At 34.9% G+C, this 71,146-nt stretch overlaps 9 protein-coding genes across 9 annotated transcripts in view; 7 read left to right on the forward strand and 2 right to left on the reverse strand.

Annotated features, from left to right (window-relative positions):
• The window catches only part of LOC124932509 (delta(12)-fatty-acid desaturase FAD2-like), a 3,279-nt gene extending 935 nt beyond the window's left edge, over positions 1–2,344 (forward strand). Inside the window, exon 2 of the mRNA XM_047473154.1 lies at positions 860–2,344. Coding sequence (XP_047329110.1) covers positions 878–2,038 — 1,161 coding nt within the window. The 5' untranslated portion in view covers positions 860–877 and the 3' untranslated portion in view covers positions 2,039–2,344. The remainder of the gene's footprint in view (positions 1–859) is intronic.
• A 4,569-nt stretch (positions 2,345–6,913) lies between these two features.
• LOC124929673 (VQ motif-containing protein 25) lies at positions 6,914–7,516 on the forward strand. Its single transcript, XM_047470074.1, has one exon. It carries the CDS (start codon positions 6,914–6,916, stop codon positions 7,514–7,516), a length of 603 nt encoding a protein of 200 aa, XP_047326030.1.
• A 7,252-nt stretch (positions 7,517–14,768) lies between these two features.
• On the reverse strand, positions 14,769–16,455 carry LOC124931025 (probable plastid-lipid-associated protein 13, chloroplastic). The gene is made up of 7 exons (XM_047471412.1): positions 16,167–16,455; positions 15,946–16,067; positions 15,779–15,862; positions 15,601–15,697; positions 15,299–15,515; positions 15,161–15,213; positions 14,769–15,053 (listed from the first exon to the last, which is right to left on the reverse strand). Exons 1-7 carry the CDS (start codon positions 16,377–16,379, stop codon positions 14,958–14,960), a joined length of 882 nt encoding a protein of 293 aa, XP_047327368.1. The 5' UTR covers positions 16,380–16,455; the 3' UTR covers positions 14,769–14,957.
• A 5,919-nt stretch (positions 16,456–22,374) lies between these two features.
• On the forward strand, positions 22,375–23,244 carry LOC124932756. The gene is made up of 2 exons (XM_047473433.1): positions 22,375–22,833; positions 22,911–23,244. Exons 1-2 carry the CDS (start codon positions 22,498–22,500, stop codon positions 22,998–23,000), a joined length of 426 nt encoding a protein of 141 aa, XP_047329389.1. The 5' UTR covers positions 22,375–22,497; the 3' UTR covers positions 23,001–23,244.
• A 733-nt stretch (positions 23,245–23,977) lies between these two features.
• LOC124931333 lies at positions 23,978–26,720 on the forward strand. Its single transcript, XM_047471773.1, has 7 exons — positions 23,978–24,227; positions 24,494–24,523; positions 25,145–25,237; positions 25,391–25,526; positions 25,776–26,085; positions 26,174–26,228; positions 26,321–26,720. The coding sequence occupies exons 1-7, from the start codon at positions 24,108–24,110 to the stop codon at positions 26,393–26,395; spliced, it is 819 nt and encodes a 272-aa protein (XP_047327729.1). The 5' UTR covers positions 23,978–24,107; the 3' UTR covers positions 26,396–26,720.
• A 907-nt stretch (positions 26,721–27,627) lies between these two features.
• On the forward strand, positions 27,628–29,359 carry LOC124931068 (nudix hydrolase 23, chloroplastic). The gene is made up of 7 exons (XM_047471456.1): positions 27,628–28,024; positions 28,164–28,295; positions 28,379–28,455; positions 28,521–28,656; positions 28,738–28,878; positions 28,973–29,031; positions 29,126–29,359. Exons 1-7 carry the CDS (start codon positions 27,737–27,739, stop codon positions 29,184–29,186), a joined length of 894 nt encoding a protein of 297 aa, XP_047327412.1. The 5' UTR covers positions 27,628–27,736; the 3' UTR covers positions 29,187–29,359.
• A 595-nt stretch (positions 29,360–29,954) lies between these two features.
• On the forward strand, positions 29,955–32,943 carry LOC124931938 (metal tolerance protein C2). The gene is made up of 10 exons (XM_047472526.1): positions 29,955–30,716; positions 30,845–30,953; positions 31,054–31,093; positions 31,176–31,252; positions 31,417–31,505; positions 31,646–31,715; positions 31,834–31,872; positions 31,981–32,131; positions 32,207–32,296; positions 32,673–32,943. Exons 1-10 carry the CDS (start codon positions 30,278–30,280, stop codon positions 32,793–32,795), a joined length of 1,227 nt encoding a protein of 408 aa, XP_047328482.1. The 5' UTR covers positions 29,955–30,277; the 3' UTR covers positions 32,796–32,943.
• A 3,231-nt stretch (positions 32,944–36,174) lies between these two features.
• On the forward strand, positions 36,175–37,236 carry LOC124929674. The gene has a single exon (XM_047470075.1). The coding sequence runs from the start codon at positions 36,175–36,177 to the stop codon at positions 37,234–37,236; it is 1,062 nt and encodes a 353-aa protein (XP_047326031.1).
• A 753-nt stretch (positions 37,237–37,989) lies between these two features.
• Positions 37,990–40,751, reverse strand: LOC124929406 (protein trichome birefringence-like). Its single transcript, XM_047469761.1, has 5 exons — positions 39,478–40,751; positions 39,197–39,389; positions 38,922–39,115; positions 38,679–38,837; positions 37,990–38,608 (listed from the first exon to the last, which is right to left on the reverse strand). The coding sequence occupies exons 1-5, from the start codon at positions 40,551–40,553 to the stop codon at positions 38,251–38,253; spliced, it is 1,980 nt and encodes a 659-aa protein (XP_047325717.1). The 5' UTR covers positions 40,554–40,751; the 3' UTR covers positions 37,990–38,250.
• Between the last annotated feature and the right edge of the window lie 30,395 nt (positions 40,752–71,146).

Raw genomic sequence — 71,146 nt, forward strand, 5'->3', positions numbered from 1 at the left:
TACTGTTTTTAAGAAATTGAATCGTTCTATTTGTGTAGGATGGCATTATAGTTACGCAACTTATTTATGACAGCAACAAAAGTCTACTTGTTTAATTAATTTTAATATTGTATTTTAAATTAAGATTATAATTCATTGATATTAAAATAATGTTATGAAATAAAATGGAATCTCCACATATCTATACTTTCTGCTTATTATTATTTTGTCCATTTATATTACTTGTACACAAACGCAAGTTAAGGTTAGTTGAAATTTTAGACTATGTAATAAAAAATATTATTTATTTAGCTTCTGTATTTAAATTTGAATATACTAATAATATGGTGTGTGTGAGACTGTTGGGGCTTTGAAAAATCATATTCACCCCATATATTTGCTTCATCAGTCAGAAGAAATTAATATGAAGAATAAAATGTGAATTTAAATTAGTATTTTTAAGTAGAACCCACGTATTGATGTTGAAAATTAGTTTACATTATTAAATATATGTTAAAATATAGTGTGTAAAGATAATAAAGACAGAAGAAAGGGAACAAATGATGCAGGCGCCAGGCTATGAGGATGGTTTCAAGGAACCTGTAATTGTCATTATCAATTGTTCATTTTGTTTATTTTCCAGACAGTTTTTTTGACCTTGTAATTTGTTTTATTATAAATATTTATATAAATCTGTTTACGGACCGCTCTAAATCTACTATACTGATGCTCCTTTTATTTATTCAACAACCCATTAGACACTTCTTTCTTTAGAATTTTCATCTTAATATTAAGTGTTATTTGAATAATTCATTTATTTATTTAAATTAATAAACCAAAAGAACCCAAAGCCATCTCTCATCTGTGTCTGTGTGTGTAGGTCGTTTGTTAAGCAGCAATGGGTGCAGGTGGGCGTATGTCTGATCCTCCTTCGAACCAAAAACCACAAGGGAACGCCCTCGGACGAGTCCCATGTTCGAAACCGCCCTTTACGCTAGGCGAGATTAAGAAATCAATCCCACCCCACTGCTTTCAAAGATCGGTCATCACCTCGTTCTCCTACGTTGTATACGATCTCCTCATTGCCTCCTTCCTCTACTACGCCGCCACATCCTACATCCATCTCATCCCGGGACCCCCTGCCCTGTCAGGCTTCGCCTGGCTTATTTACACCTACGTCCAGGGCTGCGTCCTGACCGGCGTTTGGGTCCTCGCTCACGAATGCGGTCATCACGCCTTCAGCGATTATCAATGGCTCGACGATACAGTCGGGTTCGTCCTCCATTCGGCCCTCCTCGTTCCGTTCTTCTCGTGGAAACACAGCCACCGCAGGCACCATTCCAACACCGGCTCTATCGAACGCGACGAGGTTTTCGTCCCCAAACGTAAGGAAGGCCTGGGATCCCTAGCTAAATACACCAACAATCCGATTGGTCGGACCATAACGGTCGTGATCACGCTGACAATGGGTTGGCCTTTGTACTTAATGTTCAACGTCTCGGGCAGGCATTACGATCGCTTCGCCTGCCACTTCGATCCCTACAGCCCGATCTACACTAAACGGGAGCGGTTTCAGATATTTCTATCGGACATGGGCGTTCTTTCAGTCGGATTCCTTCTCTACCGTCTTGCCTTGGCCAGGGGAATCGCCTGGGTGATGTGCGTTTACGGCGGGCCTCTTCTCGTGGTGAATGGATATCTGGTGCTGATAACATGGTTACAACACACTCACCCTTCGTTGCCTCATTACGAGTCAGACGAGTGGGATTGGTTGAGGGGGGCTTTATCGACTGTGGATCGAGATTACGGGATTCTCAACAAGGTACTCCATAATATAACGGATACTCACGTTGCTCATCATTTGTTCTCGACCATGCCGCATTATCATGCCATGGAAGCAACTAAGGCGATAAAACCTATGTTGGGAGAATACTATCGGTTTGATGGGACTTCGGTTATGAGTTCGATATGGAGAGAAGCTAAGGAATGTCTTTATGTGGAAGCTGATGAAGATGAGGGCGCAAGCAAAGGCGTCTTGTGGTACAGGAACAAGATTTAGGGTCAAGATCGATTATTGTTGTTGCCAGAAATTGAATAAATGACTTTTGGTCTATTGATTCGGGGATTCAGTGCATGGTGAAGGTATGGTGAAGTTATTTTATACAGAATTGGATTATATTTATCTAAAATATGGATTAACAAGTATTATATGTAACTATTTTGCTCATGGATGAGTAAAATTATAATATATCATATCTCAGAAAAATGCATTCTAAGAAATATATAGGTTATTGAAATCATGTGCATCAGCAGCAACATGTAGGCCTTCATCATAAATATGTCATTAGTTATTCTATGTTATTTTGATTCATAACCACACTACCAAATTAAGAAACTAAACAGTAACCAAACTGAATGTATTGCTGTTTTTTGTCTGCCAAATCAATCCAAAACAGTTCGCTGTAAGATTAAAATTAAGTAAAAATAAACCATCCGAATCCTTTATAGGTAACCTGATCCGTCTTAATCAAATCCATCCAGTATGGGATTTTAATATAGCATAAACCGATATTTTAAGTCTTTAAATATGAACTGAATTAACCCAAAAATATATGGGGTTTTCAAGAGTTGAATGAAAAGGTTTTGAAAATAAAAGATTACACTAAAATGTAAGAAGTAGGCCTAAATCCTGGTTTAATACAGAACCTTCTATGTGTTGCATCAGGAAAAGTCATTTATTAAACTAGCATTAGGTTACGCTTTGTTTAGTTTGATATCCTGTTTTGTCGGATTTGATTTTTTATCTCAAATTTCTGTAATCTAAATAATACTTTATGTCGTTAGTGGATCGTTTACTACTTATACTTTAAATTGTGTTGGTGATCATTTATCAAGTCGGTGTTGTCTCATTCTTAGTAGGATGACAATTTTTGATTTGACACGAAAACAAGACTCAAGTGTTAAAAAAATCATATTTTGATCATGTAAAATTCATATTTGGATCATGTATTTTGGGTTCGAGAAAAAATCATGTCAACTTTTTTAACTTGATAATAAATAAGTAAAAATTTGGTTGACATTAAATGACCAAAATTAGATCCGTCCACTCATTTACAATTTTCTCTTGTAAGGTTTTATATTTACTATTTTCTTTTTACTCACTCATTTTCACTTACAAATTTAACTCATTTTCACTTACAAATTTAACTAAACTCCTTGTTCTTTTCTAGTACAACTTCCAAAAATTCTAAGCTTTCCATTCCCTTTTTGGAATTGACCCACCGTCCCATGACAATCTCTCCTACTTCTTCTACGGCTTCTTTGTTTACTATACATTTGTCGGTCGTTGGCGTCACTATGCAGAGTTGCCCACTCTGCAGAGTTGCCTTTATTTTTTCTGTTCAATTTGTAAGTAAATTTGTGATTTAACTCTATTGTTTATTTTGTGTTGATATCATTTTTATGAAATAGAGATGATATATTAATTACATCAAGTTAAATCGGATTAAATTTGAGTTGAGTCACATCAATCGGATCGACTTCGGTCCATTACAAGTAAAGATACGAGGTTCGGGTTAGAAATTTTGACATAACTTACTAAACAATTTAAGTTTAAGTAACTATCACTTAAGCCGCCAACCCAAACCCAACATTAATTACCACTCATAGTAGTAAAAAAAATGAAATTATAGAATATGTAATTTTTTATTTTCATATGAGATCAATTGTTTGTCTTTTCATTATTTCTTGTATGTGTATATCGCTATTTGACATTACATTTTTCGGCTTTATTTATTAACTCTCTGATAAATATAATTTAATTGCAATTTAGAGTTTTTCGATCATGTTAGTTCTTTTTGCTCTATTTCAATTCATCGTTTAATAATTTGATATCTAAATAATTAATTGCTATTTTTGATTATATATCATTTATTACTTCATTTTCAATATATTTATCATCAGTAAAAAATAATAATAATAATAATAATAATAATAATAAGTAACCTATCCAAAAACAAAACAAAACAAAAGGTATGCGTTTAATTAACATGTTGTTAGTGCTCCATCTAATCTAATGAAAAACTGAAACATGGACTAATCAATTGTGTTTTGGATATTATTAATTTAACTATTCGATGATATCAATTCATCACCAAAACAAACGATCGGAATTAGGACCACCCACAAACAAGTTAGAACGTTAAGGGAGGGCGTGCGTGGATGAAAAGATCCTCTTCCTTCTCCGGCGAGGTGGTGGTGGTGGGGCCATTTGCCGGCGGGGGCACGAGTGTGGTGTGGGATAAAGGGTGACGCAATCTCTGAGATTCTTGCAGATCAGATCGGATCACGATATTTCTCCATCCATCCATCACGTGCACATCTTGCCGTTACATATCACATTCATTCATCTCCAAATTATTTTTTAATATCATTCCTTTCAATTATTTACCCTTTTACCTCTTCATTATTATTATTATTTTTTTTAATTGCAAAATTATTTCACTTTTTTTTTGTAAAGTTTACAAGCTGATAAGATTTAGAAGAAAAAAAAAAGTTTATTTTTTTTTAATATATTTTTAATTGGGAAATTAAATTTTTTTAACATTACAATGGATTAAAAAATTCGAGTGAGTAGCAGTGGGCTTAAAATAATAACAGAAATATTAAAAATAAAACTAATGAATAAAAGTAAGTTTTATCTTATTACATATCAATAATATCTTGTTACATATCAATAATGAAAAGAAAGTAGTGAATTAAATTTTAAAAAATAAAAAATTATGAATATACATTACAGCTCACCTTAAAATAAAAAAATAATATAAATAGATAGATAGATAGATATTTTCATATTAAAATCCTATATAAAAGATGAGTTATTTATTTTTCTTTTAAAAGAGTTAAATTTGTTATTTTGTAAATCCATACAAAGATCAATATTAATTTTATGATATTATTCAAAAAAATTTTTTAAAGAAAATACTTAAAAGAACACTGAAACATAACAGCAACAAAAAGAAAACCATATAAAAGCAATTTAGAATAAAATGGCCAGAAGGAGAAAGTGAAACTTTGCTCTCTTGATGACTCGAATAACTCGATGCATAATTTATATATATACTTTGTTCTCATTGTTAATGTTTAAATATAAAAATTCCATTATTTTTAATTTAATAAACAAAAATATTATAAACATGTATAACTCACCTCATCATTTCAGATAAAAATTTAATGTATTTATTTGCATATATAAGAAATAGAAATGTATATATTCTTAGAGAACTCATAACAGTTTTTGTTGGGATATGATATGATTTGATTGTTTCAATTCTCATTTTATTTTATTAGTTTTAAATTTTATGTTTTTATCATTTATTTTAAAATATAATTCTTCAATATGCTCATCAATGTTTTAGAAGTAAAATTTATAATATTATTTAAAAATATCTTAATTTGAAGTTGAATTTGATCTTACAAATATTATTAAATTTGTTAATATATATATAATTAAAATATTATTTTATCTAAATTAATATTTAATTCAATTTTTTTTAAATAAATAAATAAATTCAAACCCAAATTGAGTTTAATTGGAAGGTTCCAAATAGAGGATTTTAACGAGTTAAAAGACTATGAACTTGTAATTAACTATCGTCTTATTTATTTTCTCAAGATGGGCGGTGCTATTTTATGCGAGAATTTATATATGTTCATATTTTATTTTAATTTTGAAAGAAACAAATTGTTTTTAGTTGTATTTGAAATAATTTGTTTACAGGTTAAATATAAAAATTACATAGTTTGAAAATAACACATACAAACATTTATAATGAAAACAAATGTTGATAATATACATATAAATAAAAGTTAACTAATATATTATATGAATCTAATTTTTTGATCAGTTTTTTCTTTAAGATTATCATATAATAGATATACTTTCATAGATTGAGATCGATGTATGTTATTTTAAACGAAGAAAAGTCATTTGTCAAATTAGGGTAGTTGATTTTATAAATTAAGAGTGAATTTACCATTGTCTTTTTGAAAATATTACAACATGGTCAATTTAACAACTTTTTATTTATTTTTCTCTCAATATCTTGAGTTTATATATTTATGTCCCTAGTAAAACAAATATAGGATATCTACTTCTTTATCCTTTTACATAATAAAAAATTGGACCCTCATTTTTTTAATGAAAGAAAGGAATTTAGGGAGGTATAATAATATATGGATAGTGAGTCTAAATCTAAACATAGAATCTCATGATATAATAACACATATATGTATTGGAGGATAATTAATTTATGTTAGAATTAATTAATTGGATCTGATGTGGGGGCATGAATGATCGATATTAATTAATATAGTATACAAAAATTACATAATATATATATAGAGTTTGAGAAATAAATAAGATGAGGCATCCATGTATATTAATAATAGTATTGCTGGCTATTGCCTGTTAATTTGCTTGCTCCCACTAATTATAATTTTAGATGAATTGTGATTTAATTAATATTTAACTTGTTAATTCTTTTCTATTTGTTGGTTTCCGACATCCACAATATATGCTGTCATTTTTCTTTGTGCACACCCACACCATGACATTTGTCACCCTCAAACAAACAATTGATATTTTTTCTTAACTTTTGATATTTTTTATATGACAGGGTTTTAGCAACTTTTGTATTTTTTTTTTTAATTCAAGACAATAGTTTAACATTTTATTAATATATACAATTCTAGCTAAAGTTCAAGGGCTGTTTTGAAGGTAAAAACAAAATTTCTAAATAGACTAATAAATTATTTAATTTAATTTATTTTCTGTTTCATCCCTTTAAATAGTCTATCTATCATGTTTCTTCCCCAAAACAAACATATACCAACCCTCTGTTTTTTTCTCTCTCTCTCTCTCTATTTCTTGATCATGGAGAGAATGATTGAGAAGCAAACGAACCCGATGTCATCTCTTTGCAAAACCTCACCGGCGGCGGCGGCGGGGTTGGGTATTCACCGGACGTCGACCCAACTGGTTATAACCAAAGTAAAACCCAAGATTCGCATAATTCATATATTTGCGCCGGAGATAATCAAAACGGACGTTGCTAACTTCCGGGAACTGGTTCAAAGGCTGACTGGAAAGCCTAATTCAGAAAGCAAAGGAGTGAAAAGAAAAGGTAGAGGAACAGATAATCCATTTCCCACAAAAAGAGCGGCGGTGGCTGCAACAGGTGAATTGACGAAGAAGAAAATGGAATTATCTTCTTCATGGGAGTACTATAGAGATAGAGTGAGTAAATTGGAAATGGCGGATGATCAAGAGATGATGATGATGATGAGTCAGAAAATGAATGGATCGAATAATAGTGGTGGTGGTGGTGGTGGTGGGTATTTGGGTCAGTTTGCTGATTTAGATGGGTTGATGCAAGAACTCAATTGTAATCAGTTTTTTCCCCTGTTTCCGACGGAGACGGCGTCTAATTCTTCTGATCAGGTGGACTCCGCCGTACTCGCCGGCCGGAGCCATTAATTCACTCAACCTTCTTCTGCTGCTTCTTCTTCTTTTTCTGCATATATATATATTATTATTATTGTCTAGATAATTAGGTAATTTGACTGGATGGATGGATGATCGATCTAAATGCATGCATGTGGATGATCATGATGATGATGGCCGGCCGGACATGGATAAACCGATCATTGATTCTAAATCAGCCACAAACAACAACATAATTCGATCGATCGTGTTAATGGACGTCAGTGATGACTAGTTTAGCTTCTAATTATCATTATTATTATTATTATATTTATTCTCTTCATTTTGCCGTCTTCTTGTCTTGTGATATCATTTATTATTGGTTTATATATATTCAAATATTATTATTATTATTCCTAATTCTTTTATTTTTATATAATTGATCTTTTTTCATTATTATCTGCTTTGTAATTAAATATATATATGGATTTTGATAACATGAATTACTTAGAAATCAAGATTAGTTTATTTTGGCTTTAAAACGGTTGAATTGAAGAAAATTAACATAGAGAGGTAATCTTTAAAGAGTTAGTGAAATTGGATTTAAAGAAAGAAGAATGATGATGGTACTTAATTTTATTTATTTTTATTACGTTTCAAATAAGAATCTAATATGTAAAATTTGATCTCTTATAAACAAATATTTAATTAATCTATTTAATCATATACATGCATCTCATCTTTTGCTCCCTACTAGCTAGGATATTTATGAATTTGTTGGGTTATTGCCTTACAACCCAATGAGAGTTCATTTCAAATATTTTCTGAGTGGATCATAGAAAATTTAAATAACTTTTATCCACTGTGGTTGGACTAATAGACTTTTTCTATGAGAAACTTTATAGGAGAACTTAGGGTTTATTAATAAAAAGTATTAATATTAAGGATAATATATATATATATATATATATATATTTAATATTTTAATTAATAAATTAAGTATAAAAGAGTAATGAGATAATGTTGAATTATATATAATTTTTTTTTAAATCACAACCGAACAAGATATAGTTTGTTTGTCTTCTTGTCATCCACTTATAATAAACTAATTAATTAATTAATAATAGATATATAGATATTGATTTCACCCTAAACCCATTAACAAAACAAATAAATGAATTCCAAGATCTGTGGGCAAAGACGTGACAGTTATTCCCAAAGTCAATGATATATATATATATTCCAAATTTTATGATTTTTGCAACATATCATTTTCTTCATTTTCTTGGGCAGCTCATATATATATATATATATAATCTAACACACCACCATGAATAAGATAATATATATTAGGATTGATGACATGATCGTTGATCTGAGTTTGTTCTGTTTTTTTTTTTTTTTTTTTTTTCTATCTCAACTTTCATTTCTCTATTGGCCGACTAATTATTAAGAAGTTTTCATTTTTCACACCCTTCTTTCCGGGCAACTGCTTCTCTAGACGTAATTAGGAAGCTTTATGTGGTAGTCTAAATTTAGTCAATATTCTTGATATAATTAATTTATCTCAAAGGGCTATTTGTCAATATTGTTATCTATAATTAATTCACTTGTTTCCATGAATGTGATATTTTTCATGGTAAAAATCTTAAGCTCTGAATTATAGGGCAGTAAGATAATAAACAGTACTAAACCAAACAGAAAAACTCCAAAAGTTGAGCATTATAACAGAACCAAGTCAGAGATGTGTGGTTGGGGAGCCACTATGCTCTCTGTCATACCAAAGTTAAGCAATTTGTTTTCTTTAAATAATGTAGGATTTTGAAGAAAGATAGTAAGAAGATAAGATAGAGAGAAGATTAGAATTGATATTGTGTATGTTATTGATAAACAATAGACATATATATATACATGAAATGGGAAAATGAAAAGTCTAAGACTATGAAAAGCTAAGAATATGAAAAGCTAGAAATACGAAAAGTTTTTAAATAATAAATGAGGAATTAATTATTTGGTTTAATATCCTCCCGCAAACGAAACGGAGTGGCACACACCGTGAGTTTGTCACGTAATAGAGCAAAACGGTTTGTCGCAAGTCCTTTGGTGAGTATATCTGCAATTTGATTATCAGTAGGTATGTACCGGATGGTGAGAGATTTTTGAGCAACACGTTCACGGACAAAGTGAAAATCAATCTCTATATGTTTTGTACGAGCATGGAAGACAGGATTGGCGGTGAGAAAGGCAGCACCAATATTATCACACCAGAGAGTGGGAGGTTGAATGAGAGAGACACGAAGTTCTTGTAGTAGAGATTGAAGCCAAATGAGTTCAGCAGTGGCATGGGCTAGAGCTCGGTATTCAGATTCTGTGCTAGATCGAGCAACAACCTGTTGTTTCTTGGAATTCCACGAGATAATATTATCACCCAAAAATATGCAATAACCTGTTGTAGAACGCCGGTCGTCAGGACAACCAGCCCAATCAGAGTCAGAAAAGGCAGAAAGTTCAATTGATGATGATGGACGAATAAGAAGTCCATGATGAGACGTGTTACGAAGATAACGAAGAATTCTTTTTACAGCAGTCCAATGAGTGGTAGTAGGTGACTGCATAAATTGACAAGCACGATTAACAGCAAATGAAATATCTGGTCGAGTATTAGTTAAATATTGTAAAGCTCCAACAGTACTGCGATAGAGAAATGGATCAGGGAGAATGTCACCATCATGTCGAGATAAGGATGACCCAGAAGATATTGGGGTATGAAGAGGTTTTGAGTCACTCATATTGGCTCGAAGGAGAATGTCTTTAATATATTTGGATTGAGATAGAAAAATACCAGAGGTAGAACGATGAACTTCAAAACCAAGAAAGTAGTGTAGTGGTCCCAAATCTTTGATGGGAAAAAGATTGTTGAGTTGAGAGATAATGGAGGAGATGTGAGAAGAGGAGTTGCTAGTAAAGATGATATCATCCACGTAAACAAGAAAAAATGATGTAGTATTGGGAGAGTGATGAATGAATAAAGATGTATCGTTTTTGGATTCATGAAAACCAAGGGAAAGAAGAGCAGTTTTCAGAGTAGTATGCCATTCACGAGGGGCTTGTTTGAGACCATAGAGGGCTTTGTGAAGTTTGCACACATGGTTAGGATAATCAGGATGAATAAAACCAGGCGGTTGAGACATAAACACTTCTTCCTTGAGAGTTCCGTGTAAAAAGGCATTGCTGACATCAAGTTGATGAATTGGCCATTGTTGAGTGACAGCAAGAGATAAGATAGTCCGGATAGTAGTATGTTTTACAACCGGGCTAAAAGTCTCTAGATAATCAATGCCTTCTTGTTGATGAAAACCTTTTGCAACTAACCGAGCTTTGTGTCGTTCAATGGAACCATCAGCTTTTTGTTTGACTTTAAAAATCCATTTGCACCCCACAATATTCTGAGAGGATTGAGGAACAAGAGTCCACGTCTTGTTTTGAATGAGGGCATTAAACTCATTTGCCATAGCAGAACGCCATTGGGGATCTTTGTTGGCAGCGGAAAAACATGTTGGTGGAGAGATGGAGATTGTGGCAAGATTTGCATTATGAAGAGCACGAGTTTTAGCACGTGTGATCATATGATGAGAAGAGCATTCCGGAGCATGAATGGCGGTGGAGAGCCCACGTGTATGAATGGGTGAGTTAGGTGAGTTGTCTAGTGAAGGTAGATTATTGGTGGTTGGTGATGGTGGGGGTTCATATGATGAGGAATTAGATGAGGTTGAGGGTTCATATGAAGAGGAATGAGATGATGATGGTGTTTCATTAATTGGTGAATTAGATAGGGTGATTTGGGGAGAAGTAGAAGTAGGTAATGGAGATGATGGGATGGTTGTTTGAGATGTGGGGATAGGTATATTTATGAATGATATTGGTGATGGTGGTTCAGATGGAGGATTGGTTTGGTTTGATAGAGTTGAAAAAGGGAATGTTTGCTCATCAAAAGTAACATGCCGTGAAATGTAGATACGGCCAGTAGGAATATGTAGACATCGATATCCTTTATGATCGGGACTGTAGCCAATAAACGTGCACCGAATGGATTTAAAGTCCATTTTGTGTTGATTGTATGGTCTCATTAGAGGATAACATGCACATCCGAAAACCTTCATAAATGCATAATCAGGTGTTCGTTTATACAAACATTCATATGGAGACTTATTCCTCAAGACGGGTATAGGAAGTCGGTTGATGAGAAAAGCAGCAGTGAGACAAGCATCATCCCAATATTCATATGGCATGGATGATTGAGCTATTAATACTTGATATATCTCAGTTAGATGACGGATTTTCCGTTCAACAACACCATTCTGTTCGCTTGTGTATGGACAAGAAAGACGATGTTGAATTCCATTGAGTTCAGTTAAGGATCCAAAATTACGGTATTCACCACCCCCGTCAGTTTGAAGTATTTTGATCTTCTTGTTGAACTGATTTTCTACCAAAGCTTTGAATTTCGTAAATGTAATTAAAACATCGGATTTCTTTTGGATGGGATAAACCCATGTGAAGCGGCTAAAGTCATCAACAAAATGAACAAAGTAGCGGCAACCTGAGTTTGAAAAAACCGGAGATGGACCCCATACATCAGAATAAATTAAATCAAGTGGAGCATTAGTTCGTGACGATGAGACATTGAAAGGCAATTTATGTGCTTTCCCTAACTGACAAGCTTCACAAAATGGAACATTTTTATTTCCAATTATTGGTAACATGAAACGTGAAATAAGAAATGATGTGGTTGAAGCTGATGGATGCCCCAAACGATGATGCCATGTTGTTGCTGATGATCGGGTGCCAATAAGAGCTTGTTTATTTGTAGGTGCCGGAGAAAGATAATATAGCCCGTCTTTAAGTTTGCCCCGAAGTACCTCTATCTTCGTATTGCGGTCCTTTACCGAACAATATGATGGATGAAATTCAAAGAAGACGTTATTATCGGCAGTAAAACGAGCAATGCTCAAAAGATTTTTCGATATGTGAGGTACATGCAAAATATTTCGTAAATGTAGTGGTTTTGGCACAGAATTAATCTTGGAGTTGCCAATATTAGAAATTGACAAAGACTCACCATTACCAACAATTATTTTTTCATTACCTTGATAAGGAGAATGAGTATGAAGGTTTTCCAGATCAGAAGTAATATGATCTGATGCACCCGAATCGGCGTACCAAGCGGGGTCGGAGATAACCGTTGTTGATGCCATCATTGCTGTATGAGGATTACTAGGCATAAAATTCTGATCAAATCGACGACGACAATTGGTGACTGAATGCCCAAAAATGTTACATAATTGACATTGTATATGAGCACGACAATTGTTGGAAGTGTGACCAGTTTTATCACATGTATTGCATTTTGGTCTATTATTTCCTGCGTTACGATTTTCAAAATTTTGACGATTCCCAGAAAAATTATTGTGTCCATTATAGGACTGTTTGCTAGGCCCATTATAACCATTGTTGGACCTATTATTTTTCAGCCCAATCATGCTTGACCTATCAACGCCAGACCCAAGAATGCTTTGTTCGTTAGATCCACCATGTCCATTAGAAGAGGAATATTGATGGTTTCTGAAAGAAGATGAAAAGCCTCGTGATTGCCCTTTCGAGTTCCATCCGCGACTGTTTTCTTTAATAACAACATTCGCTGATCTATTTGAGACGTTAGAATGAGAGAGTTCGAGACGTTGTTCTTGATTTAGAAGAAGCCCCGTGAGATCTTCAATGCTCACTAGTTCAACTCGTGTTGTTACAGCAACAACAAGGGAATCATATTCAGGGCCGAGGCCACTAAGAACGTAGGTAAGGAGATCCAAATCAGAGACTTTTTCGCCGATAGAGGCAAGTGAATCGGCAATAGATTTTACAGATTGCAGATAATCAGTCATACTTTTTGTTCCTTTCTTTTGAGTTTGAATAAGAAGTCGTAACTGAACTAACCGTGCCCTAGATTGAGTTGCAAACATTTTCTCCAAGGCCGTCCATAGTCGAAATGACGTTTCACAAGCATCACCAACAACTTGAGCCAATATAGGTTCGGTGAGGGTGGAGAGAAGCCAACTTATGATACGTTGATCTTGTTCTTCCCATGATTCGAAAGCAGGATTGACGATCATGACTGCTTCTGAAGTTCCTTCTGCCGGAGCAAGAGTTGGGCTCGGGGCAAGAAGAGTTCCGTTGACATAAGAAAAAAGACGATTCCCCTTTAAAACGGGAATAACTTGAGATCGCCAGAGTACGAAATTTTGTTGATTCAGTTTCACAGAAATAGGCTGGAGGAAAGAAGAAGCTAATAGAGGAATATTTTTACTCTCAGCCATTACTTAGGATCGAAAAAGAAATTAATCAGAAGCTCTGATACCAAGAAGAAAGATAGTAAGAAGATAAGATAGAGAGAAGATTAGAATTGATATTGTGTATGTTATTGATAAACAATAGACATATATATATACATGAAATGGGAAAATGAAAAGTCTAAGACTATGAAAAGCTAAGAATATGAAAAGCTAGAAATACGAAAAGTTTTTAAATAATAAATGAGGAATTAATTATTTGGTTTAATATAGGGCAGTAAGATAATAAACAGTACTAAACCAAACAGAAAAACTCCAAAAGTTGAGCATTATAACAGAACCAAGTCAGAGATGTGTGGTTGGGGAGCCACTATGCTCTCTGTCATACCAAAGTTAAGCAATTTGTTTTCTTTAAATAATGTAGGATTTTGAAGAGTAGACTAATTTGGATTGTTAATTAAACTATTACAAGGATATATAGGCAATTTTAGAATAATCTAATTAAGAAATATAATTAATTAATTATTTCCCAATTAAGCATAAATGGCTATCATTGGTATTGGTGGAGACAAGCAACCCCAAACAACTTAGAGAGTTATTTAAACTAAATCTTAAATTCTACTTCAAGACATAAGCCAAAATATCCTGAAAATGAGTAATTTGATAAAGCCTCCTCAATTATTTGAATTGGTATGTGGAACAGACTAATGTTAAACAATAAATGAGTTTTTTTTTTTTTTTTTAAAAAAAAAAAGAGGGTTTATGAATTATGATATCTCCACTTACCTAATGAAAATCTTGATTGACTCAAACTAAATGGCTATAGAGACCATTACCACAAAAGAGGGCCAATCAAAGTCAAAATTCCTCACTCAATAACTTGAACTAAATGCCTAAAAAGGAAATGGTGTGATTTGGAATATGACTATGTTGACCTGTTCATAAATAATTACTGCAGAAACTGAATCAAACAGCTAATTCTTATAAATAAAAAATTGATTGAACTCAAGTTTATTAGAAAGAAATCAACTCTGTCATATTATAATTACCATAGAGACAAATGGACAATTGACATGTATAAAGAAGAAGAAGATAATATAACAAGAGATGTTTGGTGCAAACTCTTCCCAAATGTCCAATGCCGACGACAGTTAACTTTCATAGTCTGTGGCCGAAGCTTCCAGTGGAGGAGGCGATCCTTCCAACCTTGTTAGAACTTCGGGTACTCCAGAAGTATCTCTTATTATCTGCAACAACACAACATTTAAGCCAAACATAGCGTAAACAGTAGTACTGCTCAATGAAAGCTGCGAAATAGAATTATAACTAGAAGTTTCAAAATTATAAAACTCACCAGAATCTCTTCATCAAGATAAGATATCAAAAACAGCCTCTGGTAAGTCCCACCTAAGAGACATTGTAAGTATAATCAACTTAGAAGTTGTTCAAGAGAGTTATCAAGAATCCTGATAGGTAAGATAGATGAGCATACTCAAGGGAAGTTTAAGGCCACTGGCTATGACATCTCTGATAGGAAGAGGAAGTTGTTGCACTGAACTCACTGCCTGGTTCAATGCACCTCTTAGCTGTTCAGGTAAAGCAGCTTCGTCAATCTTGGGTGTTTCAAAAAGCCCTTCAATATATTCTTCTTTCATCCTCAATGGTCCTTCAATTGATAACTTGCTTGAAATACCAAATTTGCTATCTATCTGTTTTTCCATGAAAGTTTAAATAATAAAAAGATTTAAGATGTCTTCTTCATTGATGCTTTATCAATCAATATGGGTATCTTACTGAGTTGAGCACTCTCATGGTGGTTGTGATTTTCGCATATCCATCTTTCAAGAACACATCCATTTTCTTTATATTAGCTAATGTAGAAGGAAATCTCCTGCAAGTTTAAGAACAATTTTTCATTTGAATTGGTTCAAGCATGGGGAACAACAACTCTATCAAATAAATATCTACTCACTCAAAGACAAGCTTAGCAGCAAAGAATCCAGGGGTACCAGAACCAAACCACTCGAAATTCCACCGGCCTTCCAAGAAAGGTGATCTGGATAACTTAACGAAATTCCAAGTGCAAATAAACATCTTAAAAGTTGCAATTCTTACAAAACATAGCATACAAACACCTACGTTGTTGGACGTAAAGTTGGATTGACCCTCTCAAGAGCTATTATCCTCTCGTTAACATCGATCCTCTGCATATCTGTTGTCTTTCCGGTTGCTAATGCATCAAATCCCCCAGAATCTTTAAACTGAAAGTAATTGTTTGTAAATTGTGAAGCTGGGAGAATGCAGCTAATAGAGGTAGTCACTGTTTAATGATTTGGGTATTGTTAAAGCGAAAGACTTACCGCAATAAGAAGCGATTCTTTAGCAGAAAGACGCTCCATTTCCCTGGCATAAGAAACGGAAGCACCTTGAACATTCGGCTGGGCGGTTGCTCTAAGAGTGAATTGTCTCTGATTGGTGAAGAAGAAGAGTTTAGGACTACAATTGGGCATGCGAGAATCATTGGAGCGAAGTCTATGAAAAACGGGAGCGGGTCCTAGGAGTGAGGAAGCCATAGAACAGAAGGGAGGAGAGAGAGATGAGTAGATGATGAATTGATGATTGATGACTGAAAGTAGTGGGAGAGAGAAATAGCCCTAATTGATATCCAAAGCTAAAAGATTTCACTTTTAATAGGGTCATCTAAATGTAAAATTGAGATTAAATAAATCACCTATTTCGGAATGTACTCTAATTTGTAAGACAATTAGTTAAACTAGCATGATTTTCGTGCGATGCAAACGGACAAATTTATAAAAAAAATCAAAATTTTTAATATTAAAATAATTTAATCACCCTATATACTATATTAACGTTTTCATATTGTGTATATATTCTTTCACATTTCCATTTTTATTAATATTTTGTGAAGTTATCTAATCACAAATTTATTATAATTTTTCTTTATAGATTTTTTTTTAAAATACAACTAAAATAAAATAATACAAATATGGTCATTTATTCAAAAATTTAGTTTTTTTGTTTTATTAATTTAATTTAAAAAAAAATTAACGTGAATTATCACACTATCTTAAATTGGCGAAAATAATATTTGAGAAAAATATGTTTGTATTTTTTTTCTCTTTTGTACATAATTATTTCAGCTTCATTATATCCTCTCAAAAAATTTAAAAACAGTTTATTATACATTAAAAGTCAAAATATTAAATAAATATATGTGAAATGTCTATTAAAAATAATATTGAACCATCTTTTATATGTTAACACCATAAAACTCTTGTTTCAAATATATATAATTTTATTTTGGTTAAACAATATCATTAATTATTATTTTTATTAAAAAAAATAATTCAATTTTATAATATTTTGTATAAAAATATATATATTTATAATTATATTATAAATTAAATTAATAAATATTTATCAATTATTTAAAAAATATCAAAATATAGAGTTAAATATATTTTGTATTATATATATATATATATAATATATATTTATTATATTTTGTATTATATATATATATATATAAATAATTAAAATATTAATATTATTCAATTATTTATAGTTTTCCTTAAAGAAACTAGCATTTAGCCCGTGCATTTGCACGAGTAATAATATAAAAAACCGTGAAAAAAATTACGGATAACATTTTTAATTTTATTTTTAACCGTTTTAAATTTATGGGTGGGTCAGTTAAAAAGTTGAACTTATATTAATATTAAAACGTCCCGCATTTATCAAATTTGGTGTTTGAATTTAATATATAAAGTCTTTGTACCCTAGTTGGTTAAAGAGTTGTACTTGTTTTGTTAGGTTGCAAGTTCGAAACATACCTCTAGCATTTTTAATTTTATTTTTAACCGTTTTAAATTTAAAAACGGGTAAACCCACAATTCGACCCAAGTATCCAAATTAACCATAGGTTTTTGTTATAAAAAAAAATTAATAATAAAAAAAACTAAATCTTTAGAGAAAGAGAATTATTGGTTACTCTTAATTTCAAATCATCGTCTTCTTTTGCTTCCCACTTTTCTTCAAATCAAGATCGAATTTTTTCTTCTAGGTCTCTCTTACGTCGCCGTCGCCACCTCTTACGTCGTCGTCGCCCTCCTTCGTCGCGTCGTCGTTGCCCACCTCCACTTCTCGTGCTACTTATACCTAAGGAGAAATGATCAATTTAAGAAATACCTAGACCTAAGAAGAAATGAGAGACGAATTTGATAAAAAAATCACATAAAATATGTAAAAATAAAAAAAATAAAAATTATTTTCTTTTCTAAATCTACGAAGACAGAGAATACTCGTCTTCCTCTTGATTTCGAATCTTCGTCTTCATTCGCTTTTCATTTTTTTAAATCAAGATCGAATATTTTCCTCTATGTCTCTCTTGCGTCATCGTCGCCCTCCTCCGTTGCATCATCGTTGCTCTTCTCTATCACGTCGGCGTCGCCCTCCTCCTCTTCTCATGCTACATATACCTAAAGTGAAAGGAGTGTCAATTTCAGAAAGACCTAAACCTAAGGAGAAAGGAGAGACAAATGTAACGCGAAAATTTGATAAACCGTGAGAATTTGATTAGAAAATCATATAAAATGTGTAAAAAGAAAAAATTAATTAATTTTATTTTTTAAAAAAAAAAATTCAGAATCCACGGAGGTAGAGAAATTCTCGATTTTCTTTTAATTTCGAATCCTCGTATTCATTCGCTTCCTGTTTTTCTTCAAATCAAGATCGAATATTTTTCTCTAGTCTTTTTTCCGTTGTCGACACCCACCTCCTAAGGAGAAAAGAGAGATAATTGTACTGCGAAAATTTAATGAGAAATTCATATAAAATGTGTAAAATTTTGGTAAATATCACCCTAAATTTTTTGTTTTAAACATTATTATTATATATATATTATCTTCGTTTACGTAGGGACTCAAACATGCCATCGTACCGTTACTTTTGGTCTTCCCCATCAATCAAAAATTCACATACGCATTTACGTAGGGACTCACACATGCCATCTTACCCTTATTTTTGGCCTTCCCCATTAATCACAAATTCAAATACGCATTTACGTAGGGACTCACACATGCCATCCACATCGACCACAAATTCACCCCTTTTAATTTCGAATCCTCGTATTCATTCGCTTCCCGTTTTTTCTTCAAATCAAGATCGAATATTTTTCTCTAGTCTTTCTTCCGTTGTTGACACCCACCTCCTAAGGAGAAAAGAGAGATAATTGTACTGCAAGAATTTGATGAGAAATTCATATAAAATGTGTAAAATTTTGGTAATATCACCTAAAATTTTTTGTTTTAAACATTATTATATAGGAAAAAAGCTCACTTAGACGTATGTACTTGTACAACTAGCTCATTTAGACGTATGTACTAATAAAAGATCATTTAAACATATGTACTATCAAAAATTGGCTCATTTAGCCTCTTTTAGTAACCATGGTTAACTTTTATTTTTAAATTTATATATTTATTAATTAAATATTAATATATTTTCTCTCTCATTCCTTTTCATTTATTACTAATGAATGAACTCTCTATTTTTTTTTATCTTTTTTATTATTTTTATATAAACATTTAGTTAAACTAGGTAATTTATTTTATTTTTAATTTATTTTATTATTTTAATATTAATTTCTCTTTTATATGTTATCTTCCTTTTTTTTTATTAGTTTTTATTTCTCATTTTGTTTAAATTCTCATTTTTTAAAAATATTTAATAATTTATTTATAAATTTTATGTTTTACTGGAATATTTTTTTAATGATTTTTTCTTATTTAATTTAATATAAACAAAAATGAAATTAATAATTTTTTATTTAATTTTTATTCACGACTTATAGTAGTAGGTGCATTGTTTTGTCTAATATTTGATTATTATTTTTTTGGGTTTATTCAATTTTTAATTCTTAATTAATTTATTTTTGTGTTGAAGAATTTTTATTGTTGAAAGGATTTTCATTGTTAAAATGATTTTCATTGTTATATTCAATCATTGGGACCAAACAATTTTAAAATAATTAATAATTTATGTGAATATAAGAAAAAAATATAAGAAAGAAGAAAAAAATATAAAGTTAAAATAATTAATGATGAATACTTATATATATATATATATATAAAATAAAATTAAAATAATCAATAATAAATGCTCATATATAAATAATAAAAAAGATAAAAAAAAAATAGAGAGTTCATTTATTAGTAATAAATGAAAAGGAATGAGAGAGAAAATATATTAATATTTAATTAATAAATATATAAATTTAAAAATAAAAGTTAATCATGGTTACTAAAAGAGGCTAAATGAGCCAATTTTTGATAGTTCATATGTTTAAATGATCTTTTATTAGTACATACGTCTAAGTGAGCTAGTTGTACTAGTACATACGTCTAAGTGAGCTTTTTTCCTATTATATATATTATCTTTGTTTATGTAGGGACTCAAACATGCCATCTTACCCTTACTTTTAGTCTTCCCCATCAATCACAAATTCACATACGCATTTACGTAGGGACTCACACATGCCATCTTACCCTTACTTTTGGCCCATCTTACCCTTACTTTTGGCCTTCCCCATTGATCACAAATTCACATACGCATTTACGTAGGGACTCACACATGCCATCCACATCGACCACAAATTCACCCACTCATACCCACTACGTAGGGACTCACACATGCCATCCACATCGACCATAAATTCACCCACTCATACCCACATGCACAATCATTTATAAATTCGTGTAAATTGAGACTCGAACTCTGGTCTCTAATATGAAATGTGAACACTTTAACCATTAGACCACTTGTGTTTTTTGAATTTAATTTAAAATTTTATGTATGTATAAATATTTAATCCTTGTTAATTAATAATAGATAAAATATATAAATAATAAAAGAAAATTAATTAATTAATTATATAAATAATAAATATGTGAACATTCTAACCATTACTACTTGTATTTTTTAAATTGAATTTAAAATTTTATGTATGTATAAATATTTAATCCTTGTTAATTAATAATAGATAAAATATATAGTGAATAAAAGAAAATTAATTAATTAAGTATATAAATAATAAATATGTATAGAAGGATAATAGGAAGGTATAAATGAGGGGAAAAAATAAAAAATAAATAAATTATTAGTGTTACAAAAAGGAAATTAATTAGGAAGGTATATTATGAATATGAGAGAGAAATGAATATAAAAGTAAAATTTGTAATTTTATTTTAAGTTTAATAAATTATTTAAATTTTATTATATATTATAAATATATATATATATATAATTAAATATAAATTTATATAAAATTAATGAAGAAAAATAATATGTATAATTAGGAAAGAAAAATTAGTAAAATAAATAAAAATTAATTAGAAAAGATAAATTAATAATTATGGTATGAGAGATAAATTAGTAATTATGAATAGGTAATTATGACAAGAGAGAGAAACAGTTATAAAATATAATAAGTCTATGTAATATTTGATGAGAGCGTGAATATCACCCTACATTTTATTTCTTAAGCATTATTAGATATATATAGATATGAGATTTAAGGTAGGTGTAAAGTCGAATAATAATAAAAAATAGGACAAAGTATATTCGTAAAGTCATTTAACCATTTAACCAAGCACATATTTTGACGCGCGAAGCAAACACACATAACTATTTAACAAAACACCGAACTTGACGCATGACGGGCTTTAACCAAGAACCTACTTAACTATTTAAAAAAACACATAATTTGACGCGCGATGCAAACACACCTAACTATTTAACAAAACACCGAACTTGACGCATGACGGGCTTTAACCCAGAACCTTTAAGGTAAAAAAAATAATGAATAATAACCAATAACAAGGATGTTAATATATATAATCTTTAACATAATCCATACCCTAATCACCAAAATACCAATAACAAATTTGAATAATCCAGTTGCATTGTCAATAAAAACAAAATGTTATTTCAATCCCCTTAATAGTTTAAATGTAGATTAACAAAATAAATAACAAAAAACATAAAATCAAATTCTAGACTAAATTTACTTATAAAATATTAATTTTATATTGGTTATGATATGGTAAGTGTGTTATATATATTTTAAGTTATTAATTTTTTTTAATATATTAAATATGTTAAATGTAAAATTTATATAATTTAAACTTTTAAATGATAAATAATATATTACACAAACTCTTAGGGTTATTATTATCATTATTTTATCTATTATATTTGCTCACGTTATGAATTGACTGTTAGCCTTCCAAAAAAAAAATCTTTGGAAATAAAATAATATTTTTATAAAAATGCTTAAAAATAAAATAATTTAAATGGGTAAATAACTTATCATTAACTTAATTTGGTTTGACTTGATCCATCATTAATAATTTTACAAAAAATGAGTTCAGACAGTAACGTGGTTTTGTTCAGTGGAGCTGTCTTTTGCAACGGCTATATTTCTCCATCAACATATGTTTGCAGCTGGTGTTCTTGTAGCTTATTATAAAAATACTATTTTTCTAATAATCAATCATTCACTTCCCCACCAACGGCCTGTTCAATTTTCATAAAATCCGACCGCGCGCTTGTAATTGATCAAGATCACGGATTTTGCCCCTTTCTCTTTCTCATAAATCTGTTGTTTCTAATATGGACGTTCCAGCTACTAGGGTTCAACACATAACAAAAACATCATCAGATGAACTGTTGAAGAAATTTGCTGAAGTGGGTTCAGAATCGAAAGACAGAGTCTTGGCTAAGAAGGAGTTGAGGCTGTGGAAACAACAATGTTGGAAAAGAACCCGATCAGATCAGTGTGACAGCCCTTCAAATCGCCGATCAAGTTTGGGAGACAAAAAATCCCTTATCCCTCCTGCTTCAGTCTGGCCTCGAAAGTCTTCTTCATCCGCACTGATCCGGTTTTCCAGATCTCGTCTAAGGGCAAGGGATTTCAAGAACAAGTCCATCTTCAAGGCCATTGAGAAGGTAACTAACTACTTCCACCTGTTAATGTTTGTGTTATAATTGTTGGGGTCAATCATTAAAGTTTTGTGATTTTACAGACATGGTGCAAAACCATTGACGGAGCTACAAAGATCTTGATGGATAAACACTACAACAGGCACAAGCGTTTGATTAATGATGCTACCTGAAAAGATTGGTCAAGAAGAACCCTCTATATATGCTAGTACAAGCATTCCTTTATCAATTAATCAAATTGTTAGCCTTCTATTAATGGGGTTTGATTTGAAAACATCAATGAACAGTTATCTGATGGAAGTTAATTAATTATTACCCATCTCAATTTCAATAGTTTCCTTTCCAATAGTGTGCTGTTTTTCCCTTCACACCATTTGATTATTTGTTGAATTCAAGTTTTTTTTTTTGCTTAAGTTGAATTGAAGTTGCACAGCTATAGTAAGATACTTTGTTCTGATTAATGAATACAGTTATCTATAACTTATATACTCACCAATTCGTTTAAAAGAGTTTGTTGATCAAGATGTAATAGAAAGAAATATATAGGAGGAGGTGAGTGTCCTATTGTTTGTTTCCATGTTTTGGTATGATTGAAATACTCCATGGTAGTAAGAACAATGAGGGTGATCTTTAAATCTTGGTGTAATGGTAGTGTTCAATGAATGACAAAACAGCACATGTTATGTGGGATTTGTTGGTCCTACAATTAAGTATATATAAAACCCATTACTGGTAGGGAATTACCACATAAGCTTTCAGATTTGATGAGAATTGCCCAACTTGGGATGTAGTCAAGATTATTTCATAAATGGAAGCAGCTAATGAAAGAGAATGAATTATAAAATGACCACAACAAGAAACCAAAAAACACTGTCTTTATAATATAGTAGCAAAATATTAATGCCAATGACGATACATTTCGATTCGATTATAGTAAGATTTCAATTGAAAACCTTTTTTTTTCAAACATGAAAAAACATAAGATTGAATTGAACAGGAAAGAAACAAAACATCAAGCGATCAATTAACCAGCAGAATAAATGTTTGATCTTTCGGTGATTTGGACATGGGCTGTGTTGTTGGCCCATGAATCTTGATTCGGCCCATAATATACCATCCTCTAAGAACAGGGACTCGGTGTTTTTTCCTGAGTTGACTCTCTCTTTCTCTCTCTAATGGCAGAAAATTAATGGACTCCTCCTTGAGGTTTTGCCGGTTTAGTTTTTGGTAACCAAAGAATCCCGCTTTCTCTCTTCTCGCTGTGGGCATCTAAAGAAACGATGAACGGGGCTTCGAAGGCAGCTTTGTTAGGTTCCCAGGCCAACATCTTTCACGCAAGGGCGGCCCTTTTCCATTCAACACCCGTCGTGGATCGCAAAAGACGCACCTATTGGGAGTCTGTAAGTCGCTCTCCATTTCTTATTCCAATTTCCCCCTTCTATCTATATAACTATTTTCTTTGTGGATTTTTATTCATTGCCTGTCGTTTATGGGTTCGATTTTGTAATTTGAGTGATAAACACCTCCTTCGGATGGGTCTTTAAAGGGATGTAACCTGTAACATCTCCATTTTCCATTTTCGCATAGTTCTGGTAATAATATATATAGGTTAGGATGCTGTTACGTTGTGTTCTGAATTAACTGATTCAATTATGCCGTTTTGTAGGGTGGAAGTGCTGATAGAGAAACATCCAAGGTACAATCTTTCTATACAAATGAGATTTCCCCTTGGCAAATTTGTGATATATGATATGACTATCTGGGGATGAAAAAGTGAACTTCTTAATGAACTAAGTGGTGCAAATTGCAATCTTGTCTGCACTATTCGAATCATCATCTATCTTCCATCTTTGACAGAAAGCTGCAGATATTGTAAATATGAATTAAGAATCATATTTCTGAACTCAAACCATTACAGAACCTGAATTGAAGTTGATCAGTTTTGTAACTTTGGCTACTAATGACTAGTATCTTAGCATTAGCCAAGTAAGGAATTAGATTAGTATGCCATGTGGCACTTGTAGGGTATCTGTAGCCTGTATAGAAAAGGACCATTTGATATGTGGGATTGTCATGAGTCTCATAGGGGAGACATAACTCTTTTTCTATGGAGAATATATTGATTGAGGTATCTTCAATGGTGAAAATATAGTTCTCTAAGAAGCAAAGACATGTCTACATATGCTTGAAAATTGCTTTAGAAATGGAAATAGGCATTGAGAAAACAGATGTATTTATGTAATTATTAATATTATTTGGGTAAAGGCATATTGTTTAAGCCCAACAATTGAATTGCTTTGCTTCAAACTATTTGTAGAGACGCAACTACTATGCCAAGAGGTTCAGAAAGCTACATGCAAAACAATCATTGCTGCGGAATGCCAGCGCTTTTGCAGAGCACATCTTCCAGGTTCTAATTTTTTTTATTAAAATCTTAATGAAGTTGCAAATGGGTATTTATAACATGAATGAATCCTTCATTGTTCCTTGGTGAAGCTTCACAAAATTAGTTAGTAGTAGTACTAAACACATATTTATCTGGTGATTTACTCTGTTTTGACAGAATTGGAAGGATGGCAATGATGATGACACATCTCTTGGTCAAGAGAGCTCATGGTTTAGAAATGAATTTAATGGTGGTAAGGGGGGTGCCAGACGAAGTTCCAACCACACCAAAGGACAACATTTTTCAGCCAGAAGTATGTTTGTTTTTTATTCTTTATGATTCCTTATTTGATTTATGACATTATGAGTTTGCATCAGCTAGCAACATATCTTAATAGGTCTATTTGAAAACACTTTTGTTTCTATATTTGGATCCTGATGAGAAACTGCCAATACAATTCTGAATCTGTGTTAGACTAAGTTCAGTTTCTAAATTTTATAAAAGAAAGCAATGATGTTGTTAAATGCTGATTTAAATGTTTATAATTTTATCAAATTGGCAGGAGATTTCAATTTCTGTGAGGATGAAAGCGACATTGAGACGATTTTCCGCTCTGCATTTGGTGGGAATAAGGGTTTCTGCTGGTTTGTTCATGATGAATTTCCACCTCGGGGAAGCTCATCCAGCAGTTACTCAAATAGTTATAGGACTTCATGGAATTGGAAACATCGGGATGAAGATGAAGAGGATTATGAGTCATCAGCAGAGTCTGAGTACGAGTCTAATAATGCTTACTTAAAATTGGCTTCAGATAGAAATGCTCTTGGATTGAGTATTTCAGGTCCATTGACGCTAGAAGATGTTAAAAATGCGTAAGTTTCTCAATCAACCTTTTCAGATAAAGTCATATCTTTCTTCTATTAACATATTGTGTCTTTTTCTTTAACCTTTTTTTTTCAGGTATCGAACATGTGCACTAAAGTGGCATCCAGATCGTCATCATGGCTCTTCCAAGGTACATTTTTCCACTTGTCCTTCCATTATAATTTGTTAAAACATTAATAAACATCGCATATCATTTCATAATTTGATTATATTATCTGGAAGGCTATTGCTGAGGAAAAGTTCAAGACCTGCAGTGCAGCATACCAATCACTGTGCGATAGGATGGCCGTTAACTGAAGATCTTGACAGAGTGCTCAAGCACTTCTCAATTTGACCTAATAAGTTATTTTAGTATTGATATTAGAATAGCTGGGGTAACTGATTTTCCTTTGATTCATCAGTTTAGCTTCTTCATTGATCATTGTACAATGGGAATTACAAAAGCCCATTTTTTCATTTTTTTTTTTACTTTTCAAGATATTGTAATTTTATTCATTTAGCATTTATAGAGAAGATTGACATATATCATTGCAGACTTAAGACTGCTATAAAGGCTTGGATAGATGTAACCAACTCTTTGTTCTTTGTTCAGCGAATAACATCGAGAATTTGGTTTTGTAAAGATTAATTGTGACAATAACAGTAACATAGTTGTTATGTGTCTCTTTGTTTGTTGATTAAAATGGAAACAAAATAGACTAATGTGGTCCACTATTAAGGTCAATTGTCTCCAGCATTCTCATTAGCCTATTTGATTACATGTCTTAAAAGGAATAGCTTTTGCCTGAAATGCGAATTGACAACAAAATCATCTTGTTGTTATAAATAGCATCTCCTCGAAATGACTTTGGATATCGATTGTCATTAAGACATAGAGTATAATATAATAATAAGATTGTGAGATTAATTCATTGAGTATATTCCTGCAATTAAGCCATTTTTACTCTTAAGAGCTTATAGATAATCACAAATTGAGTATAATTCTTCCCTTCATTCTTACTCATAAGAGGTTATCCAATTTTAAGTATGAAAATAATGTAAAAAGGTACTTAAAAAAAACTATTTTACTTTTATAAAAATATGTCAAAATTTATTTGTAATATATATTATTGAGTTATCATTATAATTTATTAGATATAAAAAAATAATTAAGTAATTTTAAATAACACAAATTATTTAAATTTAAATAAACACTTAATTATGTAAATGAAATGATAAGTTCACTTTCCAAGATAGGGTAGGCAATCATCCCAAAAAAGAAACATATACATAAACACCTAAACATGCTTCTTCTCATTCTTCATCAATTAAATTACAAATAAAAACTAAAATATTAAATATCAAAAACATTAATTTGAAAGTAACTCATGTTGTCTAAAATAGATTATTTAAAATAAAGACAAGCTTTAAAATCTTGTTTGATTTGTGTTTTAACATTTTTTTATTAAAGAAAAAAGTTGTTTTAATATTATTAAATATAAAAAAATTATTGAAAATATACAGGAAGGGTAAATGAATAAGTTGGGGGATAGATTTAGATTAGAGTCTGAAATCTCAATCTTGGGTTGGTGAATGTCTGGTTCTGGTGTTTGATCTGGACCCGATTTCTGTTGATTAGATGTTGGATGATAAACTACAATGCTCAAGGCTATACAGATCCTCGGTCAAACTTCTGGTTTAGTCACTCATCGGTTTAAACCCTCTTCGGCGAATTGCGGGGCTTCTTTCTTCTCAGTTTCAATCATACAATCCTCCTCCTCTCCTCCTAGAAGAAGAAGAAGGTCGGCTACCATTTCCATTCCACCCTTTTCACTTCAAAGAGGACGTTCCTTCAGATCACCCCGGATGTCTCTACCTCATTCCGACTCCAACCCAGATGGAACTTCTTCTTCATCTGCCGCCGCCGCCGCCGCGTTTAAGTCAACTGTAAGTAAGATCGTCTAATTCCTCAATCCAGAACTGGGTTGTTAATTGTTAGACAAACACCCTTCAAAGGTCAACCCTTTGTAATTAATTTGTAGATTGCTTCGTATTGATTTGGCATGAAATTGGATGTTATATACAGGGAAACAATCGTAATATAAATTTCTGTCAGCTGTGTGGTGGCTCAACAAAGCATGAGATTCCCGATGGGGAAGAGAAAACCAGAGCTATCTGCACATTGTGTGGGTATATTACCTATGAGAATCCGAAGATGGTATAGCTTTCACTTCTGCCAGTCCTTTTATGGGTAACTGTCTGAATGTTCTTTACAATGATTTTTTAAACATGCACTTTCAGGTCGTGGGCTGTCTGATTGAACAGGACAACCAAATTTTGCTCTGCAAAAGAAACATTCAACCGTCACATGGTCTTTGGTATGTTATGTACACTTATATTCTTGATGATATTATGTAATAAAAATGACATTTTTCTCACTTAGGACACTCCCGGCTGGTTACATGGAGATTGGAGAGTCTGCTGCAGAAGGTGCAATTAGAGAAACTTGGGAAGAAGCAGGTGCTGAAGTGGAGGTTTTGTCACCGTTTGCTCAACTAGACATTCCCCTTATCGGCCAAGTAAGAGACTGAGAGTGAGTGAGAGACCTTTATAGTCTGTTTTCCTCGTAGAGAATTCTCATGCAAAATTGGTTTGGGCAGACATATGTAATTTTCTTAGCGAAGTTGAAGAGTCCCCATTTCTCACCAGGACCAGAATCATCTGATTGTCGACTTTTTCCACTTGACGAAATACCATTTGATTCTTTGGCATTTTCATCAATGTTGGTTACACTGAAACTGGTAAGAATGGAAACTGTTTATCTCGTTTATGAATGAATCAGCAGCTTGGATTTCAAATTCAATTTGTTTCTTGTTCCTCCTTTTGCCTGTGCAGTATGTTGAAGATAAAAAAGTTGGAAGATTCAAATTTCATTATGGTACCATTAACAAAAGGTAAGTTGGATTCAAATTTCTGTTTGTAAACCGGAGTTAATTGGTAGTACTGCTAGCGATTCATCAATCTCTTCTTTGTATGATAATAATACAGGCCAGGAACAAGCCCTTCTGACATTCGTGCCTACACACTTGATCATCATTTGCAGTCGTAAGCAGGTTGATTGATTTTCCAAGTGAAAGAAATTGTCTGTTTTGAGCTCTCAACATTTTGGTACCAATTTTTCCATTATTTCAAAAGGTGTAAAAACTTGTTAAAGTCTAACATTTGTTCAAATCTCTGAATCTAGAGAGGTGTCTTGTTGATCCTAAAGTCTCCTTTCTTCTTCCTATGGGTGCTTCAGAATTTATGAAAAGAAATATATATGCAAGGAAGATTGTCACCTTTTTTTTCATTCTTTTTTCAATTCAACATCGTTTAAGTAAATCGGTAAAAGACTTATCCATAAATCGATCAAACACAACCCAAAACCGGAAACAAAAGTTAACCAAACAACAGTGGATCTGAATTTAGATCTATATTAAAAACCACCAATAATCTAGGTTTGTGTTCTTCCAGCAGTATGATTGTAACACTGAAATTGCACAGGGGCTAAAATTAGTCAAATAAATGTTTTTCATTTTGTCTAAATTCAAACTGCATCAATTTTTTCTAAATGGGTAATTGTTTCAAATTTAAATTAAATTTTTTTTAGGTAAAAGTTTGAATAATAATGATACAAGACGATCAAATTAACTTGTCATTAAGTAAAATTCTGAGAGAGTTTATTGAAGTGGATAAAAGTCTCAAATTTAATCTATTTTGATCCATTATGCAAATGCTTTTTTTGAAAAATATGGGATGATAATATCTTGCTAAAATAAAATAAAACAAGATTGACTTGCCCTTTGTATACCCAAAAAAAAAAAAGTAGTCTTTCCCCCTCTTCGGACGTTTCCTAGTACAAGTAATTTCCGCTTGGTCAGTCAGTCAATCTTTGTTTTGTTTTGTGTTCATCAAACGTACGCAGCGTTTGATCGATCTTGAGATCTCTGCCATTGATTCTCTACACATTGAGCTATATAATCCCTCTCTTCATGAACCTTCTTCTTTCAATTGATTGCCTACTGTCTGGCGACTACTGATGCATTAAACTGTCTTTTCTAGCATGAAAGCAGCCTAATTTCTAATTGGGTTGTCGTGGATCAGCTTGTCGGGATTCCAGATATACATTATACACTTCAATTATTTTCATTTTCCCATCAAATGGATTCTGCAATTCTTACCCAGAAGCAAGACCTCGAATCACCGAGGATGTTGAATGGTGAATTTATTTTCACTGGCGGCGGTGGAGATCGAAGATACGCATTTTCTCGTCAGACTTCTTTCCGTCAATCAATTGAGCCTCATACGCCGAATGATTACTCCAAGCCTTTTCTTTCTCGGAGTGCTTCGAGCATTGATATACCTCCGGCAACAGTTTATTCCCAAGATGCGGCAGAGAACTTGTGGAGAGAAGAAGCCGGATTCCTAGCACAAGAAAAAGGGCCGGTTAATAAATTTTCGATTTTGTTGGTAGTGTCTTCGGTCTTTAGAATTCTCAAGTCTGGTAACCGGCTGACGAAGAGATTACTTATGCTCATCTTCCTCAATGTGGCATATTCAACTGTTGAATTACTCATTGGCCTTCTTTCTGGTCACATAGGTATGTATGTATGTATGTATGTATATATGCAAACTGCAAAAGATTCTTGCTTTTTCTGCTTCACTGTTCTTGATTGCTTCACAGTATCATAGTTTCCTTCCAACAATTTTGGTCCTTTGTTATTCCAGGTTTGGTTTCTGATGCTTTTCATTTAACATTTGGATGTGGTATCTTAACCTTTTCCCTATTTGCAATTGTGACTTCTCAGAAAAAGCCTGATCGATCATATACTTATGGGTATGACGAAATACTCTCTTCAATCGCATAATCTATTAGTCATCAAGACTTTGTGATTTAAACTAGCTAAAAGTCGTTCTTCCTTCTTATGTATGGTTAGGTACAAGAGGCTAGAGGTTTTAGCTGCTTTCACTAATGCTGTGAGTATTTCGTTTTCCATATCATAAATTAAAAACTGCTTTTTAACATGATATCTCTCTGACATGCTCTATTTTTAGACAGCTGTTTCTTCTGTTCATGTGTTTCTCTTTGGCTGTGGAAGCGCTTCATGCATTTATTCAAGATGAATCTGAGCACAAGTAAGTTCTATTGATTAACAATTCTTCTACTGTCTTTAGTTGCCTGCTTTCATCGTCTTTAAAGTTAAGATTTTTCAAATGTGATCCCATCTTGATCTGTCTGAAACAGTTATGAAAGAGGAAAATTGTTTGAGATATATGTTGACCTAAATGTTTGATTTCAGGCACTACTTGATTGTTTCGGCTGTTACAAATCTGTTGGTGAATATTGTTGGAGTTTGGTTCTTTAGGAACTACACCCGCATTAATCTAGGTTGGTGATTTACGTTTTCAGAGAAAGAAGAAAAAAAAAAACGAGTTGTGGTTTCTACAGTTGTCATGCTCAGACGTGATATTGATGGATGGCATGCTAAAATATTTTGAGTGTTTCCTTTGTTTGTTATCTACTTGCAGTTTACCGAAATGCAGAAGATATGAATTACCACTCAGTATGCCTGCATGTATTAGCAGATTCTATTCGCAGGTAATATTGAAAGCCTGACAACCTTTTTAGAATGATTTGTGAATGTATGATTAATCTTGTTTTTTGCCAATTCACCTCTGAATCCATCTTAAATTGTTTCATGCAACTCATCATTCAGTGCAGGTTTGATCTTGGCATCATGGCTTTTATCGCTAGGGTAATTTCTTCAATACCTTCTACTGAATCGCAATTTTTTCCTATTCCTCTCGATTGATTCCTTTATATCTAGTTTTTTTTCTTCCTCTTATTCTCCTACATTTTTCAGGGTAAGAAATGCTGAAGCGCTTTGTTTAGGTCTGGTATCAGTGACAGTGTTTATGCTTGTGTTGCCTCTATTCAAGGCAACAGGTGGCACTCTACTCCAGATGGCTCCATCCGGAATCCCATCTTCTGCCTTGAACAAATGCTACAGACAGGTACACCATTTTCATATTTCACATATAGATAATAGACTTTTAAAAGAATACACACTGAAAATCTGGCATGACTAGGTAATATCACGAGACGATGTTTCTGAAGTTTCGCTACCGCGATTTTGGGAGCTTGTTCCTGGATATGTTGTTGGGTCCCTCACATTGCAGGTATAATAATAATGCATCTTTTGTTAGCTCACTTTTTTATCTGATGAATCTTAATCTGGGTGAGAAACTGCCAATGAATACCTAGATACAGAATTCAGATCCAGAAGGATGTTAGATTTGTTTCATCCAGAATAGAAATTCTACTGCCAATACGTATTTAGGTGTATCTGAATCTGAATTAGGGGCAAACTGCCTATACACCATTTTTCCAAACAGGATTCCACCAGGATGAGAAATCTGGCTTAAAATGTGTTTCCAAATAGAGTGAATTATGTGTAACTTTTTATTTCATTTGTTCTGATCATCTAGCTGACTGACTCTAAATTTGTCTATAAAGTTTCAATTTGTCAATTGAATGGTTGATTTTGGTGGTCAGGTTAAGGAGGGAATGGATGATAGACCAGTCCTCCAGTACGTGCAAGGAATGTACCAAGACTTGGGTGTTCAGGAATTGACTGTGCAAACCGACTATACCGTAAATTCTCATTCTCTACACTGATTGTTTTACTTTCTGAGTTATTACTATTATTTTCTCTTCGAGGTAGGAACTAGCAAGAATTCTCTGGTTGTATACTTCATATGGATTTTGATTAGACACATTTTTCCCAAAGACAATAATACATTATTGCGTGCTTTATTGTGTTCTACTCTCAATTTCCCTTTTCCTATTATTGTTGTGTACAATTGTTTCTGCTTACCGTTTAATTGATGGGAAATCACAAAATTCCCATCAGAAGATAGAAAGTGAAGTTGGCATGTACTATGACCACAGGGCTATAAGTATTTCGTACACCCCAAAGCATTTACTAGTGCTATATTGAGCCTGCTACATAGGCTGTCGATGTTTTATACTCACAAAAGCCATGATCATGTGCTTGTTAAGAAGAAGAGATATGCAACAGGAATATGAAGACAACAAAGCATATTATTACAAGAGATGAAGTTCTTTATTCTGATGACATTGAAATGAATACCAGTAAGAGATGATACAGAAACAGTTTCAAAAGACCATTCTTTCAAGTAAGTATATTAAGGGGCTAAAGAACTGAGATTGTTGGATGCCATCATCTGAGCAAGCTGCCCGGCCAGTTTCATCTCAAGCTGAAGTTGATACAGCTGAACTTGCGTATCTTCTACAACTTCATCCCGAGACCTCTCCTCCTCCTGCATAGCTGCAGGCAAATTGTGGGCTGTGCTAACAGTAGTATCATCCGGATACAGATCAGGCCTCACCTCTCTGGTGCCACAAAATGTATGAACCTGAAAATCGCACATAAAACAGTAATAACTCCACTGGCGAGATTCTATCAAGTGATTGCAAACTCTGCAGCCTTGACTACCCGTGTGATGTGTTGTGGGAGAAGAAGAGTGTATAAGAGTTAGTTCATGGGGATGGGAACGGTGGATGAGTTTTGGAGGCAAAAAGGCACAGTGGAGATGGAGGTCGAACTCACATGGGGCACAACAGTAGGAGAAGGAGGTGCCCGTGGCTCCACATGCATTGCAGATGAAGGAGGCGGGTGAGTAGGTAGGGGAAGGGAAGAGGATCAGCGGGTGAAGATTGTGGGATGGGTGGTTGAGGTAGCGTCTAGCTTTGGCGCAATGGTCATGGAGGAAGAAATTGCATTGCCAGCAGACAAAGACCGAGCCATAGCAAGGGAAATTGCAGCCCGAGCAGTTAAATTGCTGCTGCTGCTGGATCTGGATTTGGTAGATGGACAGGTTGTGATTGTGGCTGAAATGCTTGAAGTACTCCATTTTTGGATCTTCTATGGTTGTGTTTTGATGCAGAAATGAATGAATTAAGGAAAGCAATTCAATTGGGGTTATATGTTCCATGGTCAAATTAGCATATCTCTATCACGGTTCTTTTAATTAGTTGTTTATCATGGCAATTGGCAAGTGGAAGGAAGATAAATAAATTAAATAAATGATTTGGGCGTTTACTTTTTTGTAAATTTACTAATGGATATGATTTAGCAACACATATTTCCACCATAAGTGGATTTAATATTATGTGAATATTGGCCTTGTTGATATTTTCGCGGATTTGGTGAAACGTTTCTTCAAAAGAAAAAGAAAGATCACTATTTTATTATAAGTTTTTAAAAAATTATAAACATTAAGGCTTAATAGATTAATAATAATAATAATAAAAAAAAAAAAAAAATTGGTGTCTCACTTCTTCCTTGGATTTAGTCTGTTTTTCTTATAATTTATTTTTTTTTAATTTTATTTGTTGTTCTATTACTATGTACATTATTTATTAAGAATGATTTTTGTCAAATTTTTAAGAAAAGAAAATCAGTGAATTAGAACAAATAATGAAAAAAGAAAAGAGATCTTAAAAATTTTAAAATAAAAGAAAAGATAATAGGACTTTTAGATCAATAATTATATGAGAAGTGATAAGTGAAGGAATAAAGGAAGTAATAGATGATATCACCTCATTAATTTAAATAAAAAAAATATGACACAGAGAAGAAAGAAAAATTCTTTTACAAGCTAAAGGAAGACTTGTATACTAGCTACTAAAATTGAAATATGTTTATAGAGTTGGCCCGAATTTTGAACTGCACACAGTTTTTTTTTTGTAGAAAAAAAAAAGTTAATTTTTTATTTTTTCTCTATGTCTAGTTTTAAAAATTAATAAAAAAAAATATTTTGATTAGATTAGCCGGGCTTGATGGGCTTACTTCGGACCTGCCCAGTATTTATAATTAATTAAATAAATAACTTTTTAATTTATGATACAAAACTAATACATATATTTTTTTCAATTTAATTAAAAATATTATAAATAAATATTTTTTTTTAAAAATAACCATTTGTAATGTAAGGATTTGATAAGTAGTATATAACTAATGAGAGACCTAGAAAAGTGAGTCGAAATAATATATTCACTTTTCGAACTGAATTACTCAGTTTGGATAGTTAATTTTATCGGTTAATCGAGAATGGAACAATGATATTTATATCCCGTCATAAATTCTCTAAAATTGAACTCGATAGAAATAGTAATAAAATAAATTTCCGAAACAAACGGCGCGCGCGGGAAGCGTAGATCTTTTCCCGCCCCGGTTCGCCACATTAAAGATATCGCATGCAACAAGAAGAAAAACGTTGACAACTCTAATTGCTAATGGTTTATAGTGGAAATGAAAAAAAATGAGGGATGATGATCTAGGAGAATGTAAGGGAACCTTGTTCATCAATCATATTTAATTTACTTGTATTGTATTGGTGATAGTGTGATACATAGTGAATATAGATTAAAATAATATTTTATTTGTATTTTTTAATATTATTGTAATGTAAGTCAACTATGTCAAAAAAACCGCCTAAAAACTGAAAAATTGAAATCTGACGAAAAAAACGGCCCAAAAGAACAAATTCCAGACTAAATTGTCATCGATTGGACTATAATAATAACTGGGCCCGCATGTAATCAAACCTTAATCATGATTCATATGTTATAATCTGATTCTGGTTTGTTCTTAACCTAAAACCTGATGATCATCTGATCCTCCCGCCGGTTGCTGCTTCTTCTTCTTCTCCAATTTCTCCTGCAATTCTGAGCTTCGATTCACTTTCCAGCTCAAAACGGGTTCTTCCTTCGAGGTTCGTTCGTTCTTCTTTTGTTTTTATATTCAATTTCACTTCCTAAACCCTAAATTTCTTAATCTTTTGGTTTTTGAGGAGGGAGTTCATTCTCACTGCCTTCACTTGGGGTTTATATAATTAGGGTTTTGTTTTGTTTTGTTTTGTTTCTTGTATTGATTTCACGTTCAAATTATTAGAATAATCAATGGTCAACAATGACGACGTTGATTTTTATTTTTTATTCGTTTCAGATAGATACTAACTAATAGGGGTTGATGGATGATCAAGCAACAAATAGAATGAATTCTGATTTGAATTTAAATTTGAATTTAAATTTGAATTTGAATTTGGGACCTCCATCTCCTCATCGAGAGAACAATCCAGCATCACATTCATGGTTTTTGAATTCGGAGGATTGGATTGGCATTCGAAATAATCGTTCAAGCATGGGAACCAGAACCAGACGAAGAAGTAATTTGCAATCCTTCCAGATACAACAAGTTCCTGTTTCTGTTCCTGTTCCTGTTCCATTAGATACTTCAACAGGGGAAAAGGAAAAGAAGGATGATAAAAAACCCAATGAAGGATCTTTTTTCGACTGTAATATATGTTTCAACATATCTAGGAATCCTGTTGTCACTTGTTGTGGTCATTTATTTTGCTGGACGTGTATTTACCAATGGCTTGGCCTTCATTCGAATGCGCAAGAGTGTCCGGTTTGTAAAGGGGAGGTGACAGTCAATACTGTGACCCCCATTTACGGCAATGGCCATGGCCATGGAATCGCTGCTGCTGGCAATGAGCTTGACGATGATCTGACTCTCAGGATACCGGCTAGACCACAAGCCCGTAGGGTGGAAAGCTTTAGGCAAACCGTCCAGAGAAACTCGTTTGCTTTTCCTGTGGCGGATGAAAGGATTTATTTTGAAAATACATATGACTGGATTCCAGAGGATGATACTAATGATAATCTGCTGGATAGTATTCTGGCCTCGAGAAGAATGAGGAGGCCGAGCCAAACCTTTCAACAAGTGGACGAACATGTAGACATAAGCACTACTGACAGTCGATGGCCCTTATTGCTGAGAAGACAGCAGGCTCAGAGAATGGTCGCCATGGCACAAGCCACAATGAATCGGCGACAACATCATGAAGATGGAGATTCGGTATCGAGCATAGTTGCAGTTATACAGTCAGGGAGCCAGAGCCAGATTACAGGGGAGATTGATTCTACATCTTCTTCAAGGAGAAGGGGGGGAGGAGAGGCTTCTCCTAGGGTTTCAGATATGGACAGTGGAGATTCCAGGCCTCCATCCAGGAGGAGGTTAACAAACTGAATTTTAATCTTTCTTTTTTTTTCCCAAAAAAAATACTTGCTGCGAAATACCTTTCTTCTCATACTTTTGACATTTTTTATTGGCTTATTCTTTTGACTGTTGACATTATTTATTTAGCAGTTTATAAAATACTTGGGATTTTTTGTTTCTCTCAATGTTGTCCAACCTGTTTTGTTTGTGTCTTGATTGTTTCTTACCCAACAAATCAATTTCATGTTTGACAACATGATATATCTAAGTTTGTGATATAGATTTATTTTGATTTCTTAACCTTATATTGTCCAATATATGACTGGAAATATCCAATATTATGTTTTTTCATCAATTTCTTCTTTCTTTTCCTTAAATAATTAAATTCATTATGTTTTCTAGCCAATAAAAAAAAGGAATTGAGCTCCTACCTCCCTACTTATGGACCACCCAATTTCTAGACTCATAGAGTGAGATGTTGACTTACATTTATTTCATTTGGTTAATTGGGGACACCACCATCTTTTGCATTATTATTATTATTATTATTATTATTATTATTATTATTGGGTCTCCAATACATCTCCACTACACAAATGTGACTGATTGGCTCTATGCACCGACACACTTGAAAATAAAGAAATAATAATAATAATAATAATACACCGACTTATACATCTAGATGGTACCAAAAATAGAATGGTGGTACATTTTCATTGATTATTTATAGTCAAAGAAAGAACACCCATGTGAACAAGAGAAAGCAAAAGCAGAAAATAATGCTAAATACTCAAATACTTTCTCTCTTCTTCTCATTCTTAGAGAAACAACAAATACAAAAAATAAATATTGCAAATTGCGTGCCTATCTATTACTACCACTACTATTCATTTATCTTGGTAATAAATACTATATATTATAGACAATCAATCTACATATTGGTATTATTATATATATATATAAAAAAAGCATATATCTCTCTTTCTCACTTTCCTTGGAGAACAATTACCCCGACAAAACGTGAATATGTTTGACTATACTTTACTAGGAAGGTCTTTTAGGCAGCCGGTTACTCTGGTGCTGTTTTATCAAAAGCTCGGCATAGAGGATCTCGTTCCATGCGTCGGGCACCCCGGGAAGGCACCAATGGCTGCAATCCTGGAACAACAATGGCGATTTTTTCTCCTCATCGCTGAACCTCTGTTTTCTGTACACCGATGGGTGCCCGTCCTTTCGATAATCAGTTAGAGTTGTGATGTTTAGATATGAAACTGGAAATTTCATCCCTTTAATTACTCTCTCCAATGTCCTCATCTTTGGCGGATATTCTTTTAGATAACTCCTCTCCTTTATCGGCTGGGTTTCATTGTTGCATTGCCCCCCTGAATTCCACTGCCCGCCACTGCACCCGAATCGATCAGATCAGATCAAAACAAAACAAAAAATTTCCTAATATGCTATTAACTAGTTACCTGAAATGAGAGGCGGAGTAACCTCGGAAAAAAACATGGGTTTTTGTGGGATTGACATTGGCATCAACCCATCTTCCCCATGTGGTCAGGGCTTTCCTGAATGCCTCCAGAACGTTCAATTCGCTATAGACATGAGAGCCTTCTTGATAGTAATCTTTCCTGCAAACGACGTGGGTTGTTGTTGTCTGTCATATAGTCTGGAAACCAAACATAACGAACCGGATAAACAAAAAAATGTCTTACCCTTTGGAGGTCTTGTCATGAGTCCACCAATGGCCAGTATTAAAAACTATGATATCTGCATTCTTATACAGATCGGCCGACCTTCCAATTATGTCGAGTCTAAGTGTTTCCTTCTTTGATCCATCCTTTTCTGAAACTTCCCACTCTTGCACCAAGAAAGGAGCAACAAAGAATTCAACCGTGCAGTCATAATCCTAGAACAAGATCAATGGAGGACTTAGCAAAACTATCAATGGAAAAAAGGAAACCAATCCAATTGAAAACTCGACCAATACCTTAAACACGAAAGAATAAGACACTTCAGATCGAAAATGATGTCTACCAGATGCTTCATAAACATTCTTTTGATTCTTTACAGAGTTTCTAAGGATGCAGACCAGAGATTCCCACATATTCCTATTCAGAGAATCTCCAACGAAAACCAGCCTCTTTCCTCTCAACAATTCCAACATATGAGTTGCATTTAACCTACATTTACAAGCATTTTTTTTATCAATACGAGGTAATAACTAACAAACAGGATTTCATCAATACTAGGAAGTAATTAATTAAGTACCTCGGAATACTGCAGCCTCTGGGTTTCCATTTCAGTTTCTGGTAACCATTATCAGGCCTACCGTTAAGGTGACAGTTGAACTGTTCGTCAATCAATGAACAAGACCCAGGTTTATAAAGCGGATAAGATTCATCCCTCACCCACTCTCCATCGAACAGATCGCAACCAAACATAGATTCAACTAAATTAACTTCTGGTAAACCGGAATTCGATCCGTTACTCTGTTTCTTTGCCAAGGATGATGTCAAATTGTTAACCTTCCCGTTCTCTACAACCTTATTCTCTTCCTTCTCAGTTTTGTTTGAACTTGCCGGAGGAGATATCTGCGGAACTGAAGCCACGTTCTGTTTTGGGTTTGCCGTAGGAGATACCTGAGGAACTGAAGCCACGTTCTGTTTTGGGTTTGCCGGAGATGCCTTCGGAACTGAAGACACGTTCTGCTTTGGGTTTGCCGGAGGAGATGCCTGAGGAACTGAAGCCACGTTCTGCTTTGGGTTTGCCGGAGATGCCTTGGGAACTGAAGCCACGTTCTGTTTTGGGTTTGTCGGCTGAATTGTGGTCTTATTTGATTTGGGGACTTCAAATTTATCCTTAGCTAGTGTTTGGTTATTTGCAGGCGGCGGTTGCTGTGATGTCTCATTAGCCTTCAAAATAGCTTCACCCTTTTCACCCAACGTCTGATTTATCATCCCGGTGGTGTTCTGAGATCTGGTATTTTTGTCGATTGACAATGGAGGCGGAGCAAAATCGCTGTATTGTTGTTGAGAAGAATTAGGCAAAAAGTAGGAGAAAATAGAGGAAAAGTGAGATCTGTAGGAATCATCGGAAAAAATAGACGACCCAGTTCCCGAATTAGTAGAAGTGACACTGTTGGAGAAGATATTGGAGAACCATGGGGAAGAAGAGTTTGAAGATGGGTTGAAGGCTAGGAAGAGGGTAAAGGCGATGAAAGCAAACATAAAGACATAGGCGATGGCGCCGGTTCTCTTAGTCCGTAATAGAGCGAAAACGTGCTTCATTTCAGAGATCAGACTGCCGCCGTTCGACGACGACGACTGCTTTGAATCATCCGCCATTAACAGAACCTGGATTGGCCGGCCGTGTTTCTTCGATTACACCCAGAACTAGAATTGGAGTTTCCTGGTAGATAAGAAAGGCGTCTACTATGTGTCGTGATTTAAGGCGAGAGACAAGCGAAAAGGGTCTGACGGTGGTGGTGTGAATGACTCTTGTAGTTTGTAGAAAGAGAAAGAGAAAAATTAATGGCGAAGAATTACACTTTTGGTACCCCAAGCCAAGGGAAGAAGACGTTTGGGAATTGGGAAAGTAGAAAAAAAAAAAAAAAAAAAGCTAATCAATTGTTAATAATAACTTAATTTATAAGTTTCTTTTCAAAAATATATTCAAATTCATTTAAATAATAGAAATTCATATTATATTTTCTCTTAATTATCTATTAGTACCTAAATAGATTTTGTTATTTGGTGTTTTTATATTTGATTAATTATAGAGTGACATAGAGGAAGTAAAAGATTAGTAGGATGAGTTAGCCAATGATATGTCATTATATGTTACCTAAGAAATATGATGGGTAGATAAATGATTAACTAATAAAATAGATATAAATAAAATTTAAATTTATGTTTAGTCATATAGTTACCTTTCAACATCGTCTCTATATTTCGGTTAACTTTTTTCTATCACAAATATAATTTAAGTCTTTTGATCGGATTTAAATTACTCAAAAATCATCTTCGGACACCTATAAAGTAGTGATATCATAGTTACTTATATGATGATATTTTTTACATAAATAAAATTGTTATTATTTTATTTTATTACTATTTTTACTACTAAGATTTGTAATTTTAAATGAGATTAACATAACAAAATATAATATAACATCAATTTAATTAAAGATTTTTGTACTTAAATTCCTATAATATGTTCATCCTTTATTATTTATTGAATCTAACAAATTTATATAATATTTTAAAATTAATGTGAGTAATATTATAATCTATATATATAATAATTTTTAAAGAAAAAATATTTGAGTCGCGCATTCAAAATGTTTGAATGTAGGTGTATATATTCATATAATAAAATTATAAATATATTTATAAAAAAATTTGATTTAATAGTTAATATTTATAATTCCTGACAATTTTAGTGTTGTTATATTATTGTTGTATTTTAACATTGAAATAATTATAAATTATTTTTAACTTATAATTACGTTTAGATTAATGTATTTTTTTAATTTAAAATAATTTAATTAAATGTATCTCAACAACTTATTTGATGTCTAATTGTGACAATTTTCGTGTCGTTGACTTCGTATATATGTATTATTCAAAATAAGTATAATATTATCCTATTTTATTAGGATACTGTTACGACTTGTTTCGTAAGAAGTGTTTTGGGTTCAAGAATCACGTTCTTAATCTATAAGACCGGTGAAATTCTACAATTAAAGGGCAGCGAAAGGTTTTCGATAGAGAATTTAGGGGGAAGGGATAGAAGAATCAAGGGTGCGAAGAGAATTACTGTTGGTCTATACCAAACAGTCCATAGTAAATAATAATAGATGAATAGGGCAGAAGTTCATATCTTCATTATTCCATTCATGGGTCCTTGGGGAAGAAAGATCAGCCTTATATAGGTGATGTCTTGCCCCAAAATATTCGGTTACAACAATAACTAGAAAATAACAGAATTCAGTTTGTAAAGTAGAAAAAGAAAGCAAAACAAAATAATAATACAACAAAACAGAAATCTGGCCCATGTGCACACTAGGACCGAGACCGGGTGCCGGGGAACGTTGCTGGAATTTATTCTAGGACCGAGGTCTTGATTTTAGACCCTAACATTATCTCCCCCTTCGAAATTCGTCGCCCTCGACGAAAAAGACCGTGGTCTGCCGAGTCTGCCGAGCCTCTAATGCGCATGCTCAATATTTCAAAAAATTCGGTCGGACTTCAGCAAGTCCCGCAAGTGTCGGAGTCTAGGACCGCATTTCTTAGAAGCCTTCGGTCTTCCTGCTCCACGACCAGTCCTTCCTTCGGCCCAGCACGCCAAGTGCAGCAAAAGGGTAATCTTTCTTCCGGGCATACTCTAGAATGTCTTCAAATAACCAAGCCCAGTCCTTTATCCAGACCAGCAACACATGCGCAACAACATAGCCATGTCTTCCGACTACCTTCCTGGCTGGTGTACGGTTGTTGGGTTGCTGGGTTGGCCCTTTGATTATTTTTTGGAAATATTCAGCAACGTCTTCCAAAATAAGTGAAACACTTTGGCATTCGTTTTGCTGTTTATTTGAACCATGACAGCAACATTATGATTTTCTAAGGCCTTTTCTAGTTGGCTGCCTTGTATTATGTTGACCCGCGACCGAGGGGCACCTTTCTGGACCGAGAAAGTGTGCAAGATAATGACACGTTCGTCCCTTGTCTCAAGCATCAAAGGTGAGTCATGAAAATCTGATTCTTGGACGGGTTCTTGAACGCTTTCTTGGACTTCTTGATGATTAGGCGGGGCCATGAACAATCTGGATTTGCACCTATGATTGGGCTCCCATTTTGTGCTCGGCCAGACCGTGTTAACAATGCATGGTTTGGGCAGTAACGGCGGTTTGGCGTTGTACAAGGGCTGCGACCGAATCGCAGCAAGAGATCTTTCTTGAATTTATGCCACGTCAATGCTTCCATATGGTTGCGATTCCGCAAATATAATTCATGCCACGTTCTTGCCTCTTTTGAGAAGTGAGTGCGGACAATGTCCAGCTTTGTGGCATCATTCGTCTTGCTCTCCCTAAATATTTGTTCGGCAAATAAGAGCCAACCCTCCAAATCAGTCCCATCAAATTCAGGAATATCAATATTTGTGAGCTGGGTTGGAGAAAGGTAGCAAGAAGCAATATTATAGGGTCGGGTGCCGGGATCTTGGCCATTATTAAACGCACCTTTTTCAATGGCTGTCAAGCTTTTTCCAGCAGCATACCTTCTGTTCATATTTGGCAGAAAAGCATTGTGCAAGGCAGCCTGTTCGGTCATATGTTGTTGTAGGGCAGCATTCATGGAGGCATATTGTTGGGTCAGCCCTTCGAGTAAGGTTCTAAGATCATCCATCTTTGTTGCTATCTGGTTTCTTTCATTTGAGAATCGTCTTACTCTGATACCAAGAATGTTACGACTTGTTTCGTAAGAAGTGTTTTGGGTTCAAGAATCACGTTCTTGATCTATAAGACCGGTGAAATTCTACAATCAAAGGGCAGCGGAAGGTTTTCGATAGAGAATTTAGGGGGAAGGGATAGAAGAATCAAGGGTGCGAAGAGAATTACTGTTGGTCTATACCAAACAGTCCATAGTAAATAATAATAGATGAATAGGGCTGAAGTTCATATCTTCATTATTCCATTCATGGGTCCTTGGGGAAGAAAGATCAGCCTTATATAGGTGATGTCTTGCCCCAAAATATTCGGTTACAACAATAACTAGAAAATAACAGATTTCAGTTTGTAAAATAGAAAAAGAAAGCAAAACAAAATAATAATACAACAAAACAGAAATCTGGCCCATGTGCACACTAGGACCGAGACCGGGTGCCGGGGAACGTTGCTGGAATTTATTCTAGGACCGATGCCTTAATTTTAGACCCTAACATATACATATACAAATTACTATAATAAATTACTATAATATGATATTCATTTTATGTAAGAGTTTGATTTCCACCGTTAGCATTAGCAGTCACTCTTACAATCAAAGTGGGTATATAGAGAACTCTTTCCTAATATTATAAGGAGTAAAATTTTTATGCATAAAAAAACATATAATCAATATTAACGTGACAACGTTAATGATACTTACAATGACACAATCATTGTTAATCTCCAAATGTAATAATATATATATTATATATATAAATAAATAAATAAAAAAGTCTTATCCTCAAAGAAAAAAAAGAAAGTAGTATATGATGTGGATAGCAGTAATACTACTGCCGTCACGGGATTTGTTTTTCTTCAACTATAGCCACACAAAATGCGCCACGTGTGCATAATTCTCCAGATCAATGTCTCTAACCCTAACGGGAAATTTGAACAAACAACCTCACACATACAATTGCAGTTCAGATCTTCTGCTACCGATTGCCGTGTTCCCCTGTGGCGCACCAATCAGATTGCAGCATTATTAATTTAATAATAAATCAATCTGGGCAGGAGACGGAGGGAGGGAGAATCCGGAATCCGGGTTTAGGCCCGGGTTCACACAAGACGCCGTTAACGGAAGCGCCCGTTAACGCCAGGAAATAATATAATATTCAGATAATACCCAGATAAGATATCTTCGCTCTGATCTACACGCCCGTTGCCATGACCCTCATGTAAACCCCGCATACCCACCCATGAGAAGAACGCCTGCCGTTCATGAAAATACACTTACACGTCCATGTAAAGACCGAATTGACATGCATATTATATTTACGTTTTTTAAATATTAGTTTAATTTATTAAATAATACAGGCAGCGATATAATATTCGCTTCAATTAATTCAATCTTTTATTTTCTCGGATTTTATATTTTTTTTTATGTAATTATTTTTTACCTCGAGACTCTCTGGAGCGAAGATATATATGCTTCAATTAATTTTAATAAAAACCTCATGTAAAACCCCCCTACCCACCCATGTGAAGACCGCTTGCCTACCATGTAAAGACACTTACCCGTTTATGTGAAGGCCAAAATGACATGGATTTTATATTTCCGTTTATTAAATATTAATTCAATTAATTGAGGATGACATGCAGCGACCGAACAAATCTTCGCCTCAATTACCGGCTTGTTTTCTTTTTCCATTTTTTTTTTATTTCATTTTTTTTGCCCCGAGACTCTCTGGAGCGAAGATATATTTGCTTCCATTAAGTTTAATAGAAACCTCATGTAAAACCCCCCTACCCACCCATGTAAAGACCTCTTGCCTACCATGTAAAGACACTTACCCGTTTATGTAAAGACCAGAATGACATGGATTTTATATTCCCGTTTATTAAATATTAATTCAATTAATTGAAGATGACATGCAGCAACCGAACAAATCTTCGCTTCCATTCCTTGGCCACATTTTTTTTTTATTCCGTTTATTAATAAATGTTAATGTAATTAATTTAAATTGAAAATCAGTACACGACCAAATATTCGCTTGAATTTTGTTTTTCGAGTAGACGATTGAAAGCGAAGATTTCTTATTTTCCAATAATTTTAGCCTGACGTTCATGTAAAACAACCTCCCCTCACATGAGAAGCCAACTTGACTGTCATGTAAATTCACTTACCCGTGCATTTACATTCCACGAATAAATCTTCGCTTCTATGAATACTATCTCTTTTACATTTATTTTTATCAATTCTTTATGAATTTACGATATCGAACGAATATTTATTCGCTTCCATTACTAGTTGATATAATTTCAATTTCCCGCTACAAGCCGACTATCCCTCTATTTCATTTTCATAAGCAACTGTTCATATTCTTCTCTCTCTATCTCCCGGCGATAATCCAAACACTGAACGTCGAAACCCTAGATATTTCGTTTATACTACAAGGATTTCTTCTGAACATGTCGGGTAACCAAGGCAACAACATGGAAGTGGATCATCCCATCGACTCCCGAGAGGTCGTCTTGCAAGTTTGTAGGAGCATAACCGAAAACGAAACTGCACCCACTCCGGCATCCAACGTCAATCCCAGCACTAAACCAGAGAGGTATGTTCATCTTATTGTGTTTATACTAATTTTACACATGTTTATTCAATTTATTTCGTTGAATACTGATTTATGCTATCCCACCCAAAATAATGACTTCGAGGTTTAATAACTTTACATATGAAAGGAAGAGGAAGAGAAATCCGAAGACGAATACTAAGTCGTCGATGACTGCTGAATCAGTTTCCACAGTTGCTGTCGAAGCTACTGATGTTGCTGCAGGTACTGATGAGATTTTACCACCACCTTTTCCCCCTAAAAAAAAACGAAATGTTATTCATACCTCCACTCCAACAGTCGATGAAGAGTTACCAGAAGCACCCCCAGAAACCACTAATATTTCTCCGTCTACTACCCCATTCGATGAAGAGTTTCCCCCCTCTCCCCAAAAAACCAAAACCCGCAAGAAACGTCCAGTGACATTTCTAACCAGATCATCACCTCATGGCCTCGCTCAACTCATTCCTCAATTGAGCGTAGAACAGAGGGAAGCCGTTAAGGAAATCGGGTTTGGTTCTCTTCTTACAATGGGCGTCTCCAAGTGCCTTGCTCATTTTTCCAAACATGTAATCCAATCTTTTGACCCGGATAAGAGTTCTCTGGTATTGGCCAACGGTGATGAGATCCGTATCGATGAAGATCTCGTACAGCTCGTGATGAACCTCCCTAGAGGCTCAATGAACGTAGTCGAGTCCGTTGGGTTGGACAAGACTAAGGACCCTGCTTATTTTAATTTCTTGAGGGATTGGAAGACCAGATGGACCGGGGAAGACTCCAAAGCTCCCGAAACACTTTCTATGATCCCCAAGATATTAAGTAACACAAGTGCAGACAACGATTTCAAAATAGACTTCGTTGTCTTTGTTGTCTCTAGTTTTTTATGTCCTGTTCAAAATTCACGAGCCAGGTAAACATGTATTCAAACCTCTTATATATCTAATTGTATTTTTGAATACTGACAAATGTATTTTTTTCATTTCAGGTTCAAAATTCTCAAATCCTTAATGGAGGTTGATAACATAAAGGAACTGAACTGGTGCCACTTTACACTTCAACGATTGATTGACAGTGTAAGAAGTTGGAAAGAAAAAGCAAGTAAAAATAAAAATCCATATTTCGATGGACCTATAACCCTTTTATCGGTAAGTATTGTTGCCTCTCTTATATATGATTTATAGATATGTAATATTTTCTAACATGTCTCCCACTCCTTTACTCCAGATTTGCTACCTAGATGGTGTTTTTGTGGAAGGTGAACGTATCCCCTACGAAAGAAAATTTCCAATCATCTCCTGTTGGGATGACGTCAGCGTGTTGGAGTTTACCAACTTAGAAGGTCGTGCCGGTGGTTTTGGGCTTGGCAGGGCAAGGGCGCGCCTAGCAGTTAGACAACCCGAGAATCCAGTTGACTCGGTTGAAGTAAAAGAAGACGATAATGAGGTATGTGGAAACAACAAATTGACTCCCATTGTTCTTTATTATCCTGTTTTCAAGATTAATGAAGTATGTTTTTCATAATGTACAGTTGTTGACATCCAAAATCCTGCAAACTTTTAAAGATACAGCCCAACAGCTGAATTACCTATCAGGGGAGTTGGAGAAACGCAACATCGATCCGAAGCCCTTTTTTGAGGCCGGTTTCCTGAACCTCAGAGAGTCTGAAGGCTTAATGAAACACTTGAAGGTGGTGTTCGATGGTCCGGTTCATGTAGGTGTGGAAGATCCTACAAGGGAGGCACTTGTGGACACTTTACCGTGTGCGGGCTTGAAAGTCATTAGTCCCCGGGTTGATTACACATGTGAGACTGCATTGGAGGACCATGCAGACAATCCAACAACACGGGTTGAACAGAATGATTTAGAGGATGCAGTTATGCCCCATCAAGAAAATCGTTCAGATCAGGTAGAACCGAATGATCTCGATGATGCAGTTCTGCACAATGAAGATCAGTCACTCCCTGTTCAAACGAAAGATGTTGAGGATGTAGGTCATGACATTGACGATGAATCACTCCTTGTTGAACAGGAAGTTGTACAGGCTGCATTTCAGCCCATTCAAGCCAAGTCACCCCCTTTTCAACCGGACGAACCTGAGGATGCAGTTATGCCCCCTGATGAAAATCGTTCGGATCACGTGGAACCGAATGATCTCGATGATGCAGTTCTGCACACTGAAGATCAGTCACTCCCTGTTCAAACGAAAGATTTTGAGGATGTAGGTGTGGACATTGACGATGAATCACTCCTTGTTGAACTGGAAGATGTACAGGCTGCAGTTCAGCCCATTCAAGCGAAGTCACCCCCTTTTCAACCGGACGAACCTGAGGATACAGTTCTTCCCAACAAAGATGCCTCACCCCGTGTTGAACCAACTGATCATGATGGCGAAGTCAAGGAACCGGATGAGGTACCCCCAGTGCAGACACCCACTCTTGAAGACGATGATCAGGGTGAAGGCAAGCAACAGGTTGAGGAACCCAAATCTCATCATTTAGAACCGAATGATCATGGTGCAGGGAAGGAAAATGTCGAGGAACCCCAAGCTCAGTCTGTTGCACCAACTGATCAGGGTGAGGGCAAGCAACAGGTTGAGGCTTCTAAGGCGGTTGAATCTTCTGAAGATGAAGATGAAGGTGATGGGGGGGGGGGGCGCATCAACATTAAAGAATATCCTAAGAGGAAGATCTCAAAAATTCCTGTGCACCTTCGATCCCCTTACATGCAACAGGTGGCTGATATGTTGGACCACAAAATAACCAACAAGGAACAGAGATTAGCCGATTTTGTGTTTGATGAAGACCTCCCTGGATCGTAAGTTATTTCGCCTTGTTTTAGAAATTTTAAAAATGAAATTATTTAGTTATGGTCTTCTAAATGAATGTATTTTGCAGTGACGTTCTGTACGTAGGTGCACCTGGTAATATCACCCGGGAATTACTTCGTTCAATGAAAATGGGTCGCGAAATTTCGAGCGAAGTGATTGACGCTTGGTCCATAATTGTGCACTTCAAATGCCGTAGGTTGCCAAGGCATGAACCAAGAATAATTTGTTTCTCATCATGTTCACATGTAAGTGCATCTCTTTTTTTTTGCTATGTATTGTTTGATGTTCATGACTTTGATGCTCTGCCCTTATTTTGCAGGTTAATATGCAGCATGATGCCACGTTATTTTCCCAATCCATTGAAGAAGACATGAGAAACTACCAAGTCACAAAAGAAGACCTCATCTTCGCTGACGTGGTCTGTACATATCCCTCAATTCCAAGTAAATAATATGCAATAATGTATTAAATGTTTGTGTTCTTTTTGCAGATATTCCTACCCGTTGTCGTTTCCCGACATTTCTTCCTTGTTTGTGTGAATATTAAGGACTCCAAAATCGTTGTAATAGACAACTCCGGCCGTCCTCATGGAATGAAAATTTTGGACAAGTATGTCACTTTGAGTAAACAACTCGATTGTTTTGTGAAATTCTTGTTAAGTCAAGGCATGGACAGAATGGCTGCCAAGGTTAAAAAATACAGGATAACGGCACCAAAGCTGGACTGGCAAGACAAAACAAACAAGACAGACTGTGGTGTATACTTAATGAGACATATGGAAACATATAGAGGAACGGCGAAGAATTGGTCTATTGACATCAACGAAAATAATGTAAGTGTTATACCATATCTAATTTTTAGTAGATGACATTGAACAATTTTAGATGTTCTTATACTTTCTCTTGTTCTTTTGAAGGCCGAAGAAGCTTTGAGTACGTTGAGGATTAAATATTTATACAGAATTCTTATGTCTGAGCACAATGTCAATAGGTTCAAGTTAAAGACTGCAATTAGATCAAGATATTAGGGATTTGTATGTCTTATACGGAATTATACTTGTACAGTAATTCTTATGTTTACACAGGTCAATTCACATTTTTTAATGTATGGATGTTTGATAGTGAATTATAACTTATAATGCAATTCAGATCTTAATGTATGGACTGCAATTCAGATGTTAATGTATGGAGTTATAATGTATTGATGTTTGATGTGTCTTCTTGTACCGATTTTTTTAAAATCATAAACGAGGACATTTTCTTAACTGTGTGTTTTAATATTCTTAAACGAAGATATATTGTCAACATCATGAAACTGAAAAACTTGCAACCGTAATATCTTCTTCACTGAAAATTTTGAAATTCTTAAACGAAGATATCTTCTTATGTTAATTTTTGGTGAAATCCATATTTTGGAAATCCGAGACGAAGATATCTTCTTCACTATATGTTTTTAAATTCATAAACGAAGATATCCTCGCAACTATACATTTTGTAAATCATAAACGAAGATATCTTCTTATGTTAATTTTTGGTGCAATCCATATTTTTAATATCCGAGACGAAGATGTCTTCTTCACTATATGTTTGCCAATTCATAAACGAAGATATCCTCGCAACATGTAATGCAACCACCTGTGGTATGTATTGATTTCAATTCAAGAATGAAAACTCATTTATTAACTTCAACTACTGCTGTATCAAGATCATCACTCTCATACCCTCACTCTCACTCTCACTCTCACATTACACTCTTACTCCTTCCCGAATCTCTATCTACCGTTGTCTTTCCTTAAGCGTAAAACTCATAAGATGGATGTAGAGATGGACCCAGACATGCTGGTTTTATCGCAGCAACAACTGGAGCGATACTTAAGTCTGATCAACGATGACCCTGTCCCTTTTAGTGTCTATCATGTAGATGAGATTCTTCCTCTATTACGAATAAACGTTAACGACGGACTGATGGCCCACATGCAAAGCAGATGGGATACGGACTCTCGTTCTTTTGTTATTGGGGAAATGCACATATGCCCGACGCTAGAGGACTTTGCTTCAATCCTTAGGTGTGGTACAAATGCACTCATGATCTTGCCTGTCCATCAAGATCCTCATATGGCCGTCCACATTTGCGACAGCTTCTATGGATGTACAATGCTTGATGCTCTCTTGTTTACCCTCCAACATGGATTTCTGAATATGACAAACATAGACGAGTACATTTGGCGTGTCCAGGGAGCTGAGAGGACCATCAGCCACACACAAAGCAAACTGATCATGCTTGTGGTTCTGGCTCATTTTTTTTTATGTCCGGCTGCAGGACGCCGGCCTTCGGAAAGGCTCCTGCGTGTAGTTCCTGCACTGATGGGAAACGCCCCAAACCTGGCTAGCCTGGTACTTGCTGAGACATTACTTGGTCTTAACGAATTTGTTCCCGAGGAAAACAACTATTCTCGCCGTGGATCACCTTTGGTTCTATACCTCTGGTTGTTAGACAAGTTGCATTGGTTGCCCCGTCCTTCAATTCCCTACACTTCCTTTGCCAATCTACAAGTGCAAAGGGTCAATGGACTCGTGCCTCCGAATTTTATTTCGGATATTCACCCAATTAGGTTCATTGTTCCGTGGTATCTGTTTACTGAAATGATGTACGAGATGAGGGGTTCTCCATTCATCATTTTGTTGGGCCTTCAGGGAACTACCTCCTACTGCACAAGTGTCATATACAGACAATTTGGCCTACGGAATCCCCTACCTTCAAATGGAGACAATCCTCCGGAGGACTTCATGTTTACTCCTCAACATCTTTACTTAGAGTACGCATCAATAATTGAAAATTCTTTGACGGTTTTCATCCCCAACCGATGGATCAATGCTGTGAACGAAGCCATTCAGCTATACATTCCACCCGTCATCGAACATGAGGTCGTGTCGCTGACAGGACCGATAGACGAGTCATCCTCTCATGAATCAGACTAGAGCTTCATTTGTATTGTTGAACATCTCTATTTTTGGTTAATCTGTGCAGTACTTATGTAAACGAATTATGGAATGTTTTTGTGTATTCATCAATATTATGAAGTTATGTTTGATTATAGTCTGAAGTTATATTTTACATTATGTAGTTCGTTTATTCTGTAGTGATATAAATCGACTCATTGTCGTTAGCTTTGATTCATTCTTTGATTGCAATTTGGATGTCATGATCAATTCAAAGTATAATGTAAAACAACTGATCTGTTCATGTAAACCCCTTCGATTGATCAATCGATTGGTTGCTCGCTTCCTTACACCATATCTATTCAGTAAATCGAACGGACATTTCTTCGCCTGTAAAACCCTTAAAAACGAAGATGATGTCGCATCCAATCTTTGAAGTTACATATTATTGTTGACACTTTCATGTCATACTGTAATGAATTGGAAAACGAAGAATCATTCGCCTGTAAGTTTCTATATTAAACAAAACATTGTTACGAAACGACATAATATTCGCTTGATCTTCATATTTCAGGTCGACCACATTCAACGGAAATGTATTGAAAATATCTTTCATCATTCAAAAAAGAAAAGAAGTGTGTTTTCGTATAAAACCCTATAAAGAAATCATTTCATATCTATGGATTACTGTATGTAGCCTGTAATGACATATCAAATCGGAACAGTGTGCAGTATTGTTGTCACATCAAAAAAATTAATAAATATTGTATTTTAATGAATTTGCAAATTATGTTTATTTTTCAATTTTTAAGCACATGACTTCATCTAATTATATTTGAAAAGAAGCGAACATATATTCGTGTGCATAACTAATTTGAAGCGAATAAATATTCGCTTGAATGAATTCTAGGTTGACTTACATGTGAAACACACAACCCCTACATGAGAATACCCTTTACAACTGATGTAAGTACACCAACGCTTGTATGTGAAGACCAAAATGATGAATGAAAGTGGGAGGAAAATACACGCCGCGAATAAATCTTCGCTACAAACAATTTTTCAATTTCTCACATTTAATTTTTATTTATAATTATTACACATCGAATCGGACCAAAACTTACATTTAAAATTATGGCAATGATATGACTTATGGGCAACGTATACTTAGCCAGAAGAGTAGATATGATAATACTTTCTTATTTTTAACAAATTCGTTATTTTATTAATGTTTAATGACATTTGCATGAAAATATAAATAACAAATAATTATTATAATTCGACGTACAAATTTTCATTACAAGTTTCATAAACATTTCCCCGTTTCATAAACATTTGTACATTTTAACAATATTAAGCTGCATCTCCAGCTTCAAGGCATCTCCATTGAAGCAACCACAGCGGATCTCTCACGCATAACTGGGGTCATACACCTGTTGAGTTATCTCTTGAGATGTTTTCCATCCCAGGGAATCTCCCAAATGGTACATCCCAGGTAAGCAACCACAGCAGTGTACACGAATGATCTTCATTTGATCGGTAGTTTCTACTTGAGTTACCAAGCATTCGTGGTAACTGAAGATGTTTTCCACCAGTTGATCTTGATTGTACAAGTTTTCCATCACAGAGAATCTCCCAAATGATACATCCCAACAAACTATATGAAAAAAACACACGCTATCAACATAAACGCTCAATAGATATTTCATGCTGCCGACGAAGATTGTTCATGTAATCCCTACATTTATAGCAAAAAGAAAATCTGTTTTATTCATAAATTATTCAGATCTATTGATTCAGAAAAAGTAAATTTCCCGTGATGAAATATCAAATCCGAACAGTGTGTAGTCACTTTGTCACATCATGAAAAAGTAATTTCATTCACGAAAAAGTAATAACACTTAATAATATTAAATAAAATAAATAATTCAATATTGTCATTCACATTATATTAAGATAATAAATTATTTCAACATGAATAAAAACATTTTCATGAATAATTATAAAATTATATTCAATATATTAACATTAATTCTTTTTATTAATTTTTAATTAAAGTTTAATTATTCAGCTTTTATTATTTTTAATTAAAGTTTAATTATTTTTAATTTTTTTGAATCTTATTCTTTTAATATTAACAATAATCCTTTGTTTTGTCACATCATGCAGAAATTATATGTCATCATTGAAAAAGAAGTGTGTTTTTGTATAAAACCCTATAAAGAAATCATTTCATATCTATGGATTCAGCAAAAGTATTAAGCATGTCATGACATGTCAAATCGGAACAGTGTGCAGTATTGTTGTCACATTACAAAAAGTAAAAAATCGTATATTTTAATACAGTTTCCAATTCATTTTATTTTTATATTTCTAAACACATGCATTCATCTAATTATAGAAGAAAAGAAGCGAACATATATCCGTGTTCAGTGAAAATTGCACGTTATGAGAAACTATTATGAAGCGAATACATATTCGCTTGAATGAATTATATGTTGACTTACATGTGAAACACACAACCCCTACATGAGAATACCCTTTACAACTGATGTAAGTACACCAACGCTTGTATGTGAATACCAACATTAATGAATGAATGTGGGTGGAAAACACACGGGGCGAATAAATCTTCGCTTCAAACCATTTTTCAATTTCTATCCCCTGGATCCCATTTCATTTTTATTTATAGTTCATTACAGACATATTTTTGTACGTTACATCATATCTTAAAGTAATCATTATACATCGAATCGGACCAGTCTTCATTATTTTAGATAGGGAACATCAATCATAATTTATATATTGTTAATTAAAAAGTTTAGGTGATGTTTGATCTACACTTACTATAATTAAAAATTTATAGTAACAAATTCAAAAATTAAAAAATTATTCAAAAATTTATTCATACATAACAAAATTATTCATACATACATCCTATCTGAATACTACGGTCATAAATTCAAAAATTACAAAATTATTCAAAAAATTATTCATACATAACAAAATTATTCATACATACATCATATCTGAATACTACGGTCATAAATTAAAAAATTACATTTACTATAAAAACCATTATATGAAATATTAAATTATTCATACATAACAAACCTTGTATTTATTACATGAGTGTCAAAGTAAAATTTATATATTGTCATATATATTTTAAAAATAAAATTAATTAAATTTAATTCACAGCTCAATTAAAAATGAAATTAATATACTGAAGCGCCAAAAAAATTTCCACATGTCAAGTCAACTGTCACAAAGTCTCAGGCTTTTTGACGACGGCCAGTCAATCGCTACCATCGAATCAAATGTCATTCGTTTAGATTGGATACGATCTGTCAGATTGGCAGAGCGAAGATTTGTTCGCTTATTCAGGATCGAGAAGCAAATAGTTGTTCATTTGGTTGGAATTTTTTTTCAAAACATGGGAAACAAGAAAGACATGTACTAAGCGAAGATATATTCGTACATTGCGGAGTTCGGCACGAATACATCTTCGTCCATTGTAGTATGTTACTTTTCATAATGAATAATTACCTTTCACACTACAAAAGCGAATATCGCTTCGACTAGTACGAAGTTAATGAGAAACTCCTTATTCATGTTTGTGAAAACCGATACGGCCTAATGAAAATACATTCACACTAACAGTGCACTGTGCCAAGTAAAACCGTAAAACATCTGAAGCCCGAATCCGGCCGTCATACGTTATTCGACCATCTGACCTAGCGCTGTCGTCTCCTGCATTTCGACTACGAATCCATTTGTCTTCCGGTTAGTATCTTCGGCTCCAGCGAAAATGGTAAGAAGTGTTTACGGTTGCATGCTTGTGTCTATTTCTTTTTCTTAGTTTACGTCATTCGAATCTAAATGTGACTTTAACATCTCAGAATCAGGATTCCGATATGCAAATAGTTCCATATACTGAATCCACGACTGAAGTGAACACACTAAGGTAATTACGCGAATGTTACAATTGTTAAAATTTTACTCTATTTGGATTAGGTAAATAAGCCAATTTGCTAATGATAATGTAGCGTTCAACAAAGGAAACGAAAACCCGATTCATCAGGCACGCCAACGACACCACTGGATATTCTGGCCAACGCGGCGAATGAAGCACTTAGTGAGAAGCAGGTTCAGAAGAAAAGAAGAAGGACTCGTGACCCTGAGGTCGATTTCAAGAGCAGAACCTCTCCATCGGGCCTTCATCACCTGATTAACAGGTTATCTGAAGAACAGAAGCAGGCTGTGAGGGACATAGGATTTGGTTCCCTTCTGTCACTTGGCATATCAAAATGCCCACTTCAATTCTCACGCTGCATTGTGAGTCTATTCAATCCCAGAAGGAGGAGCATCGTCCTACACAGTGGAGAGGAGATGCAGATTGATGAAGAGGATGTTCAATGTGTATTGAACATACCCAGAGGTGAATTAGTTGTGGCAGAGTGTTTGGGAAATCACACGGACGACAAGGTGTACAAGGACCATCTCACGGCGTGGAGAAGGAGATGGGGATTCGAGAACAGTGGAGGTCCTTCAACCTACCAAATGCCTGACAAAATTCTACAGAACACAGAAGGAGACAGTAACTTCAAGATGGACTTCGTGGTGTTTGTTGTATCCAGTTTTTTGTGGACATCCCAAAATCCACAGTGCAGGTATACCCAAAGAACCTAGCATTAATTCTGTGATCTCATTTAGAACTTCAATATAATTTTAAATGGCTTGAGTCAATACTTTTTTATTTTCAGATTCAAAGTACTGAAATCCCTCCAGGATGTATCTAAAATCAAAGACTACAACTGGTGCAAGTTCACGTTAGACGGGCTAGTCGACAGTGTTTATAAGTGGAAAGCAAAAAAGACATCCTATTTCCATGGACCATTAACCTTTCTTTTGGTGAGTGTAGAAATCTATTGGCTGGAGGTTGTCCATTCATAATTTTTTGATGACTTTGAACGTAACATATATTTGTTCATGCTAATGTATCAGTTGTGCTACTTGGACCGTGTGGTTGAGTTCAAGGTAAACAGTAAGATTTCAAGGAGTTTTCCTATTCTAGGATGCTGGGACGAGAAGAAGATGTACGAAAGGGTTGACTATGAGGCTGCACAGGGGGGGTTTGGACATGGTAGGGTGGTTGCTCGCATAGCCATTCCGAATGAGCAACCACCGATGCAACAAAATGTGCAGCCAACACCACCACAAACTGGAGATGACCATCCAACTGAGCATGCTCCAATTACAGAAAACCTGGCGTCATGTTTGAGGAAGGTTGCGGCCGCTGCCGAACAATTGGCACAAGGGGCTAAATATCTGAATGAGATGCACCAGATAAACGCCATGGAACTTGTGCAGTCTGCATTTGAGCCATTGGCCACGGTGCTAAACTCCAATGCAATCTTGAGGGAAGGCTTACAGCGGAGTCTGGACCAAAACAAAAAGCAGCAGCCCAGAGGAAGTGGCATTAACCCCAACACGGAAGCCACCACCCAAGCGAAAGGCAACACCCTTCCTACCAACAACCAAGCCAAATCCAACACCCCTCCTCTAAACACCCCAGACCACACACAACCCACCCTCACACCAACACCCCCATCCCACACGAACCGCCTTCCACTCAAAACAGTTACCCAAACCCCAGCCCCACCCCCTCCAATGGCACAAGCCAAAGCCAACCCCCTTCCTCCAATCACAACCACACCCCCTCCAGTGGCACAAGCCAAAGCCAACCCCATTCCTCCACTCAAAACCACACCCCCTCCAATGGCACAAGCCAAAGCCAACCCCCTTCCTCCAATCACAACCACACCCACTCCAGTGGCACAAGCCAAAGCCAACCCCATTCCTCCACTCAAAACCACACCCCCTCCAATGGCACAAGCCAAAGCCAACCCCCTTCCTCCAATCACAACCACACCCCCTCCAGTGGCACAAGCCAAAGCCAACCCCCTTCCTCCAATCACAACCACACCCCCTCCAGTGGCACAAGCCAAAACAAACCCCATTCCTCCACTCAAAACCACACCCCCTCCAATGGCACAAGCCAAATCCAACCCCCTTCCTACAATCAAAACCACACCCCCTCCAGTGGCACAAGCCAAGCCCAAAACAAACCCCATTCCTCCACTCAAAACCACACCCCCTACAATGGCACAAGCCAAGCCCAAAACAAACCCCATTCCTCCACTCAAAACCACACCCCCTACAATGGCACAAGCCAAGCCCCAAACAAACCCCATTCCTCCACTCAAAACCACACCCCCTACAATGGAACAAGCTAAACCCAAAGCCAACCCAATTACTCCCAAAACAGAAACCAACACGAACACCAGCACTCCAACCACCCCAGCCTTGCATCCTACTCTAATTATCCAAAAAAAAGAGGAAGCAGTACCTTCAAAGGCCTTAAGTGTCCAAAGAAAACCCCCACGAAATTTAAAAACTGATTGGTTAACCGATGTCATCAAAACAGAAACCAACAAAAACTCCCCTTCTTTGGCGATAGTTAAAAAGGAACCTGAAGAATGCATCTCCAGTCTACCACAGCCACTTCAAACCGCCTCTTCATTGGAGACAGTAAAGAATGAACCTGAAGAAGGCATCTCCAGTCTACTGACGCCATTTCACACCGCCTCTTCTTTGGAGATAGTAAGGAATGAACCGGAAGAAGGCATCTCCAGTGTACTACCGCCACTTCAAACTGGCTCTTCTCGTCCAAACATGCAAACGAAAGAATGGCTTAAAGCATTGCACTTGCCTACAGCTTTGAAAACACCACAATTCAATAAAATGTTTAGGGATGACAAGAAATTAACAAACTTTCAGAAGATTTTTGTGGGTTTCGTATTTGCTGGAGGACTTGATCCAAGGTAATGTTTGCTGCAAATGCTTAATTATTCATACAAAATAGGAATTGCACACCCTCTTGAAAAATGTTTTGCTGTTTTCATGCAGTGAAATGTTATTTATTGCGGAACACCTATGTCTACACGTGACGCGCGGGGACATGCTTACAATGGCTGATCAAACCTGGGTAGACAGTATGATTATTGATGTTTGGTCATACATTTTGCACAACCTTTATAGGAAAAATGTCAACCCTCGTTACAAGAAGATTTTCTACACAACCGTGCTCACCGTAAGTTGTACTAGCACTGTTATTTATCAATTATGTTATTCTTGTGAGACTAAAGACTGCTGTAAACAGATTTTTCGTGAAGGTGGGATAACTACCCGAGACAAATTCAATGACAGGTTCTGTCTAGAAGGTCGGGCTTTCCAAATTTCAAAAATGGACCTCTGGGAAGTGGACCTCGTAAGTACATCTCTGGCTGTCATACCTTATAATATCATTTACCACTCAGTTCAAATCTAATCTTTTTTTAATTCTATCCACAGTTGTTTTTCCCAATCATTGATGACAGACATTTCTACCTTGTTTGCTATAACTTCATACAACGGCAATTTCAAGTAATTGATAACCGGGAGTCACCTATGCAATCGCCCTTCGAAAGAAGATATAAGAATGCCCAAATCTTGGTATGACACTACAATTAACATTTAAAACAGTTCAATTTTGGAATTCTAGTAGCACTAAAATACATTACATAATGTTGTTTGTAATGATGTATCAGGATGACTACATTCAACAATATATGAACGACGTAGACCCCGTTCTTGCTAAAAAGTATGGCGGTTTGGAAAAGATATGTCTGAAATTGCCATGGCAGGATTCAAAGAATTACACTGACTGCGGCATTTTTTGCATGAGACACATGGAGACGTATGAAGGTGAGGTGAAGGGGTGGAAAACTGGCTTTGGAGTTAAAAGAAATGTAAGGAACCAAATAAAGACATTGAGGATGGAATACTGTTGGCGTGTCATTGGCTCGGAGCTAAACCAGGCCAGGAGCGAGGTCTACAATTCCTGCCGTAAATGGATAAGTCAATGAATTAGGAACTGTATACATATTGTGGAATTAAATTTTATGTAGAATTTTAGTTGACATGAGTACAATAATGTCCTCATAGACAGATGGGGTAATTAAACTATTCCTATAATTGTAATGATTTATTGTTACAATAAAGAATATGTTGTGTAATTTCAATTCTCAAAAATTGTTACTTCACATCCTCACACTAATGAACGTGTATACATGAAGTGTGTTCTTTTATGAAAGTTGATTTTCAAATACTTGTTCAATTATGTGTTAAATGAATAAATTAAGTGAAATAAACATGAGCCGCATAAATATTCGCTTCAAAGACCTTCTCTTCATAAAATATATATGTGAAGCCTGGAATTTCATGAAAGAAATATGAAGAGAATAAATATTCGCCTATAAGACATATTTTCGATGAAGCGAATACATATTCGCCTCAAATTATTGATAATGTAAAACCACCATCTCATCCATGAGAAGCGGGATGACTTGTCATGTCACTGCAATTACCCCGACATGTACATACCAGTTTCAACATAAAGATCAATTTCATCAGACAACTATGAGGAGAATAAATATTCGACCGAGATACATGGTGAGGTCCAAGCGAACAAATATTCGCCTCAAGATCATGTTTCATTTTCTCAATTTGCATCTAAAGGGATACTTAATATTAGTTGACTTGGGGCGAATAAATATTCGATTGATTTAGGTGTTTGTAATTTTTTAGAAATGAATTAGTGTGGTCATTCATTTGGTATTTCATAAAACTTCGCATGCATACATTCGACCTTATTCTTTGTTTCAAATCCAACGTACATACAATACTATATACATATCATGTTTCACATGAAACTGGAATTCGATAGTTGAGATGACAAAAGAACAGTGAACGGAGTATTGGCGTCCATGCTGAAACTTTCGTCCCATTGTTGAGGAGTTGAGAACTGAGGAGTTGTCGTTGGCATTGCACTTGATGGCTGGAAAGGAATATCAAACTTATTTAAAAGTTTGTTATTATATGAATATTAATAACACAATTATTAGTAAAGAAGGGTAAGTCAGCAATTTCATACCGGAATATGTGATTCACTAGTTATTCTTGTTGATTTTCGTTTTCTTGAGTTCTTCTCCAGTCCACCTTTCCTTCTCTTACCCGACTTTGTTGGCTTCTTAGTTTTCATTCCTTTTGCTTGAACAGGGGCACCCTCGGCAGAACGTGATAAACCGGTTGGTGGAGTTTGCATATTTATACTCTCCTGCAATTTTTTATCCACAAACGTGCACTGGCTCAGCATGATTTCTTTGACATGATTGTAAGTGTCATCTCTTTCGGCTGCCTTGTTAAATAAATGCATGGACAACCCACACAAATCTCTGTATCTTATGTTATGAAGCTCACTCGGATCAACATTAGTACTGTCCACGATTGGATCAGTTCCAAATATTCCATCTTTGGCTGTTCTTGTCCACCTCTTCAATATCAACGCCGGAGGAATCTTCAACACGTCAATGGTTGTGAAAATCTTTAGGATGTGAGCACACAAAATCCCTCCAAATTCAAATTTACAGCAGCTACACTCGATATTCTTATCGTCATTCTTATGAACTGTAACTGTATGAGAGCATCTCCTAGTGTGGGGTGTTACCTTGTATTTTCTGTGTGTGTCGACATCCTCTAACATTTCAACACCACAATCATGCGACATAAACCATTGTTGTTCAAAGCACTTAAAGACCTCTGGGGTGTAAACTTTGCAGGCATCCTTTAAGATCAAAACTGGATAGTTAAGACTAGGTTGGCTGGTAATTGATTTGAAATCAGCCTTCAACACATCATACCTTCTTTCATCGAGTAGTCTTTCAAAGTGTATGAAAAATTCTAAAAACTTGTGTTTGTAGGAGCAGTACCTTTTCAACATACTGTTCATACTCTCACTTCTCTGTGTTGTCGTCATATCAGCACAAAACATTTGTCGTCCATACACTAATGCCCACTTTCGCCTAATGCTAAACATGCGTTTCAACCAATCGTTGTTTTCAAGCCCGTAGTTTGTCAACATTTGATTCCAAGCTTCAACAAACTCTATCTCTTCTTCAAAATCATATATACACGAAGAAAAATCCTTAGAAAAATCTCTGAAATTATGGAACACCGAGCTAAGATGTATGGCTGCATTTTGAAATATGTGCCAAATACAGAGACGATGATTTGTTTCGGGCCATTGAGACGCCAAGGCCTTAGCCATGGCCGCGTCTTGATCTGTAAGAATGGTTTTTGGTTTTTTCCCATGCATAGCTTTGGTGAAAGTCTCAAACAACCAATCAAAAGTCATCGCAGTTTCATCGTATAATAGAGCTGCTCCAAAAAGAATTGATTGTTTGTGATGATTGACACCTACAAAAAGCGCAACTGGACGACCTTCATTATTCTTCTTGTATGTGGTGTCAAAACTGACCACGTCTCCGAAGTATGAATAATCGGACCGCATGTTGGAATCACACCAAAAAATATTCGTTATCAAATCGTCCGCATCAAGTTGAAAAGCATTATAAAAACCAGGATCATTGGATTGTTTGTTCTGCAAATACTCTAATACACCCCCTGTTTCCCCAAAATTACACTCTCTGGTTCTTTTCGTGCGCAGGTAATTTTTGTAATCCTCAGGAAGAAAACCTAGATTCTCCCTTCCACCGATTTGTTTAGACATTAGAGCATGTGATGACTTAGGAGGAATTCCCACGTTAGTGGCCATCTCGATATGTAAGCCTGCAACTGCAGAAATATTCCTATGGCATCTATACAGGTGAGTTTTCTTTGGACTTGCAAGAGGATGACTATGATCACTAATAAAATTTACCACTTGGAACTTTCCATTGTCTGCACGCTTTATCCTCAATTTCGCTTCACAACAGAACCGAGTCACAGAACGTCTACGTTTCACATAGACATCACGTTTGTCCTTTCCCCGTTCACCCTGTGCACTACAACAAAAAACCCTATCCAGTATTTTACCCTCATTGTCTACATGTTTTGAACTGCGCCTTATACCAAATCCTATTAGTTTAGCGTATGCTAAGTAGAATACGTAGCCTTCTTCTTCACTCTCAAATTCTCTACCTAAAAGTGGAATTAAGTTGGATTCGATGTCCTCCAAAGGTTGGCCGTTTCCATCGAAATTCAATTGACGACGACAAGTAGCAGATTCGCTGTTCAGTTTGAACAAGTGGAAAATAAAGGTTTGTAGATTATTGGAAAATGAAAACAATATAAGCGAAGAAAGCTTCACTTCAACAGTATGAAGAGTGTAATATTAGGCGAATATAGTTTCGCTTCATAAGATATTATCTCATAATATAGTAGTGAAGAGATCTTCGCTTACATGTGCACTACAAAAATTGGAGAAGTTAAACAATGTTACCTTAAATCAATAATATCATTCTCGTCCATATCATTCTCGATGATACGTATTCCTTCCTGATAATCAAAAAGAACAGAACATTTCATGTCGAGTATTCAAAAAACATAGAAAAGGTTGGGAAGAAAAGTAAAGGAGGTATAGATGACATTCAAAAACATACCATTTTATAATTTAGGAAGATGGATTGATATTATAATGAAGTCTCCGGCGAAGGAGAGGTCGATGGTAGACAATGTAGTATAACTCCGGCGAAGAAATGGTCGTACGGTAGAGAGAGAGAAGAGTACGAAGTTGTCTAGCTTAGCAGCATGGCTTGCTGCATGCAGCATTTAATGAAAAGGTGGCAGGTGTTAGGTGGCGGTGAGGTGACATGTTAAAAAAATTATTTCATTTTAATAATTAAATGACAAAAATTATTATGAAATAAAATTAATAAATCAATAAATCAATCAGTAAGCGAAGATTTCTTCACATTATTGTTTTGACAATTGTTTTACAAATATTATTTTCACAGTAGTTTTAAAAAATATTAATTATTGATCAAATTTATACTTCAAGTTATACAGTATTTGTTAATGTTTCAAGATTTAGTTACATATAAGGCTGATGTTTAAAAAAAAACAATTCGAAGAACAAATAACATAATTCTGAAATCAAATATGACATTGAATTTTCAAGAATGCAAAATATTGAAATATTAAGTAACAAATTAAACCAACACATGTCTATTACAAAAACAAAGGATGCAAATCACAAGCAGCAATGGATTCTAGCAAGCTGGTGTGAGGAACACCAAACACATCCAAATATGTCTTCAGAGGATTCTCTGCCTCAAATACCCAAACAAGTTCATTAACATCGTGCCGAGACTTGTCGTATACAACTATAGTTTTGTCGTCCTCGGGCTCGACAAATGGATTCTCCATTTCTTTAGTTGTACCTCCTCCAGCAATTACAAACCCCATAAGATCAAGTTTGTAAGCCGGGATGAATTCCCCTGCAAATATGAAGGTGTAACTGTCGAAGAGTTTGGGCAGCTGAAAGAAAATACAATACATTATTAGTAATCATGGACAATTGAATATCATATGGAGGAGGGAATAAGACAAAACTTACATTGTTCAAATAACGCATTCTGCCAGCTCTTGGACCGCCCACAGTCCCATGATTATCTCGCTGCACCTCGTATGGTTCCTCGTCCACGTAACAGTTAAATCTGATTGATGATTTTATCCCTGTATAAAAGCAATAGGTGTTTTTAGTTTCATATATGTGAAAATGAATATTGAGTTAACAGTAAAGGGTTAAGAATAACAGAGTCTCACAATCAATGGTAAGGACCCAACTCCCGTTCAATATGCCCTTCAATACTTTGATAGTGCGACCGCATCCACCATTAGAATCGGTGGATGCTATGACGTGGGTAACATCGTCTCGCCACCTCATTGACACCGTGGCACCACATGTGTTAGCATATTGTTGCATCAAGTGCTGTTTAAGAACAATCATAAATATTTCAGTTAAACAGGATGAAAACTTATACATTATGGAAAAAAAAGGGAGAAATGTAACGAAGAGTACTATCTCTTCACTTGTTAATTGATTTGGGCATAAAATCCAATCTTTGCCAAAGTTTTGGACGGATGCTGAGGCAGCCTGCAAGTGCATGAAAAAAAAAACGGTCTTTGTGAGTATGTAATAGGGTTTCAGGGAAATAATATCACAAAACACAACACTAGATAAGTTTTCCTGAATAACATTGATTTACAGTCAAGGTAACATTTTGAGAGTAGGGTTTCCTAAAGATTAAAGAGACAACAACATCACATAACAGAATCTAGTGTAGTAGTTCCATAATCCTAAATATTAAAAGCTACTAGTCAGGAATACGTACCATTGTGGAGTCGTGAAGATGTGGATTCAGGTTCGGTCGACGGGGAGCCGGTTACGAATCGCCGTGAAAAGGAGGCAGGAAGAGAGAGAGATGAATCGGGCGGAACTGATAATAAAATAATCATATTAGGGGGTATATATATTCATGTAATCGGGGCGAACATGTCTTCTTTCGAAAAGCGACTATTCATTCCGTGTAACATGACACAGGGACCAGGGGCGAACATGTCTTCTTTCGAAAAGCGACTATTCATTCCGTGTAACATGACACAGGGACCAGGGGCGAATAAGTATTCTCTCGAGAAGCGACTATTCAATCCATTTTACATGGAAAATGGTCTAGGCGAACAAATGTTCTTTTCCAGCGAAAAAATTTAAATAAATAAAAAAAAGTAATGAATTAATTGAAGCAAATATACATTCGCTCATGAAGGTCTCCAGACATAAAAAATGAAATAAAAAAAAATAGGAAAAAAAAAATATCCGGTAATCGAGGCGAAGATTTGTTCGGTTGCTGCATGTCATCTTCAATTAATTGAATTAATATTTAATAAACGGGAATATAAAATCCATGTCATTTTGGTCTTCACATAAACGGGTAAGTGTCTTTACATGGTAGTCAAGCGGTCTTCTCATGGGTGGGTAGGGGGGTTTTACATGAGGTTTTTATTAGAATGAATTGAAGCAAATATACCTTCGCTCCAGAGAGTCTCCAGGCAAAACAAATGAAATAAAAAAAAATAGGAAAAATAAAATAGCCGGTAATCGAGGCGAAGATTAATTCGTTTGCTGCATGTCATCTTCAATTAATTGAATTAATATTCAATAAACGGGAATATAAAATCCATGTCATTTTGGTCTTCACATAAACGGGTAAGTGTCTTTACATGGTAGTCAAGCAGTCTTCTCATGGGTGGGTACGGGGGTTTTACATGAGGTTTTTATTAGAATGAATTGAAGCAAATATATCTTCGCTCCAGAGAGTCTCGAGGCAAAAAAAATGAAATAAAAAAAAATAGGAAAAAAAAATAGCCGGTAAGCGAGGCGAAGATTTGTTCGGTTGCTGCATGTCATCTTCAATTAATTGAATTAATATTTTATAAACGGAAATATAAAATCCATGTCATTTTGGTATTCACATAAACGGGTAAGTGTCTTTACATGGTATTCAAGCAGTCTTTACATGTGTGGGTAGGGGAGTTTTACATGGGGGTTTTATTAAAATTAATTGAAGCAAATATATCTTCGCTCCAGAGAGTCTCGAGGTAAAAAAAAATTAAATAAAAAAAGTAAATAAAAAATCCAAGAAAATAAAAGATTGAATTACTTGAAGCGAATATTATATCGCTGCCTGTGTTATTTAATAAATTAAATAAATATTTAATAAACGTAAAGAAAATCTGACTGTCAATTCGGTCTTTACATGGAAGTGTAAGTGTATTTTCATGAACGGCAGGCGTTCTTCTCATGGGTGGGTATGCGGGGTTTACATGAGGGTCATGGCAACGAGCGTGTAGATCAGAGCGAAGATATCTTATTTGGGTATCATATGAATATTATATTATTTCCTGGCGTTAACGGGCGCTTCCGTTAACGGCGTCTCGTGTGAACCCGGGCCTAAACCCGGCTTCCGGATTCTCCCTCCCTCCTTCTCCTGCCCAGATTGATTTATTATTAAATTAATAATGCTGCAATCTGATTGGTCCGCCACAGGGGAACACGGCAATCGGTAGCAGAAGATCTGAACTGATTAATTAGAAGAGAATAAATATGGCAAACAAGTTTAAAATATTTTACAAGTTTTCTCATATGTATGTCTGGTCTAGACCAGATCATCCATCCATAAGATGTTTATTATAAAATCTCTTCCTTATAGAGTTTTATTGTTATTAAAGATGAGAAATATATAATAATTAGAACAGTACGTTGTTGTTGTTGTTCAAAGGGGAAGAAACAAAAGTGTCATCGAAAAAGACAGATGAAAAGAAAGTTAAGTTAATTTCTAAATTTATTAATCAACGCCTCATGTTTAATTAGGTGACGTGGCGGCCGAGTGGGGGCCGTGTGTGAGAGAGAGAGAGACCAAGGTGTATCAATGTTTTTGTTCTCCAGGATTTTATCAAATTAATTAATTTATAATTAATAAAGGAAATATTCATATATTGCTTACGTGTTCTATTTTCTTTGCGACTTTGGTTTATTTTCCATTTTTCAATTATTTGATTATAATATTTTTAGTATTTTAATACTTTTATATTTATATATATATATATATAATATTATAAAAAAAATAAAAATAATCATATAACCCAATATCAAACAAGGCTTAACCGTTGGATCTACATCTTTTTATTTAAATTCCATCCTCAATAATATTCCATTATTTATAATTCAAATTATATATATATATATATATATATATATATATATAAATTCTAACAACTCATCATGAATTGCTCACAACTTTTAAAAGGGAAAAGTCTAGACGCTTTATGTTTATTTGAAAATATGTTGTTGAAACTTATGAGCAAATTAAACAAAAACAAAAAAAAATCAATATTTGTTAACTGAAAGAAGTTATTAGAACATAATAATTAGTATGGATTAAAATAAAATTGGATAGTTTATAAGCTAGTGTAATAGATGACTTATAAAATAAAATAAAAATAAAAAAGATTATCGAGTTTCATTCTTGGGACTGCAAGTTATGGGACCACCACACTACCACTGTGCCCATTCTAATTTTGGAAAATAAGAAATTCTATATATATATATATATATATATATATATATATATATATATATATATATATATATATATATATATATATATATATATATATATATATATATATATATATATATATATATATATATATGTTCATTTGCTGCAATGAGTTCAGAAAAAGGAAACCAAATTTTGTTGTTGGAGGACTACAGTATGCAGGACATCCTAGAGACTTGGAATAAATCTTGCCGAAAAGAAGTAAAATTTTGTTAGAAGTGGATCATCACTTGCAATGAGAAAGGAAGAAGCATTTATTTTATTATATATTATATATATGTGAGGAAGAAATAGATTCTATGGAGAAAGAAGTAATTAGTTAATCTTCAATAATATGTAGAAGAGGAGAAGAAATTATTTTCATGTATGTTGAATATATATATAATTCATCCTCTGTTTGAAATCCAAAATCTAGTATAATAATGTATCGGAGCGATCATTAATTAAGAAATAATAATGTATCTTGCTCTACAAATTCCTAGACAAAAAAAGAAAGAAATAATAATAATAATCTCTTGCTTTCATCAAGGATCTGTCTCCTGATCTCTCCAATTCGAACAAGGGCTGATGAATATGGAACCAAGGACTGTCACAAATGAGCACTCCCATCCTAAGAAGAAGAAGAAGGTGAAATCGCTTCTCAAGATTTTTATTTATTTTCAAATAACACTCATCCAAACAGTTGAAAAACATGAAGATGGACAGAACCGGACCGGGATATAGAAGTGGACAATGGGCCGAAATAGAAATGGACTGAGAAAATTAAATTTGAAGTTGTGACCAACTCTCTAAGTCTGTAAGGGTAGCTCTTATAACTCTTTTAATAAGAGACTCATTAATACAAGAGGATCGAGTGGTCACTCCAGCTAGGGTGGGGAGTAGGGACACTCTTATTTATAGTCTTATTATATAATAGAGCAAAATCAAGCATTAGAGAAGAGTCAAATCAAATACACCCACGGTCCAGTAAATTAATTCATAGTTTTTTTTTTTTTTAGATTCGTGAGTTTCGTTTCTTTTTAAAAGTGCGACTAATCTCCACGGGTTAAACATATAGCCCACAAACATATTTGACAAATTAACTAGACAAAAAACTTATCGGACGGAAATGATAAATGAATTAATTTTGGTTCGTGCTTGTTCTGGTTAATATCTTTTTATCACTCTATCTATCTATAATAACTAATTTACTTAATTATTTCTTAATAAATAAATAAAATTCAATTGGGTGAACTATTAGCTTTCAAGAATCCTTTAATTTATTATCTCTTGGTGACGGATAACCTTCATTCTAGAGAGATGAGAGAGAGGGGAGAGCCCCTGCCCTCCCTTTTGACCCAGTCAGACAATGAGATAGAGCGACTTCAATCTCGCCTCAACAAGTTGCTCCACCTCAAACACTTACCTTGCTTCCTTGTTCCCTACCTACAATCCCAACCCACTAACAAATGACCATACCCCAACTCCAACCCTTACACCTAACCCTAAACCGGTCGCCCACTCTAACCCTAATCCCAAACCGGTAGTCCACCCTAATCCTAAACCGACTGTCCATCATAACCCTAACCTTAATCCTAAACTGGCCGTCCACCCTAACCCACAACCCACATCGAAACCCTCAGAAAATCTCCATCTCCCTTAGTTGGCTCCCAAGTTAGAGAGGGTTTTTCTTATTTAGAGGTTCTCAAAGGCTCTTCACATGGACGTTAGCGTCATCCCATTAAATTTGGTGACAAAATTATTGGGATAGAAGAAAACAATAATGCCAAAATATCTATTATATGCACCGAGAAGGGTTCGCGCCGCCCTCAAAATATTCACCTAAGCCTTATCGATGCAAGACTATTGGTGAAGTTGTCCAAAAGGCCTCAATATCGCTTCCACAAAATGGGAAGATTCATAGATAAAAAAGACACATCAGTATGGGTCGACTTGAATAGACACAACCACTTTTGCGGAATTAAGCGTGATGGCAATAATACATTTCAGATCATCATTTCTCTCGATGTAGAGGGCTCATTTCACAACATAATTATAAATGGTATAAAACATTGTGTTTCTATTCGTAACGATTATGTTTCAAAGACGTATAAGTTTACTAACATCTCCCTCGAGTTGAGCCTTGTGGCTCTCTACGAACCCTAGAACGGGGTTAGTCCCACTATAGATGATCTACAATCCTAGGTCATAGAGATCCTTCCAACTGAGAGACTTGTTGAGATTATGGATCTTTGTGGCTCATTCCACTTATTCACGTTTGCTAGCAATAGTGATAAAGTTAAGGTGATTGGCAGAATTTGGCATTTCTACGGAAATTAAGTAAAATTTCAAAATTGGAGTAAATTCACGGGCTGTTGTCCGACCCCAAAAAAGTTGAAATCCTCCTGGATTCGTATTGTCGGTATACCGGTCCATTTATAGAATTCTTAAGCAATCACAAAGATTGGTAACTCTTACGGTGGTTTGTTGGAAATCGATGAAGCAATGTTGGCTAAAACCAACCTACAATGGGCTAGAATAGAGATTAACAACACAATATAATCGATTTCGGTTCGAATTAAGATAGAGAATAGAGGTCTTATCTGCGATCTCCCGGTGTTGTTAGAATCATCTTCGGTAGTATCAATTGTGGATAGTGATCAAACGCTGGCGAGCTTCAATGAACAAGTTTAAACATAGCGGAATCCACCAATCAACAACGCAACCCCGACCCATGATACAATTTCTAGCATAAACATCCTTCCGAGCCAAACTATCCCCAACATCTAATCACTACCAATAAACTCTGAAGTTAGAACATCACCAACACATACCACTCCCCAATCCCATCCACCCCTCACTCCTACACACCATTCATCCCCATATTTAATCGTTTCAATTCTCTGTCTTCTCCTAATATAACAAACGCACAACCTCATTTCTCACCACCACCTATTTATATAGCTCAATCTCTTTTAACATAAATCCCAACCGATATAACATTCTCGCAATATTCTACATGAGAAGACGTACGCATAACATGTCATCTAACATACATTGTAATTCAAACTCACTAGCACGTCAACCCCCATCGA

The sequence above is a fragment of the Impatiens glandulifera genome, chromosome 3 (assembly GCF_907164915.1).
Source record: "Impatiens glandulifera chromosome 3, dImpGla2.1, whole genome shotgun sequence".
Lineage (NCBI taxonomy): Eukaryota > Viridiplantae > Streptophyta > Magnoliopsida > Ericales > Balsaminaceae > Impatiens > Impatiens glandulifera.

What these genes read in the sequence shown, in the direction of transcription:
- LOC124929673 (XM_047470074.1), top strand. Translation starts at nt 6,914, where the DNA reads ATGGAGAGAATGATTGAGAAGCAAACGAACCCGATGTCATCTCTTTGC.
- LOC124931025 (XM_047471412.1), bottom strand. Translation starts at nt 16,379, where the DNA reads ATGGCTTCCTCACTCCTAGGACCCGCTCCCGTTTTTCATAGACTTCGC. An exon ending in AAGAATCGCTTCTTATTGCG is followed by an intron (nt 16,068 to 16,166) that starts GTAAGTCTTTCG and finishes AATTACTTTCAG; the next exon opens with TTTAAAGATTCTGGGGGATT. An exon ending in GCTGCTAAGCTTGTCTTTGA is followed by an intron (nt 15,698 to 15,778) that starts GTGAGTAGATAT and finishes TTAAACTTGCAG; the next exon opens with GAGATTTCCTTCTACATTAG.
- LOC124932756 (XM_047473433.1), top strand. Translation starts at nt 22,498, where the DNA reads ATGGACGTTCCAGCTACTAGGGTTCAACACATAACAAAAACATCATCA. An exon ending in TCTTCAAGGCCATTGAGAAG is followed by an intron (nt 22,834 to 22,910) that starts GTAACTAACTAC and finishes GTGATTTTACAG; the next exon opens with ACATGGTGCAAAACCATTGA.
- LOC124931333 (XM_047471773.1), top strand. Translation starts at nt 24,108, where the DNA reads ATGAACGGGGCTTCGAAGGCAGCTTTGTTAGGTTCCCAGGCCAACATC. An exon ending in CTGATAGAGAAACATCCAAG is followed by an intron (nt 24,524 to 25,144) that starts GTACAATCTTTC and finishes AACTATTTGTAG; the next exon opens with AGACGCAACTACTATGCCAA. An exon ending in CTAGAAGATGTTAAAAATGC is followed by an intron (nt 26,086 to 26,173) that starts GTAAGTTTCTCA and finishes TTTTTTTTTCAG; the next exon opens with GTATCGAACATGTGCACTAA.
- LOC124931068 (XM_047471456.1), top strand. Translation starts at nt 27,737, where the DNA reads ATGCTCAAGGCTATACAGATCCTCGGTCAAACTTCTGGTTTAGTCACT. An exon ending in CCTATGAGAATCCGAAGATG is followed by an intron (nt 28,296 to 28,378) that starts GTATAGCTTTCA and finishes ATGCACTTTCAG; the next exon opens with GTCGTGGGCTGTCTGATTGA. An exon ending in TATGGTACCATTAACAAAAG is followed by an intron (nt 29,032 to 29,125) that starts GTAAGTTGGATT and finishes ATAATAATACAG; the next exon opens with GCCAGGAACAAGCCCTTCTG.
- LOC124931938 (XM_047472526.1), top strand. Translation starts at nt 30,278, where the DNA reads ATGGATTCTGCAATTCTTACCCAGAAGCAAGACCTCGAATCACCGAGG. An exon ending in CAAGATGAATCTGAGCACAA is followed by an intron (nt 31,253 to 31,416) that starts GTAAGTTCTATT and finishes GTTTGATTTCAG; the next exon opens with GCACTACTTGATTGTTTCGG. An exon ending in CTACACCCGCATTAATCTAG is followed by an intron (nt 31,506 to 31,645) that starts GTTGGTGATTTA and finishes ATCTACTTGCAG; the next exon opens with TTTACCGAAATGCAGAAGAT.
- LOC124929674 (XM_047470075.1), top strand. Translation starts at nt 36,175, where the DNA reads ATGGATGATCAAGCAACAAATAGAATGAATTCTGATTTGAATTTAAAT.
- LOC124929406 (XM_047469761.1), bottom strand. Translation starts at nt 40,553, where the DNA reads ATGGCGGATGATTCAAAGCAGTCGTCGTCGTCGAACGGCGGCAGTCTG. An exon ending in AGAGGCTGCAGTATTCCGAG is followed by an intron (nt 39,390 to 39,477) that starts GTACTTAATTAA and finishes TTGTAAATGTAG; the next exon opens with GTTAAATGCAACTCATATGT. An exon ending in CTTATTCTTTCGTGTTTAAG is followed by an intron (nt 39,116 to 39,196) that starts GTATTGGTCGAG and finishes ATCTTGTTCTAG; the next exon opens with GATTATGACTGCACGGTTGA.